The sequence below is a fragment of the Zingiber officinale genome, chromosome 4A (genome assembly GCF_018446385.1).
Source record: "Zingiber officinale cultivar Zhangliang chromosome 4A, Zo_v1.1, whole genome shotgun sequence".
NCBI classification, from domain to species: Eukaryota; Viridiplantae; Streptophyta; class Magnoliopsida; order Zingiberales; family Zingiberaceae; genus Zingiber; species Zingiber officinale.
The window spans coordinates 5,135,471-5,207,559 of record NC_055992.1 but is presented as its reverse complement, the minus strand read 5'-3'; the positions used below and the strand labels follow the sequence as shown (position 1 = coordinate 5,207,559).

The window sequence follows — 72,089 nt, the reverse complement described above, 5'->3', positions numbered from 1 at the left end:
ATACTTAGAAATTTTTACAATCAAGGGAAGTACAAGAGGCAACCTAAAAAACTAAAAAGAAGACTAGTCGAGGTAGTCAAGCACATCGTCCGACAGCGACTCGGTGAGCTTCTCCTTGTTTATAATCTTGTTGGTAAACACTGGAAAAAGACAGCCGTCGTCTTCCAATTGTTGAAGAGTCCCATCAATGCCACGGTTGAAGAGGCGAATAGCCCAATATGTGAGCTTGTCTTTGAAAGGATTATAATAGAGATAGTTGCGCTTGAAAACTTCAAACCGTCCGAGCTCTTCCTCTTAGTACGTCTTGAAGGTTGTTCGGGATGCCTCCAATTCAGTTTTCAACGAAGCCAGCTCGACATCTTTGACATCAAGCTAGAGCTTCATAGGCGCTTGATCTACAGATTGTCTATCTCGTTCGGTCGCAAGAGCAGGCTCCGCCTTCGCCTTCGCCTCCTTGAGGTTTTGGGTTAAAACCCGAGCCTCCTTATTTTTGATGTCTAAGTCTTGATGGCTCGGAGCTTCTTGCCATTGGTGGAGTTGATCTTAGACTCAAAACTATTGGCCTGCTTGTTGAGCTGCTCAATTTGTAAGGCGTGATCGTTATTCCTGCTCCTCTCTGCATTGAGCGCCCACTCAGAGCCCATTAGCTGCTCAGAGCTCCTTTCTAGGTTGGCCTTTAACTGAGCCACCTCCGCTGTCAACTGCTCAAGGTGAGCCCGGGAGGTTTTTGAGGGGCCACTCGATGCACACAACTGTTGCACATTATGCTCTAAGATAACCAACCTCTGGCACAAGACCAAACTTTCAACCCAAAATTGGAACAAAAATAGGTTACAAATTACCAGTTGGGAAATATGCAAACAAATATAACGATAATATTATACCCCATTGGACTTCTGAGTATATTCGTCTGTGAGCTCTCTAGGAGAAATGGTTGTCGCGTGGGCCCATGCATCAGCCCAGACTTGTGCTAGCGGTCTTAAATCCTAATTTGGTGTTCATGGGAGCGCGGCTTGGCATCATCCGGATGGCTCCACTCATCCGTTGGTAGATGAATGATGGTCATTATGTGTCTCCGGCCGCTTGGACCTAAGGGCTAGGAGGTGGCTTGTCCTGTGGACCTGGGCATGGGGAAGAGCAGATAGTGGATACCTAGGCGGCTCGCAAGAATGATTGAGGTGGAATGAACGTGATAGGCGGAGCGCATATGGTCCTCGGTGGTAGCGCGGACAGCTAGGGTGTTCGGTCGGATGAAAGAGGAGTGGTAATAGCGGCCACCTCTCGTTCATAAAAGGCGAGAGATGGAGTCTTACCTTGCTCGGAAGGCAAACATAAGGTAGTGGGAGCGGAGGTTTGTAGTGCAGAGGTAGCCGAATGGAACGAAGCTTCCCCCCTGTGCCTCTTGCGTCGTTGCATCAATGGCTCACCCGAGGTGGCCGACTCTGATGGTACTGAGATCGGCACCATTGATGGGCGTTCGGGGTGGAGTTCGGTTATGGCCACCGCGACATGGTTAGCTGCCATGTGGCTACCTCCTGCATCGCTAGCCATCGTGTGGCTTCCTCCTACTTCGCTGGCCACCGCGTGGGTTCCTCCTGCTTCACCGGTCGGATCATCAAATTGGTCGCCTGACAATAGGCCACGACTTTCCAGCTCGGCAACGCCTTGGGTGTTAATTGTTGCGTCGACGAGCCTACTTTTGCCGCTCAACAGTGCCCTCAACATGATTTGAGCTGCAAGAAAAGAGGAAAAATCAGTTAGATTCAGATGGGGAGAAGAAAGAGCATACCTAATGTAAGGGGTAGCCACGTTTAGAGCGAGCTTAATCCAAACACATATAAGGCACTCTCCAATAGCAGCCGATGTATATGGTACTTTTGGCCGGCTAGACTAGAGGCTGCTTGAAGATAGTTCGATCATCCTCGATATCTTCCAAATGATGGAGCCTTCATCACTTTCATTTGCCAGCCGATGGAAAAGTCGGGCCGAGCAGAAAAATGAACAAAAAATAATGTTCCTCCAGTGCTTATTGGAGGATGACATTTTATCAAAGAAGACTTAACTCACTCAGGCTTGTAAGAGAAAGGTCCCCGACTCAGACAACTTGGTATAATAAAAGTAATGGAACAACCGAGGTACTAAAGGGATACCGTACAGAAGGAATAACATGACCACCCCACACAATAACCTAAAAGAGTTGGGCACTAGTTGGTGCATAAAAATATCTACACACGTCGGAGAAGAAAGGGTGAATGGAAATGAAAATGAGGTCGGATGTAAGCTGAGGGGATGACAATTTAATAATCAGTGGGGAAATGATAGGTGAGTTTCATCTGATCGATTTCGTCGTCGTTGAACTTGGACCAGATAGAAGTGTACCAAAGCCCGGTGATGAACTCAGGAGGCTAAGGAGATGAGGCCATAGAAAACAGAGAAAGAAGAAGATCAAGGAAGCGACTAGAAAAGGAAAGAGGAAGATTACTAAGAAATATCGCCGATGATGACGAGGAAGAATGAAATCGGCAGAACGCGTGCGCAAAGGAAAGAGGCGATAAAGTAGGAAAATGACGACAAATAAGAGCTTATAAACCCAGTGGATGATCGCTATGAGCCATTCGATTGAGGGTTATAAAAAATGAAGGCAAAATTTAGTCATGGAATTCAAAACTGCGCTTGTCACATCAACCACAGATATCCTCCTGCCACCTCAAGTGTGCGGCGACAAGGATCGAGACATGTGGCGGCTAGCAACAGAGAAGCATTAATGAGATTTAATTAAAGGTATGGACGGCATGCTCGGCAATAATGACCAGAGATTTGCACAATCTTCCAGAAATTGGGAGGACGTTAGCAATCGTTAAAAGGCACTCGTCCGAGGAGCAACGAGAAGTGGAAAAATCACTAAGTGTCATCGCCAATCATCCCGACTAGCGAAACTCGGGTCAGTGGAGAATGGCCGAGCAGCAACTTTAAACCTGGGTCAGTAATTGATAACCGAGCGGCGGTTCTAAACTCAGGTCAGTAACTGATAGTCGAGCGACGACTCTAAACTCAGGTTAATTATTGATAGTTGAGCGACGACTCTAAACCCAGGTCAATAATTGATTGCCGAGCGACGACTCTAAACCCATGGGAGAAAACAGCTTCAACGTTTACCATAGCCGAGCGGCGACTCTAAACCCACGTCAATTATTGATAGGTGAGCGATGACTCTAAACTCAAGCCAGCAAGATAAAGTAGAACGACAACTATGATTATGATATGAGCAGATTGGCAGCTCTAGAACAGAGAATGTCCAATCAGGGGAAAGGTCATTGAAGACACTGCTCGTTCAGTCAGTCGGACTTACAGTCTCCCTTCGACTAGACTTGAGGGGAAGACTTGTAAAGCGATGGTAAAAGGTGCTTATCAAGTATAAGTCAAAGGTGGGACCAACAACCGACGTGGAGGTAAAAGTCAAGATGTTCAGCGCCAAAGAACCAACGAGCCTACCAAAATTGACCGAGCGGAAACCAACTCCAATTGTCGATCAGGTTAAAAGAGTCTGATCGGCCAGGTGGCTTATATGAGTGGACAGCTTGTCCAGCTAGGTTCACTACGGAAAGAACATCAGATGCTCACAATTGACCAAGTGAACGCTATGCCGACCGGAGCGCATATCCGGTCGGGCAAGAAACAATCTGTCAAACTAAGATACTACGGAGAAGAGTAGCTGAGATCGATCAGGTGGAAAACCCCAGCCGAGCGGCTACCCCCACTCGGCCAAGCAGTGGGACCCCTCTCATATCTCATGATATCCCTCTGGGAGATAATGTCGCTGACAACAAGGTATGGTTAACAAACAAATCGTTCAATGGAAACTTCTATTGTTATATCCGAGATTTGCATGTCCTGTTAAGGTATGATGTTAAAGACACTTTCCTGATACGTCTTTTCATAGAATAGTTGAGAAAATGTATCCGCATCTTGAGAAGCGTATATGTCACATACTGTAGCATTATATAAAAGGGGTCCATACATCGACGAAGATATGTGATATCTGTTATTTGTACTTGTGCAGTACTCATTGCTACTAGATTGCTCCATCGTCTTTCCACTGTTCCGGTAACTGAATTGAATGTCGGAGGGTCAACACCAGGGATCCTTTCCCTGATCCAACACTAACATTTTTTCTATTATAAATCGGAATGAAATTTTCATACAATCAACGAGGAGCCACATCCTCAATTAATCATCTTCACTATTTTCGGACCCGATCACTTTGCTTCTTTGAAATTCTAAAGATCTCTGTATCACTAAATGACTAGCTTTCGTGCTCCCTGCGCAATCCAATTTATTACGTTAAGTCAACACAATTTATCACTATTTCCATTTCCTTCTCTAGCTCCACCATTCTTCTCAATCTCTATGAGCCCATTTTGTTCCAAAATTGCAGAAGATGTCTTTCTTCCTCCACTCTCCAACCTTTACTGCATGAGACCCATTAAACCAAGTACAATTAATACAAACAAGATGACACATGCCTCTCATGGCTGTAGGTCAGATTAGTTGAATCCTCTTGCAAACCGCATCTATAAAGAAATTTATCATAAATGACTAGCTCTAACTAACTAATTGCTATTCTTTTCACAGAACACTTCATAAGAAACCTTTCGGCGACTCCAGATGAAGAAACCGATGAATTTTGAGAAAAAGGCACTAATTAATGCCAATTCTCGAATACAATGCAAACTAAGGTTCCATGCTTTGACTGGTAGATCAAGAAGAGATGGATCGATTTCACCTGTCCACGAGTGATCGATTATATAGTCATCTCCAGACCTCTTACAATTAACATCGCACCAGCCGAGTGATTATGGAGATGGGCCTCAAGAATCACCGGAGCTCATCGGTCTTCTATCCGGCGGTGGTGCTGCTGTGGCTCCGCTGCGCCACTGCAGAAATCCACTTCCATGAGTTCGTCGTATATACGCCAAGGCCAATGCTCATTTTACCGCTGCTGATGATTTCTTTCTTTGCAGTTTAAACTTGCTAGCGTGAACAGGTGCAAGCGACGGCGGCGAAGAGGCTGTGCGAGACCCGCAGCATCATCACCGTGAACGGCCAGTACCCCGGTCCGACCATCGAGGCCCGGAACGGCGACGCCCTCGTCGTCGACGTCGTCAACCGGGCAAAATACAACGTCACCATCCACTGGTGGCGCTAGCTAGCTCTTCAGTTTTACATATTCGAATTAATTCAGATCCTCTATCTCCATTTTTCTCTGTCCTACAATTCATTACTGATCGGATGGATCAAATTATATTTTAATACATTATGGCATCTTTAAGATGTGTACAGTATCTTTGTGATGTGCAAGATATCTATGAGATATAATCTGACCTGTCCGATCGACAGTGGAACATGGAGACAGAGAAAAATGGGGACAGAGGCTCAAATTGTGCGGCCTCGCTTAGCTTTGACATGGAACGCACTGTTTGTACTCAGGCACGGGATTCGCCAGTTGAGGACGGCGTGGGCGGACGGGCCGGAGTTCGTGACGCAGTGCCCGATCCGGCCCGGCGGAAGCTACACGTACCGGTTCAGGATCGAGGAGCAGGAGGGCACGCTGTGGTGGCACGCGCACAGCTCGTGGCTCAGGGCGACTGTGCACGGAGCCATCGTCGTCTACCCCAAGCTTGGCTCTTCCTATCCCTTCCTTAATCCCGACAGGGAGCACAGAGTCATCCTCGGTAACTCTGTTAATGGATTCGCAATTAACTTCCAAATTGTGTCTTGGCTTAAATTGACGTGGGGCTCGACAGGGGAATGGTGGAACGAGGATCCGGTTCGTGTGATCGAGCGGGCTTTGAGAACCGGGGCCGACCCCAATGTCTCCGACGCCTTGACGATCAACGGCCAGCCCGGCGATCTTTATAAATGCTCCAGAAAAGGTTAACAGATTGATTCTGAGTGTTTATTATATCTTTTATGAATGGATTTTTATTTTTATTGGGGTTGTGAAATGAATAGAAACGACGGTGTTTCCGGTGAGGTCCGGCGAGACCAACCTGTTTCGGTTCGTCAACGCCGCCCTCAATTCCGAGCTTTTCGTCGGCGTTGCTGGGCACTCGATGACGGTGGTGGCGGCTGACGGGGTTTACGTGAAACACTTCAATGCTACCGTCCTCATGCTCGCCCCCGGCCAGACCACCGACGTCCTCCTCACCGCCGATAGTCCCGCCGGATGCTACTACATGGCAGCACACGCCTATGAAAGCGCGCGGGACACCACTTTTGACAACACCACCACCACCGCCATTCTTAACTACCTAGATCCGAATGGATACCCCTACGCGCCGCCGGCCAAGGTCGTCGCCAACCGTACCCGGATGCCGGCCTTCCCTGTGCTACCGGACTTCAACGACACCTGCGCGGCCTACGCCTTCGCCTCCAGGTTCCGCAGCGCGGTCCCCGTGACGCTCCCCGGCCCCGTCGACCACCACCTCTTCTTCACCGTCGGCCTCGGGCTCTTCGACTGCCCGGTTGGGCAGGTCTGCAGGGGCCCCAACGGCACGATCCTCACTGCCAGCATGAACAACGTCTCCTTCCAGACCCCGACCTGCGCGTCCATCCTGGAGGCCTACCTCGGCGGCGTGCCGGCGGTCTTCACCGCCGACTTCCCGGCGGTGCCTCCGGTGAGGTTCAACTACACGGCGGAGAGTGTGAGTCAGGATCTGTGGCAGCCGACGGCGGCCACGAAGGTGTACCAGGTGAAGTACGGCTCTGTCCTGGAGGTGGTGATGCAGGGGACCAGCATCCTCACCAGCGAGGACCACCCGATGCACATCCACGGCTACCATTTCTATGTGCTTGCGACGGGGTTCGGAAACTTCGACCGGCGGCGAGACGCAGCGCGGTTCAACCTGGTGGATCCGCCGCTGAGGAACACGGTGGGGGTTCCGGTGAACGGATGGGCGGTGGTCCGATTCGTAGCGGACAACCCCGGCGCTTGGCTAGTGCATTGTCACCTGGAGGATCACATGTCGTGGGGGCTGGCCATGGTCTTCCTCGTCGAGAACGGCGTCGGCGAGTCGCAGTCGCTGGAGCCGCCGCCAGCTGATCTCCCGCTATGCGTGTAGTAGATTAATTAATTAATTAATTAATTAATTAAATTGCATGTCTTCAATTAATTAATTATATATATATGTGTGTGTGTGTGAAGTGAAGATATAGCCCTGGTGCTAATTTCGGTGAAGTGTCGGCATTGTTATGTAATACAGAGAGTGTTTGTATTGGATAACATTGGTCTTTCAATATTTAAGTTAATAATTGATTTAAGAGAAGAAAGTAGTAGTCATGAATTGTAACAAATAGCGTTAGTAAATAAAAAGTACCGTATATCTTTGTTGGTAGATAGAAAATTTTTTAGTGTCACTGTTATGTTATATACATATCTTAAATCATTAATATGTTTTCGAAAGCTTTTTAAGAAATGATAGGTCATAAAATATTCTGACACCTTTCTTTAAACGAGCTTGCATATCTCTATAACTTGCGAGGCCATAAAATTTATCTCGTTGAGGGTGTCTGGAGATGGTCCAGGCACCCAGAGTTACCATATTAGTAAACAGCTAGTTTCCACAAGTGGACTATAAATAGAGATCTGGTCTTTTTCATTTAAAACAACACTTACTGCAAATCAAATTTTTATTCTGTTATTCAAGTTCTGCGCTTTCAACATCTTGTATGAAGCTTCTCCGCCACTAACTTATGTCAAAGAATGAGTCTGCTAGTTGAGATTCACTTACCTTAGATTAGCAACTTTTCCGGTTGCAAACCAAGTAAACACTTTTATCTCGTACTTATTTTTATGTATTTTAGTTTCGTTTATTAAAAGTGTTTATATTAACTTTAGTCGAAAGTTCTAAGAAGGGTGTTTTTATAATTTCAAGCAATTCATCTCCCTCTCTTGTCGACCGCACCGGGACCAACAAGTGGTATCAGAGTGAGAATACTTCAGAAAGACTAACCGCCGACCAAACTAAAAAAAAATCAATGGTCGGACCAAGCCTCAACTAGCCAAAATTTAAGGACTTCACACACTGGAAACGTCAAATAGAGATATTCCTAAAAACTTATTTTAAAATACTTTTAATAATTAAGTATGATTTTGTAGTTTCCAAGGATCAACAAGGAGAAGATAAAGAAGAAAACCTTTGGATGAAGAAGGAACAAAGTAACTTTGTAGTCAACAGTAGAGCGAAATAGCGGAATATCACTTGTTAAGTGTACCGTCTCAGGAAGTCAACCGTATCGGAAGCTACACCTCGACCAAAGAACTCTGAGAAAAATTCCTAAAGCTCCATGAAGGCACATTCGAAGTGAAGCTTGCAAGACGGGATATTCTTCGCAGTAAGCTAACAAACCTCCGCTTTAAAAAAGGTGAGGTGGTGGCTCAACTACACACGAAGATCAAGGAGTTAATCACTGGACTAATCAATCTCGACGAAATGATAACCAACAAGGACTCAGTTCAGTACGCGCTCAACGTCTTTCCCAGAATTCCAGAGTGGACCTCAATAATAAACGCCTAATATATATCTAAGGATTTGAAGATAAGTACCTTAGAAGAACTTTTTTCGACTTTAGAATTACATGAATCTAGATGTGCAGTACAAGAAAAGAGTCAATTAAAAGAACGAGTCTGAGTCGAACTCAGATCTTGATGTAGACCAAGAAGGGTATATGGTAAGAATTTTTTTAAAATAAAATTAAATCTAACAAGTTTAAAGAAATGCATATCAAGAAAAATCCATGGAGCAAAAGAAAGATTTGATGCTATAATTATTAGAAAGGACACATGAAGAATGATTGTCTCGAGCTCAAGAAGGAGAAAGACAAAGAGCCAAGGCGAAACAAGCACAACAATCTCAAGGCCACTTGGGATGAAAGTTCGTCGTCCAAATTTGAGATAGAAGCCTATACTAAATAACACTGATGGCTAGTCATGAAGAACCAAGCAACTCGAAAGCTAGCATCGATGAAGAGGGAGTCACATTTGATGAATGCAGCGATACAAGGAGAAAATCAAGTTTCATATTCGACATGGTAAGTGAGGTATATCTCTTACCTCCTAATAAATTATATTTTGGAATAAAATCCATGTTTAAATCAATGTGTAAATTGAAAACAACAAATGAAAATTTTATAAAAAGGAAATTTATATAAAAAAATAATCTTAGTAAAATCATGTTTATTAGAAGATTTTGACCAATTGAAAATTAAAAATGCTAAATTAAAAAAATTAAAACAATTGGAAAAGGATAATGTAAGTTCACACAAACTTAGAACTTTTTAGGGACTAAATTGGTATTATAAATTTTATAAGAGTCAAATAAAAAAATTAATCAAAAAATATATACTAAAAAAATTTCTAATTAATACAATAAGTAGGAATAGATTTTAAAATCATGTTTAGGTTGAATTTTCATGCCTGTATTAATTTTAATTTGGCTTAATATTTTATTTGCATATATAAAATTGTTTAACTTTTACAAATAAATTGCATGTATAAATCTTATTTTTTGTGTGAATTTTTTTTTTATTATTTATCAGAATTTTTTTAAAAAAAAATTATCATTAATAAATTTTCTACTAATGTTTTTACCAAAATATCAATTTTTAATATTAAAAATCCTCAAAAAGACTTTCTTCTAAATTTAATTTTTCTATAGACATACTTTCTATTTTATATACTTAGAAAAAGTTATAAGCTTTTATCAAAATCTTTTTTAAAACATTTTTTTTAAAAAATTATATCTTTCTAAATAAAATAAATTATTACTGTTTATATTAATTTTATTTATTCATGAAAATTTTATCGATATTCTTGAAAAGTATGCTTAATTATGACAAAAAATTTTAGAATTTTTCAACCATTAAAAAATAATTTATGTTTCTTCTAAAGCTGGTTTTAAAATCGTAAAAATTTAAATTTAAAAAAATATTTTCCAAAAATTTTCTAAGTGTTAGTAATTGTATCTGCAATTCTTAGAATTTATCTCAAAATTTATTTTTTGATATTTTTTATCCCTATGTTTAATGTGATTAAAGGGAGAGAAATAATAGATCAAGTCTAAGGGAAGATTTATTTGCATTGCATTTACAATTTTTTTGCATTTAATTTTTGCATATTTATTAACTTTACTGTTTTGATTTAACCCTAACTTAATTTAGGTTGATGCCCGTCAAAAAAGAGATTGTAATTATCCTTAGTTGGTCAACCAGGTTAAGTTAGGTCATGTTCTGTTTAATCCTTGCGCCCAAGTGTGTAAAAACTTAGAAACACAAGAAGTTGAGCGATAAACATAGCTAGCGAGAATGATGGCATAAGAAGGGAGTCGATCGGCTCGATGTGTTCGAGGGACGAGTTGAAGGTGTGAGTTGGGGATGTGGCTTTGCTGCTGACTTGATGAAGACTCCACGCTGCCCTGCAACATAGGAATCGTTAGTGCTAGGCCAGGGAAGGGGTCTCTGGCGTTTGCCTCCGACGCTCAAGTCAATGATTGATTTAGGAGAAGAAAGTAGTAGTCGTGAACTATAGCAATAGCGTGTGCAAATAAGAAGCATCGCATACCTCCACTTGTAGATGGAGACCCCTTTTATGGTGGCATTATTGTGTTGTGCACGCATCTCAAAGTATTAACACGTTTCCCAAAACTTTCCTAAGAAAGGATAGGCCATAAAGTATCTCTGAGACCTTTCCTTAAACGAGCCACAAATATTTATGATTTGACAGGCTGAAAGCTTCTAAAAGACTATTTACCAACGGGATATTCTCTGTCATTTCCAACATAAACTTTCAAAAGAGTACCGACAGCTAGGTTCTGCTATAGGCTGACCGATTGCCACTCGAACGGGGGCTTGCCAACTCAGTATTCCAGAATGCAGCTACCGACTTGTTCTTCGCTCGGCCCTTCATGTTGTCAATGAGACGCACTGTATCATATCAACCCTTAGGTCCGATCAGCTAGGACGGAGGGTCGGGTACATTAGTACTTAGCTCCAAATTCCATCTGCAAGTTGTGAAGGATAGTCGTTCAAATGGTCCGATCGGCGCTTCGCATCCGATTGACGTTGTGAGGCCCGCTCAGCCAACCTTGCCTAGTCAGCAATTCCTGGTACACCTGACCTTACGACTTTGACCCACTTGTTAGAGGTCATCTTTATCACCGTCTATATATATATATATATATATATATATTTGATCCTGTCGGGAAGCTGAGAAGACGAACCTGCCGGTGTGACGTGTCTGGAAGGTTGACCGCATCCCCATGACTCGGTTGATGATCTGTCCTCTACGTTGACCCAATCGTCCGATGTCTTCTGGTCAACAACACCTGCAACCAGTAATCGGGTTACCCCGATCCCTGGTACCTCGGTGCTCGAGGTAGGTCCCGCGAACATATAAGCATCCACATAATAATAGGACAACAAAATAAGTACAAAATGAATACGAAGACGTACCCTGGCCCCGGGGGGGCACCCTCGGATAGGTGGATGAGCTGATCGGGATACTGACCGAGTCACCGCGGCTCTGAATAGTAGATAAATGTCAGTTCGGTGAGTAGCTGGCTCCAATGGCTCGGAGCCGGACGTGATATGGATCCGTAGGACGACGCACTGTCCGACTACAACCTCGGCTTGCAGGCCGAAATACAACAGCGACATGAAGGCCGAACACTCCATCAGCTCGTAGACCGGGATACAATAATGGCTCGAAAGCCGGACACCATATCGGCTCGCAGGCCGGAATAGACAAATAGTACGATACCTGAGCACTCGAACGGCGGCTGCCTGGAGGGCGGCGGAGGAGGCTATCCGGAGGCGTCGACAGCGGCACTAGCAGCCACTACAGGCTGCGGTGGGTGCCGAAAGGAGTGGTGGCACCCGTAGCCGCTGGAGGCAGCAGGGGTGGTGGGAGACGCCACCAACCGCTAGGGGAGGCGGCTCCGGCCTCCGGAAGCGGATGCGGCTGCGACAGTGGTAGTGGCCGCCGGAGGCCGGAGACAATGGTGCTGGACGTCAGAGACAGTGGCGATGGTGACAACCGCCGGGGGCAGTAGCGCTGGACGCCGAAGGCAGTGGCGCTAGACGCCGGAGGCGGTGGCGCTGGACGCCGGACGCCGGAGGGCGTGGCGCGGTGACAACCGCCGAGGGCAGTGGCGCTGGACGCCGAAGGCAGCGGCGTCGGACGCTGAAGGCAGTGGCGATGGTGACAACCGCCGGGGGCGACAGCGGTGATGGGAAGCGTCGGTGGCTGCTGGGTGAGATGCTGACGGCCGCTGGAAGCAGAGCACCAAGGTCCAGTGACCTGTGGAAGCCCCCTTTCTCCCCATGCTTGGCGGCGGCGGAAAACCAAAAGCCTCCCCTCCTTCCTCTCTACGGCGGCGGCGAAACCCCAACCTCCTCCCTGTACTGGGTTGCGGCGGAGACAAACACGAACCCGGTCCTCTCCTTTGCAAAGTGAACAGTGCTCTCCTTTTAAATCAAAACCTAATTTGATCCCAAATGTCCAGAATGCCCTCCTCTTTCCTCCAAATCTCTCCTCTGCCCCTTAATCACATCCGCATCATAAGCCTCCCCTTCAAGTCTAGTCGAAGGAGGTGCAAGTCCGACTGACTAGACCAAGCTCAAAACAGAATCGCTACCGAACGCGAAATCACTGGACTCGTCTTATCATGTTGAATGAGTAGCTGTGGCGATGTCAAAAAGTGACATCGAGCTAGCGACAAGAAATAATGCGGTCTAGGCAACGAAAATAATGTTGATCGAGTATAAAGATAGGCGATCAAGCCGAGCATGCGATCAAAAAGATGTCGATCAGGTGATCAAAAAAATGTGAACCGAATAATCGAGAGAGCGTCGTGCGAGAGATGGTAGCGACGCCGGGCGAACTACGAGAAATAATGCCAAGTCGACAACCGGAACGATGCCGAGAGAGTGGTAGAACGTGATGCCGAGTGGGCGGTAGAACGCTATAGTCGACCGAGCACCACATGGGATACCGAGCAGGCCGAGTGACCGAGCAAATGATCGAGAAAATGTCGTCCAGTCGACCGTAAGATGCTGACCGAGCAATCGGAAGGATGTCTGGGTAGACGCCGGGCGGCTGATGTCGAGCGCACAAACGCAAAGATAATGACCATCGTGTGGATAGAAGCCGAGCAAACGATGCCAGGCACGCAACCGCGAAGATGCCGACCTAACGACCGAACGGGTGATGCCGAACGGGTGACCGAGAAAGTGTCGGCTAGTCGACCATAAGGTGCTAGCCAGACCATCGAGAGAATATCGAGCGTTCGAGTAGTCTGTGTATAGTCGAACTGATGGCTTAGTAATTCCGGTCAGATGACTACAGGGGCGCTAAACGAGCGGCCCAGAGGTTGTTGCCCGGGCGATCATAAAATGTTGATCCGTCCATCGAATAATACCGAGCGAGATGATGATGCCCAGGAGACGATCACAGGAGAACGAAAAGTACGGAGTTGGCGTCCCGAGTAGGTGTGAGGCTCATGCAACAAAAAGGCCTGGAGCCCGAGAGATGTCCCGATCAGCGAACAATGGAGATACCCTAGTCCGAGACCATTGACGATAGCTTGATAAACTGGTTCATGAGTAGCGGAGACTGCTCGACCCCAAATGGGGGAGATAGAAGATCCGATAGGCTGATCCGAGACCAGTGAAGACGCTCAACCCCGAACGAGGGAGATAAGATGCTCTTATAATCTGGTCTGTGACCAATGAGAAGCGCTCGACCCCGAACGGGGGAGATAAGAAATAAGATGAGTTGCTAAGCTGGCTCAAGGCCCGTGATAATCGCTCGACCCCGAACGGGGGAGATGAAATAATTGAAGCTGGTCCAAGACCAGTGGCGACCGCTTGACCCCGAACGGGGAAATAAGAAATATGATGCGCTGATAAGCTGGTCCGCGACCAGTGAAGACCACTCGACCCCGAACGGGAGAGATGAAATAACTGATGGAGTTGGTCCAAGACCAGTGGCGACCGCTCGACCCCGAACGAGGGAGCTAATAAATATGATGCGCTGATAAGCTGGTCCGCGACCAGTGAAGACCAATCGACCTCGAACGGGGGAGATGAAATAACTGATGGAGTTGGTCCAAGACCAGTGGCGACCGCTCGACCCCGAACGAGGGAGCTAATAAATATGATGCATTGATAAGCTGGTCCGCGACCAGTGAAGACCACTCGACCCCTAACGGAGGAGATGAAATAACTGATGGAGATGGTCCAAGACTAGTGGCGACCGCTCGACACCGAACGAGGGAGCTAATAAATATGATGCACTGATAAGCTGGTCCACGGCCAGTGAAGACCACTCAACCCCGAACGGGGGAGATGAAATAACTGATGGAGCTGGTCCAAGACCAGTGACGAGCGCTCGACTCCGAACGAGGGAGATAAGACATCTAATAAGCTCAAACCCGAACGGGGGAGATAGAATATCCGATAAGCTCGACCCCGAATGGGGGAGATAGATGCTCTGATAAGCTCAACCCTGAATGGGAGAGCAAGAATATCTGATAAGCTCGACCCCGAACGGGGGAGAAAGAATATCTGATACACTAGTCCGTGCAGCCGGGGTTTTATAGTCGTCGGTTCGACTCTGGGATTTAACGTCGCCGCTCGACGGTCTTCAAGCCGGGGTTTTTATAGTCGCCGGTTCGACTTTGGGATTTAACGTCGCCGCTCGACGGTCTTCAAGTCGGGGGATTTTATAGTCGCCGGTTCGACTATGGGATTTAATGTCGCCGCTCGACAGTCTTCAAGCCGGGGTTTTTATAGTCGCCGGTTCGACTTTGGGATTTAACGTCGCCGCTCGACGGTCTTCAAGCCGGGGTGTGAGATACGACAAAATAAAATAACCTATAATGATTACTGGGAATTTTTGGATATTTTTCTGGATTTATTTGGAGATCGTATGATAATGTTTAAGGGGATAAATGGTTAAGCTTAAGGTGGTAAAGTAAATCATCATTAACAGAGTGTTAGTTAAGGAGTTGTGAGAACTTAACCTAACCCAAACCCTTCCCTTATAAGCTACAGTCCTAAGCCCTAAATCGCCGCCTACCCTTATTTCTTCGTGCCTACTGCCTCCGCTGATCTCTCCCCACTTTTCCTCTATTCTCACCGACGGGCTCAGCACCGACGTACGCTCATAACCGATTGTCGGTGCCTGGGTGCGAGACGAGTCGCCGGTCCTCCCCACGCCTGGTCGGAGGTTTCGTTTGTGACGTCCTCCTTTGAAATACCTCTGTCGGGTGAGTTGATCTGACCTTGGTGAACGCCGGAGCTTGAATCGCCGTACCAGAGCTTGAAGTGGGATGCGGATCTGCATCGCAAGAAACTATGTCGTCTTTCCGGGGCTAGAGCCGAGTGGATCTGATCGGGTTCCCTCCGTCGATCGTGGAGGTATTCGGCAGCAAGGTAGGTGGAGGTATAGGTTATCTTGATTTGGGTTCTTTAGTTAAGGAAATTCGTGGTTTGGTGCTAGAATGCGAGATTTTATTGATTGAGTTTCGTTTCTAGCAGTGGCATATCGTGAGGTGTTCTGCCACAATCTCCCACTACTGTTCTTCATCCGGGATTCCTTGGGTAAGATCCCTGCCATTACAGATGTTAGGTTATAGACCTTAATGTTGGTTTTAGATTGAATTCGATACTGATTATGCATCAATTTGGTTGCCGATGCACTCAGCCGGGGAAAGCTAATGTGGTTGCCGATGCACTCAGCCGGAAGTCTAGTGGGACTTTAGCTTGCCACCGAGTTGTGGTCACAGATTTGATTTAGGACTTCTCTGAGTTAGTCCTTGAGGAGAAGGGACAGACAGAGCAGGGTACTCTGGTTATCATGGTTGCTCAGTCGTTGATCAGGACGAGGATACGAGAGCCCTAGGTTGCTGATCAGTATTTGCAGTTTATTTGCAGCCAGATAGCTTCCAGCAGCAGACCGAGTTCACCCGAGACAAGGAGGGTATTATATACTCCCGAGGCAGATTATGCGTACCTCAGTCTCATCCGGTCTTACAGGAGCTACTTCAGGAGGCTCATCACTCTCGATTTGTGGTCCACCCAGGCGGGACCGCATGTATCGAGAATTGAGGCGTTCCTATAGGTGGAACGGTATGAAGAAAGACATCGCGTAATTTATAGCGAGAGGTCTTGTCTGTCAGTAGGTGAAGGCAGAGCACTAGATACCTGCCGGATTATTTCAGCAGATTCCTATTCCTGAGTGGGAATGGAACATATTACTATGGATTTTGTGGTAAGTTTGCCGAGGAGACGATGAGGCTATGACACGATTTGGGGTAATCGTTGATTGATTAACCGAATCAGCACACTTCTTGGCGATCCGGAAGTCTGATTCCCTGAATTGATTGGCAGATCTGTATTGCCGAGAGATCATCAGATCACGTGATGTTCCATTGACTATTATTTCGGATAGAGGCCCCGGTTCACGTCTCGTTTGTGACAGAGTCTGTAGCAGGCCTTGGGCACGCAGCTCTGTTTCAGTACAGCTTTCCATCCGCAGACAGATGGACAGTCAGAGCGGACCATACAGACTCTAGAGGATTTGCTGAGGTCACGTGTATTGGATTTTTGAGGCAGTTGGGTGGACCATTTGTCATTGGTAGAATTCGCCTACAACAATGATTTGCGTTCGGCTATCCGGATACGATCGTTTGAAGCGTTGTATGGTAGACCTTGTCGGACACCCACCCTCTGGATGAGGTTGGGGAGGCCCAGTTGTTGGGACCTCATAGAGCTCAGCATGACGCAGAGTTGATCCGTACTATCAGACGGAGAATGTTAGAGGCGCAGGACCGTCAAAAGAGTTATGATGATCGGAGACACAGACCCCTAGCGTTCTCTATTGGCGATTATGTATTTCTGCGAGTTTCACCCACGAAAGGGGTGAAGAGATTTGATCTCAGATGCAAGTTAGCTCTGCGATATGTTGGACCTTTCCAGATCTTGGAGAGGATTGGAGCGGTAGCTTACTATCTGGCACTACGACCGTCCCTGTCAAGCGTGCATGACATATTCCACGTATCTATGCTGAGGAGATACGTACCTGACCTGACACATATGCTGACAGATAACTCAGTTCCCGTTCAGCCTGACGTCACTTATGAGGAGATTCCGGTATGGATTTTGGATCGGAAGGAGCGTCAGTTGCGGAACAAGACTATCCGGCTGGTTAAAGTTGGATGGCAGCATCATTCAGACGAGGAGGCAACTTGGGAGCTCGAGGATACGATCCGAGCTCAATATCCCCATATTTTCACTTGAGGTATGTGAGGTTATGGTTCCGTTCAGCATTTATACTGTTTAGCATTTGCTAGTACTTGTTGATAGTAGATAACGAAATTTGGGGATCAAATTTTTATTAGTGGGGGAGAATGTAAAATACCGGAAAAATGTCGGATAATGATAAGGGAATTTTCTGGAATTTTTGAAAAATTTTCGGGAATTTTTCGGAGCTCGTACGGACAAGTTAACGGGGATCAAGATGGGGCCCGGAAAAGCCTATTTAGGCTACCCCATTTAAGCGAGGAAAAGTTGGATTTACTTATTTATTTTCTTTTTCTTTTCTTTTTTTCCTTGTTTTCGCCGAACGCTTCTATTTCTTCCCTGCCGCGACCGTGCCCTAACCACCTCGCGCCGACGCCTCCTCCTCCTTCTTCTTCCCCAGCCGATTTCCTCTTCCTCTCTTACTTCCGACGCCGAGCAACGCCGAGCCTAACCTCTCTGCAGTCCCCAGCGCCGACCACCGCAGTGTCGCCGGCCTCTCCTCTGTGCCCTAGCATCTCCGCCGACGCCACAAGGGAGTTGATCGCCCGACGCTGTCCAACAACGCCAGCGTTGATTGGGTTGTGCCCTAGCGCCGCTGCCTCCCTTGCCCTATTGCGTTTTCCGGTCGCCACAGCCGATGCCGACAGACCAGAGCAACACTGTGCCCTAGATTTGCAGCGCCGCCGACCCACTCTGCCCTAGTTATCTCCGACACTGCCCTCTTGCAGTGTGCTTCGCTCGCCACCGCCCTTATGATCTAGTGCTGGTCGGCTAGCCGTCGAGTGCCAGTAGCCACCTTGTTATCGGCTTGAGTGTCTGGCACTAGGGTTTCCAGCAGCAGCCTTGTCCGGTCCTTGGTCGTTGCAGGTAGTAAAGGAAGAGGTAAAGTGCTCAGGTTATGTTGGAAATTAGGGTTGTGGTTTGATTCCTGTGGTTGATCTCAGTTCTTGATTCTTGCTTGGACAGTTGGTGGAGTTTCCTGCTTGAGCAGCAACCTCTGTCTCCAGCAAAATCTTTGGTCCAGCAACCCTAAGGTAAGGGTTTGGAGTGTGGTTGATTTGGCACGTTCTTGATACATGTTGTTTTAGGTATGATTATTTTGGTTGTAGGTGAATTATACTGGATGGTTAGGTTGATTAGGGTTTACCCTAATTTAGCCTTAAGGATTTTAATTAGCCATTTATTTGGATTGTAGCTAAATAAAAGAAATAATATACACATTGATACCACAGGACTTTGACGCGAGACGAGCATCTTGACGGCGAATTGGGACCGATTTGGATCTTGTTATTTTGAGGCGGGTATCTCTTGACTTATCTTTTATGATATCGTCATTTGGATATGCATAGTATTTTATAACTACAAGCAATGAACATGTTTACCTTTGGTATGTCACTATTTGATATCCATAACATGTTAGATTTGTCGCCTATGATGTATCCGTGCTTATATCTCATGATTTGTTGCCATGAGTATCTTATTGCCATGAGTATCTTAGTTTCTAGAGTGACATACCATGTTTTACTGAGGTTAGGATTAGGCTCTCGATATTTTTGTTTCTGGCATGTGTATCCAAATTATTTGATACTTAGGTTTTTACGCCATGCCTGGATTGTGTATTTCTATTGGTATATCATATATGATTCGTGTACCTAGATCTTGTGGCTTTGATCTGTGCATATTGTTGGTACATATGCTATGGAAGGGGGATATGTTTAGGATCTAGGTTATTATACCATAGAGGACCTGTATACCCTAGATCCGTGGATTTGACCTATTGATACTGTGGTACTCATATTTTGTATATATGGATTTTTCTATGCTGATCAGGATATTCCTTACTTATTATGTTCAGGACATAGGTTTTTGATATTCTATCTGACCTGTGTACTCTAGATCTTGGTATGTGACCATCGATTTTACAGTACTCATTTTATATATATGGATATGGTTATGTTGATCAGTTTTTCTATGCTTAGTGACATACATCATGATTGCATGCTGTGCGATTGTCGGCTCCACTATTGTTGAGCTCATCGCCAGTTTCATGTACTGCACACACCCCCACTTATGGTTTAGTGGTATATCATGCAGGTGTGTGGCGGTTCTGCTGTTTGGTTCCGTTGGTCATATGACCTAGCGTGTCAGTTCCGCTCTGTTTGGCTCAGTTGGCATTTAGTGTAGCAGCGGTAGCCGGGAGATGGTGGACTCTGTTTGGCTCCGTTGGTCGGTGACTCAGCGTGCCGGCAGAGATGTCCTCCCGTCATCGTGTACCGGAGATGAGAGCATTGAGCTCCCCATTTATGATTTGGGGTCACAGGGAGTACTCCGACAAGATTCCGTCCACTCGACCATTGTCAGGCGGTGATGTTAGAGTGCACGGTCATCACATGCATTGATTGCCTTTATTTGATTGTGTTTGCTGCACTTATATGCTGCATTTTGGTGGATGCATTTGTTTGACATGCATACAGGAGACATACTGCGTATCAGTTTGATGACCCTTTAGATCAGGATAGGAGTTCCTGGTGAGTACAGCTTCCTTGATTACTTATCAGTTTTGTATATTTCCTATATATTATTCGGAAGTTGTATTCCATGTTTATTGCTGTTAGATATATCTTACTAGGCATGTCTATTGGTATTCGCTGAGTTGTTGAACTCACCCCCGTGGACACTATCTTTTCAGGTACCAGGTTATTTATGGTGTCGCTTGGAGCATCCTGTCTGCTGGTCCCCGCGTCACATCAGAGACATATCGCTGCCTTTCTGTTGTTTAGCTTGGTATATGAAATTTCTGTATTTCGAATTGTGTTCTGGTTTTTGTTTCCGAGTGTTATGTTGTTGGTTGTGTGAGCCTAGCCGGCTAGCAGTTTTGTGTTTGGTTGTATTTGGTTTCTGTCAGTTTTTTGTTGTGTTTTGGTTTTGGTACAGCTGAGTGGGCTGCTTTACTTTTAACTGCGTGGTTGTATCAGCCAAAGGCTGAATTTGATATTAACTGCGTGGTGTTTATTTTCTTTTATTGTTATGATTCCAGCCGCATGTGGCTGAGGTATATTATGCCTATAGAAGTGCTTCAGATTGTCACCCGTACAGGGGAGGTGCTGCCGAAATTTCTTCGGACAGAGACTCCCTCGGGGCGTGACAGGATTCATGTAGCATACCTGATTTTTTTTGTATATATGATGACTGTTGCATTATTCGCATCATGTCATGCATGCATCGCCGATGACCTTGGCTCCCTTGTGGTTGAGACGGTCATTAGCCAAAGCCGCACGCTCGGCCACTCATGGGTAGTGGCGGCTGGAGCGTGCTGCGTGTCCTGTCGCGCTGCACTCGGTCACTTATGGGTAGTGGCGGCTGGAGTTGTGAGCCGCAGGGACCCTATTGCTATGTAGCTATTTAACTACTATGCAAACTGTCCGCTCGGTCACTCGAGAGTAGTGGTGGCTGGAGTGTTGTACAGTTGTCATCGATCCGGCCTTTCGACCATACAGGAGTCGTGGTGCAGAGAGGTGGGCGGGGTGACCATCCGTGCATACGTCGTTTCTATTATACCTGCTTCTGTTGTTATATGTCTACTTATGCTGTTCTGATACCACATATATTTGTTATGTATGCTTGGACACTATTTTCTTTTACAGTATACCTTACATGTGATCTGGGGGATTGTGGGTAGTACTCTAGCAATTTATGTTTCCTCAGACCTTATACTAGCTTAGGATGTGGTATCAGGTATGGATATATGTATATATACTTTGTTTTACACAGTAGTATCTGCCATTTATCTTTCCGAGACTGTATCCTTGTGTATTCCTGTTCTTTATGATACTCATGCACTGTCTATTCTATTACCCGCTGAGTCTTTATACTCACCACCCACATTGGTAATTTCACCAGGTAGCTGATAGCGATACTAGTACACTTGGAGGAGGATCCCGACTGCCGGTCCCACGTCGCTTCCGAGGACGGTTTTATGGTTTTGGTTTTCCTTTATTGTGAGTTAAACCTTTGAATTTAGCATTGTAATAATTGGGTTGTGGACTTGTTATTTTGTATTTGGTTGTTTTGTCAAGGAGTCAAGCCGGGCCGGCCCGCGGTGAGTTTTCGTTACTTTATATTTGTTATTCTTGCTTTCCGCTGTGTTTGATTTTACAGCCGTGTAGGCTGCATATTATCTGCGTGGTAGTGATTTTATTTGCATATGTATTATCTGTTGGTGATGTATACCAGTTCCATTTGTCACTGCTACAGGGGAGGTGCTGTCCGATTTTCATCGGACAACCTTACTCTCGGGGCGTGACAATTTATTGGTATCAGAGCTACAGGTTTACAATGCTAGATTCGTACGTTTTGGATTTTTCGTGATTTTATTCCTCGAAGTGACTTTTTGGGATTTGGGACCAGGCGGCGGCGGAACACCTCCAAGATATAGGCTGTAAGTTTTATAAGTACAAATTTATATTGTTTGTAGTACTTATTAGGGGTTTACACCAGGTATGAGACGTGGTCGAGTGGTAGGCGGTTCTCGTCGTGGTCCGGGACGACCACGGAAACAACCCATTGAGGCTGAGGAACCAGAACAGTGACTCAGGAGGCGGATTCTTCTAGGGATCCAACTGATGTTGAGACGGTTAGTCGGGGACAGACCCATCAGACTCCTAGAGATCAGGGACGTCAGCCTCAGGAGATCCCTTCAGTCATGCCTTCTGGTAGAAATCAGGAATTTCAGCCTCAAGGGATTCCCTCTGGGATACCATCAGCATTTCCTACTCCTGCTACTACTGACTGGATGAGGGATAGAGCGCGTATACCACTGTTGGCAAAGTCCGTCAAGGACAGGGTTACTTTATACCAGGGCGGAGCAGATCCCTGGGCTGCTCGTAGCTGGTTGAAGAATTTGGAAAGCACTTTCGGATACATGAGTTGTTCAGATGAAGAGAAAGTGGAATTGGCTGCGTACTATCTCCGGGATCAGGCAGTCACATGGTGGGAGATGCAGAAGACAATCTTTGGGGAACAGCGCATCACATGGGCGATGTTCCGGGATGCTTTTGAGCGGCAGTATTTTCCAGCCACATTCTGTTTAGCTCGATGCCAGGAATTCCTGAACCTCAAGCAGGGTGATCGGTCGGTGATGGAGTACAACGCTGAATTCTGTAGATTGGCTGAGTTTTTCCCTCATTTGGTGGCACAGGATTATGACCGGATGCAGCAGTTCACCCAGGGTTTAGCAGCATATATTCGTCTCAGGATGTCAGGATTTCCAGGTAGCTCCTACCGAGAAGTTTTGGATCGTCCACTGTTTATCGAGATGACCCAGCAGCAGGTAAATCAGGAGAAAGGCCATGATAAACAGTCGTCACAGAAGAGAAGGAGTAAAGGTCAGAGTTCACAGGCTACCACGGGAGGATCTTCTCGGCCGCAGAAGTCAGGACGGACATCTAATGGAACATCTCGTCCTCCTCAACATGGTTGGAAGAAAGATAGAACGGGATCCAGATGTTACCAGTGTGGCTCTAAGAGCCATACCAAATTTCATTGCCCCTTGGATCATCCCATTTGTTATTATTGCAAACAACCAGGGCATGAGAGTCGGGATTGTACGTTGAAGGCACAATTGGAGGCTACTAAGGGTACATCACAGGGGGGACATCCCTCACAGACGCGACCATAGAAAGGATCACAGGAGAGTCAGGGTGCTCCACGTCAACAGCGACCACCGTCTTCTCAAGGACAGATATATCATATTCAGGGGCAGGAACCAGCGACTACACAGTATTCTGCTGCGACGTCTTCTCATCAGGCCCTTCCAGTACAGCCAGATTTTCATCCACCTCAGCTTTATCCAGCATATCAGCCTCAGACTCAGTATCAGCAGCCGGTTCTCGCACCTACGATGCCAGCGCAGCCCACTTCAGGGATACCACAGCCGAGCTCAGAGGTGGGTCGTGTTTATGCTGTTACACGGGAGGAGGCACAGCGAGCTGAGGGATCGGTTTTCCGAGGTACTATTTCAGTTTATACACTTACTACAGATTTGTTGATAGATACTGGTAGTTCCCATTCATTCATATCTCGGGTATTTCTGGGTAAAATCGGGAGATTGCCTAGTCGTCGGACACACGGGCTGACAGTATCTCTACCATCTGGTGAGGTACTAAGTATTAGTCTGGAAGTCAAAGGATGTCCTTTAGACTTCAAGGGTCAGACTATTATGGTGGATCTGCAGGTATTAGAGATGGTGGAATTTGACATTATATTGGGCATGGATTGGCTGGCCATGAACCATGCCACAGTTGACTGCAGAGTGAGAGTAGTCACATTTCGACCTCCCGGTCTACCGTCGTGGACATTCATCGGAACCGAGGGTGATGGGATATCAGTTATATCAGCAATGCAAGCGAGGAGATTACTGTCGCAGGGTTGTCAGGGATATTTGTTGTCCATGGTTAAAGCTGATACGGATGCATTACCATGACTCTCGGACGTTCCTATTGTTCGAGAATTTTCAGATGTATTCCCTGACGAACTCCCCGGGTTGCCTCCTAAAAGGCAAGTCGAGTTTACGATTGAGTTGGTTCCGGGAACCGCACCGGTATCCAAGACCCCCTATCGCATGGCACCAAAGGAGTTAGAGGAGCTGAAGACTCAGTTGCAGGAGCTGTTGGACAGAGGATTTATCCGTCCCAGTGTTTCTCCGTGGGGAGCACCAGTACTCTTCGTTAAGAAGAAAGACGGATCACTGAGATTATGTATTGATTACCGACAGATAATGCGGTCACTGTCAAGAACAAATATCCATTGCCACGTATAGAGGATCTATTTGACCAGCTGAAGGATACCTGTGTATATTCAAAAATTGATTTGCGCTCAGGCTATCATCAGCTCAGGGTTGGGGATACAGATATTCCGAAGACAACATTTTGCACTCGTTATGGTCATTACGAGTTCTTGGTAATGCCATTTGGGCTTACCAATGCCCCAGCAGTGTTCATGGATCTGATGAACAGAGTATTCCTCGAGTACTTGGATCAGTTCGTTATTGTGTTCATCGACGATATTCTGATATATTCCCGATCTGAGGAGGAACACAGGCGACATCTTCGCATAGTTTTGGAGACGCTACGGCAAGAACACCTCTATGCGAAGTTTAGTAAATGCGCCTTTTGGCTACCTTCGGTGGGTTTTCTTGGACACGTTGTCTCCAGCAGAGGGATATCTGTAGATCCACAGAAGATTGAGGCTATCACTAGTTGGGAGCAGCCGAAGACTGTACAGGAGATTCGTAGCTTCTTGGGATTAGTTGGGTATTATCGGAGATTTGTTGAGGGCTTTTCCAGCATAGCCTTGCCATTGACACGTTTGACTCGGAAGGGAGAGAAGTTTAGCTGGACAGAATCTTGTGAGCAGAGCTTCCAGGAGCTCAAGCGGAGGCTTGTTATTGCACCAGTGTTAGTACTTCCCTCTGGCGTGGATGGATTTGTACTTTTCACGGATGCATCATATCAGGGATTGGGTGCCATACTTATGCAGCGCGATCGTGTGGTGTCATATGCCTCACGTCAGCTGAAGGATCATGAGAGGAACTATCCAGTCCATGATTTGGAGTTGGCAGCTATCATCTTCGCACTGAAGATTTGGCGACATCATTTATATGGGATCACCTTTGAGATTTATACAGATCATAAAAGTCTCAAATATCTATTTACCCAGAAGGAACTGAATTTGCGATAGAGAAGATGGATGGAATTCTTGAAAGACTATGATTGCATGATTAACTATCACCCGGGGAAAGCCAACGTGGTGGCCGATGCGTTGAGCAGGAAATCCCGTGGAGTTTTGGCTTGCCACCGAGTGATGGTTACAGAGTTGATACAGAGCTTCTCTGAGTTAGGGTTGATGGAGCAAGCACAGACAGAGCGAGGCTTGCTAGTCACCATGGTTGCTCAGTCATCTATAGTGGAGCGTATCAAAGAGGCTCAGGCTACAGATCAGCATCTGCAGTTTTTACATAGCAGAGTTACCTCAGGACAGCAGACAGAGTTTACCTGTGATGATAGTGGAATTCTGTATTTCCGCGGCAGATTATGTGTTCCTGAGTCACATCTTGTCCAGGAGGACTTACTACGGGAAGCACATCGATCTAGATTTGCGATTCATCCAGGAGGTACTCGCATGTACAGGGATCTGAAATGATCATATTGGTGGAATGGTATGAAAAAGGATATTGCGACATTTGTGGCGCAGTGTTTAGTTTGTCGGCAGATTAAGGCAGAGCATCAGAGTCCAACTGGGTTACTGCAGAAGATAGAAATACCGGAATGGAAATGGGAGCATATCACGATGGACTTTGTGGTAGGACTACCCCGGACCCGGAAGGGTCATGATGCGATTTGGGTAATCGTTGATCGGTTAACCAAATCTGCACACTTCTTACCGATCCGTTGGACGGATTCGTTGGATCGATTGGCAGAGTTATACTGCAGAGAGATCACTAGATTGCATGGTATACCTCTGAGTATTATATCAGATAGAGATCCACAATTTACCTCCCGATTTTGGCGGAGTCTCCAGCAGGCCATGGGTACAGAACTCTGTTTTAGTACTGCGTTTCACCCTCAGACGGATGGGTAGTCGGAGCGGACTATCCAGACATTGGAGGATCTATTGAGATCTTGTGTTATGGACTTCGGCGGTAGCTGGGAGGATCATTTGCACTTGGTGGAGTTTGCATATAATAACAGTTACCACTCAGCGATTCAGATGGCACCATTTGAGGCATTATATGGCAGAGCATGTAGATCTCCTACTTTATAGGACGAGGCTGGAGAATCGTTTGTCTTGGGCCCCCCAACGTATTCAGTGTGATGCAGAGTTAGTTGATACCATCAGACGCAGAATGTCAGAAGCCCAAGACCGACAGAAAAGCTATGCAGATCGGAGACGGAGACCTTTAGAGTTTTCTGTGGACGATCATGTGTTCTTGCGAGTGTCTCCTACCAAGGGAGTGAGGAGGTTTGGATTAAAAGGGAAGTTAGCTCCTCGTTACATTGGACCCTTACAGATACTTGAAAGGATCGGTGAGGTAGCATATCGACTGGCGCTGCCACCATCGCTTGCCGGGGTGCATGATGTATTTCACGTATCTATGTTGAGGAAATATGTACCACACCCTACGCATATTTTGACAGATGTCTCGATCACCCTTCAGCCAGATGTAACATATGAGGAGGTTCCAGTGCGGATAGTGGATCGCAAGGAACGCCAGTTGCGAAATAAGACAATCCGATTGGTCAAGGTTGGATGGGAGCATCATTCAGATGACGAGGCAACCTGGGAGCTGGAGGATGAGATCCGAGCGCGGTACCCACAGTTGTTTGATGAAGGTATGTAAGTTATTTCATTTAATGATTGACTTCGCATGTCGGTTGTTGTTTAATGCAATTATGTCGTAAATTTGGGGACCAAATTCTTATTAGAGGGGGAGAGTGTGAGATACGGCAAAATAAAATAACCTATAATGATTACTGGGAATTTTTGGACATTTTTCTGGATTTATTTGGAGGTCGTATGATAATGTTTAAGGAGATAAATGGTTAAGCTTAAGGTGGTAAAGTAAATCATCATTAACAGAGTGTTAGTTAAGGAGTTGTGAGAACTTAACCTAACTCAAACCCTTCCCTTATAAGCTACAGTCCTAAGCCCTAAATCGCCGCCTACCCTTATTTCTTCGTGCCTACTGCCTCCGCCGATCTCTCCCCACTTTTCCTCTATTCTCGCCGACGGGCTCAGCACCGACGTACGCTCATAACCGATTGCCGGTGCCTGGGTGCGAGACGAGTCGCCGGTCCTCCCCACGCCTGGTCAGAGGTTTCGTTTGTGACGTCCTCCTTTGAAATGCCTCGGTCGGGTGAGCTGATCTGACCTCGGAGAACGCCGGAGCTTGAATCGCCGTACCAGAGCTTGAAGTGGGACGCGGATCTGCATCGCAAGAAACTATCTCGTCTTTCCGGGGCTAGAGCCGAGTGGATCTGATCGGGTTCCCTCCGTCGATCGTGGAGGTATTCGGCAGCAAGGTAGGTGGAGGTATAGGTTATCTTGATTTGGGTTCTTTAGTTAAGGAAATTCGTGGTTTGGTGCTAGAATGCGAGATTTTATTGATTGAGTTTCGTTTCTAGCAGTGGCATATCGTGAGGTGTTCTGCCACAATCTCCCACTACTGTTCTTCATCCGGGATTCCTTGGGTAAGATCCCTGCCATTACAGATGTTAGGTTGTAGACCTTAATGTTGGTTTTAGATTGAATTCGATACTGATTATGCATCAATTTGGGATGTTTGTGATGCATATAGCTCTGTTAGAGTTCAGATCTGTGGATCTACAATGTGGGCAGCATCTGTGTACTAGTGCCGGCGATTTCATCTTCCGACAGCAAGTTATCAGTGAGGAGATTTTTGTAAGGTAAACTTTAGATTGTAGATACATGGTTTAATTTAAATACGTATTGGTGTATTGGTGTAGTAGGAACAAATGCATGATTTGGGGGAAATTCTAATTTTATGATCTGAAGGCATACGGTTAGGGTTTTGGATTGGATAGTAGTAGATTGGAATGGTTTCGTTGGGGTAATAAATGGAACTTGGATTAAAGTCGTTTGTTTTGTACAGTAATGTAGTTAATTAGTTCCATATGTATTCAATTAAAATTGATACGTTGACACAGGACTTTGATCGGGACGAGTGTCGTGACGAGGTTGACGTCGGATTCAGCCTACATTTAGAGGCGGGTACTTTTACTTGTTTCTTTAGTTATTGTTCTTGGTGCATGAGTAGCCCAGATAAAGTAGAGTTTATCTTGACTCCACTCATTTTATTTCTTGTGTTTGATACTTTATCCACTTAATCTTCGAGATGCTCACTTCCGTATCTATACAGTCTCCCGTTGTTATTCTTGATAACTAACAGATACTATATGTCATGTTTACCTGTTTGACTACTGTTTATTTATGCTTAGTATTGAGCATGCGGATTCATGTAGCATACCTGATTTTTTTGTATATATGATGACTGTTGCATTATTCGCATCATGTCATGCATGCATTGCCGATGACCTTGGCTCCCTTGTGGTTGAGACGGTCATTAGCCAAAGCCGCACGCTCGGCCACTCATGGGTTGTGGCGGCTGGAGCGTGCTGCGTGTCCTGTCGCGCTGCACTCGGTCACTTATGGGTAGTGGCGGCTGGAGTTGTGAGCCGCAGGGACCCTATTGCTATGTAGCTATTTAACTACTATGCAAACTGTCCGCTCGGTCACTCGAGAGTAGTGGCGGCTGGAGTGTTGTACAGTTGTCATCGATCCGGCCTTTCGATCATACAGGGGTCGTGGTGCAGAGAGGTGGGCGGGGTGACCATCCGTGCATACGTCGTTTCTATTATACCTGCTTTTGCTGTTATATGTCTACTTATGCTGTTCTGATACCACATATATTTGTTATGTATGCTTGGACACTATTTTCTTTTACAGTATACCTTACATGTGATCTGGGGGATTATGGGTAGTACTCTAGCATTTTATGTTTCCTCAGACCTTATACTGGCTTAGGATGTGGTATCAGGTATGGATATATGTATATATACTTTGTTTTACACAGTAGTATCTGCCATTTATCTTTCCGAGACTGTATCCTTGTGTATTCCTGTTCTTTATGATACTCATGCACTGTATATTCTATTATCCGCTGAGTCTTTATACTCACCACCCACATTGGTAATTTCACCAAGTAGCTGATAGCGATACTAGTACACTTGGAGGAGGATCCCGACTGCCGATCCCACGTCGCTTCCGAGGACGGTTTTATGGTTTTGGTTTTCCTTTATTGTGAGTTAAACCTTTGAATTTAGCATTGTAGTAATTGGGTTGTGGACTTGTTATTTTGTATTTGGTTGTTTTGTCAAGGAGTCAAGCCGGGCCGGCCCGCGGTGAGTTTTCGTTACTTTATATTTGTTATTCTTGCTTTCCGCTGTGTTTGATTTTACAGCCGTGTAGGCTGCATATTATCTGCGTGGTTGTGATTTTATTTGCATATGTATTATCTGTTGGTGATGTATACCGGTTCCATTTGTCACTGCTACAGGGGAGGTGCTGTCCGATTTTCATCGGACAACCTTACTCTCGGGGCGTGACACGGGGTTTTATAGTCGCCGGTTCGACTCTGGGATTTAACGTCGCCGCTCGATGGTCTTCAAGCCGGGGTTTTTATAGTCGCCGGTTCGACTCTAGGATCGACGATCTTCAACAATGAGCTCGCAGCTCAGATAATATACGTCCAGCCAATCGCACGGTGTTTTCGATATCGAGCCGGTGGCTCGGATAATATACGTCCGACCGATCGGCACGGGGTCTTCGACATCGAGCCGGTGGTTCGGATAATATATGCCCGGTCGATCGGCGCGGGGTCTTCGACATCGAGCCGGTGGCTCGGATAATATACGCCCGGCCGATTGGTGCGGGGTCTTCGACATCGAGCCGGTGGCTCGGATAATATAGGCCCGGCCAATTGGCGCGGGGTTTTCGACATCGAGCTGGTGACTCGGATAATATACGCCTGGCCGATCGGCACGGGGTCTTCGACATTGAGCCGGTGGCTCGAATAATATACGGCCGACCGATCGGCACAGGGTCTTCAACATCGAGCCGGTGGCTCGGATAATATACGTCCGGTCGATCGGCACGGGGTCTTCGACATCGAGCCAGTGGCTCGGATAATATACGCGCGGTCGATCGACACGGAGTCTTCGACATCGAGCCGGTGGCTCGGATAATATACGCCCGGCCGATCGGTGCGGGGTCTTCGATATCAAGCCAGTGGCTCGGATAATATAGGCCCGGCCGATCGGCACGGGGTCTTCGACATCGAGCTCGGAGCTCGGATAATATATGCCCGGCCGATCGACATGGGGTCTTCGACATCGAGCCGATGACTCGGATAATATACGCCCGGCCGATCGACACGGGGTCTTCGACATCGAGCCGGTGGTTCAGATAATATACGCCCGGCCAATCGGTGCGGGGTTTTCGACATCGAGCCGGTGGCTCGAATAATATACGCCTGGCCGATCAGCGCGGGGTTTTCGACATCGAGCCGGTGGCTCGGATAATATACGCTCAGTCGATCGGCGCGGGTTCTTCGACATCAAGCCGGTGGCTCGAATAATATACGCCCGACCGATCGACGCGGGGTCTTCAACATCGAGTCGGTGACTCGGATAATATACGCCTGGCCAATCGACACAGGGTTTTCGACATCGAGCCGGTGGCTCGGATAATATACGCCCGGTCGATCGGCACGGGGTCTTCGACATCGAGCCGGTGGCTCGGATAATATATGCTCGGTCGATCGACGCGGGGTCTTCGACATCGAGCCGGTGACTCGGATAATATACGCCCGGCCGATCGGGGTCCTCAATCGAGGAACTAGGGCAGATCATATAACTGAAAGAGAAAAGATAATGCAAAAACTGACCGAGGTCATGAGGATGGTAGACTTTTCCGGCGTCGTCCATCTTCACATTCCCGACCAGGTGCGTTCCCACAAACGGCGCCAATTTGATCCTGTCGAGAAGCTGAGAAGACGAACCTGCCAGTGTGACGTGTTTGGAAGGTTGACCGCATCCCCATGACTCAGTTGATGATCTGTCCTCTACGTTGACCCAGTCGTCCGATTTCTTCTGGTCAACAATACCTACAACCAGTGATCGGGTTACCCCGATCCCTGGTACCTCGGTACTCGAGGTAGGTCCCACGAACATATAAGCATCCACATAATAATAGGACAACAAAATAAGTACAAAATGAATACGAAGACGTACCCTGCCCCGGGGCGCCCTCGAATAGATGGATGAGCTGATCGGGATACTGACCGAGTCGCCGCAGCTCTGAATAGTAAATAAATGTCCGTCCGGTGAGTAGCTGACTCCAATGGCTCGGAGCCGAATGCGATATAGATATGTAGGACGACACACTGTCCGACTACAGCCTTGGCTTGCAAAATCTCTCCTCTTCCCCTTAATCACATCCACATCATTCATATATATATATATATATATATATATATATATATATATATATATATATATATATATATATATATATATATATAATAACAATGTTTGGAATCATAAGAGTATATCCATTAATTTCTCTATAATATTTTTAAAATTTAGAATAAATCATCTAACTTTATCAAATTTAGACAATCATTTTTCATTACACACTACATCATCTATTTTAAAATTTCTACTATATTTTTTATTATTTTTTTCTCTCATTCATTTTTTATTATTTTATATATCCCTACATAATATCTACTTTTCATTATCCAATCTATTATTTTTATTTTTTTCTTTCAAATTAAATAATATTTTAATATTTAAAAAATAAATTTTATTTTTTAAATTTTAAAAAAAAAGGTATTAAAAATAGATAGAGTAGCTAATGTAAAAAAAAAATAATTAAAATATAAAATATAAAATATAAAATAAATTCTATTGAAAGAGGGCATGGATGCTCTACATATATCCCATCAAACTAACCTTTTCCTGAATAAAGTAGCAGTCTGGAGGAAATAATATTAATAATCAACTCTCTCAGCAAGCTTTTGATCTCATCATATTACATTATCCAACAAGCGACCGAGAGAGAGATCCAAAGGGGTAAACAATTTGGCCACTGGTGACTCCGCGCTCTGATTTTCATTTTGCAGCACCCTGAACAAAAATGAGAAAAAAAAAAGGGGCTTAACTAGCAAGGCTCTCTACATATTTCTTGAGGTCAGTCAATTGCTTCCTGTGATGGTGGATCCCTGGTCTGAACTCTGAACTCGTCAACACACAAAATGGATGGCTGCAGTTTTATACGTTTCAGGTTTACTCGTGCACAAGGTATTCATGAAACATTTGCACATTCCACAAGGTAGAAAAACGACTGATCAGAAGGGGGACTGACACAATGGGCAAGTTGATTTATGAGAAGTTGAGAACCACTTGTAAAGGCAAGCAGAGTGAAACTTGTGCTTGCAAGTTTTGCAAGCGAGCCTAGGAAGACTGTGATTTGTTGTGTGGTTTATGCTGTAACAGATAGGGCATTCTTCAACACCAAGAAATTCTTTGTCAAAATTGCTTTTCCATATCCGAATTGCCTCAGCAATTGCACCATTCTGCTAAAAAAAACAAAAGTTCAACGTAATCCTGCCGATATGAAAAATTAATAGATGCAGAGATATAGAGTGAATTCAAACTACTATAAAAATATTTAATAAAGGCTTTAAATTGGAGAAATATATGCAACAGCTGTGCATGGTTTAAAAAGCATATGAACACTGCATGCGGCTGAAGCATAGCATAGTTGCACTGTATGTGTGAGCTTCTATTTGCACATTTTAGAATTAATAATGTCAATCAGCTATATTTGCTAATAATGAATAAATATGAGAAATCACAAGTGTGTTTACATCTACTATCAAACAAAATGCAAATGGGATCAAAATATCCTATTTTGACCAATAAGCAAAGTGAAAGGAACATATATATGCCAAGATATCATAATTGTCATACTCATTGTTGAACTTTTACCATAACCATTGAAATCCACCTCTGCCCTCTTAATTAATTCAAATTGTAGTGTATGTTATTTAAAGGTAGTAAGGTACAAGTGAATTTGGAGGATCAGGAGAGCTCTTTAGTTTCTGATGTTTCTACAATTAAATCTCAAACCAATTGTGATGCTAATGTGAATGTTTATGTTTATAATCTTCAACTAACCATTCAGATTGTTCATACTAGAATAGCTAGATTGAAATCAAACAACAATCATAACTAAAAAATTATACAGATGTAAAACACCAGATACAAATGCAGAACAGACTTAGACAAAATTGAACTAATTCGTGGTAGAAGAAATTATATTTTCATGTCCATAAGCAAACATTTTCTCACCAGACTTCCCATATGAAACTAAATATTGCAGGTTGCCTCTTCATAACTGATTTCCCTCCTATTTGTTAGAACCTCAAGTGGAGTTTTGATGTTTAATCAAATAAGTTTAAGTTAGGCCTCATTGTGTTTTAATGTGTGTCTAAGTGTACAAGGATTAAGAGAACACATACCCGATGGCTTAGGAGCATTGAAGATCGCAAAGCCTTAGCAGAAGACGCAAGCAAGCGAAAAAAATAGCACGGAAAAGGAGTAGAAGGGCTCGGTGTATCTGAGGTATGAGGAGCTACAGAAGAGCATTTTAGTGGAGCAAAAAGGACACATGGGGAATGAGCCGGAAGGGCTTGATGCATCCGAGGGAAAAGAAGCAGGAAGGAAGATTGCCCAGGGTGATAGGAATTGAGTCCGGGCGACCTAGTGTCCGAGAGACCAGAGAAGGTGAGATCAATAAATGGTAGTACGAAGGTTGGCCATAATCTAGGCGATCGGAAGTTGACTACTGAGTCATCCAGACCGTTGTCAAAATGGATCAACATGGCAACGTATCTTGGAGACTGAAGGGACTTCCAATCGACCGAAGACCACTGAGTCATCCACAGCCATTATTGAGCCATTGTCGAAACGAATAAAGCTTAAAGCGGCATCAACAAAGATCCAGTCGATCGGACGTCTTCCGAAAGACCGGAAGGTACCACGTCAGCAAAATGTTGAGATAGAGATGGAGTCTCTAAAGGGACTGAAGCTTGAAGAGGAAAGTAGCACACTCTCGAATTCATTCTGTTTTCAGTTTTTTTATTGTTCTTGTACTTAACTACTGTAAGAGATTTCTCATAGTTCTTGGACTAGCAACCCATGGATTGTAAACTAAGTATCGAGCCTCTTCTTTTTATGTTGTGTTTATTTTTGAATCGGGTTTTAACTTGCAAGTTTAGCTATTCACCCCTCCCCTCTAGCGATCCGAACCGCTTCTGCAGCACCAATACTACTCATGTCAGCCCACTAGATTATTGCATGAGTACTTGTTCTTAACTATGTAGCACGGACACCCCTCCAAAAAAATTTTTGGGTGTGTCGGACACGGACACGACACGCAAATACGTGTCGGACACGGCAAAAACCGTGTCGTTGACTTTTTCCAAGTTTGACCAGCCAGACACAGCTAGGACACGGACGAAACACGTTTTCGGACACGTTTGGGCATAATTGTAACAAAATTAAAAATTTCGAGGGTAAAAATGAAAAATAATAAAATTACGAGGACTACTTATTAAAATGACAAAAAAACCCTAAACTACTCTCCCCACGCCCCCGATTCCTTTTCTCCATCGCGACAACTTCTTCGTCGCGTCGCCTGTTGCTGCTCGAAGAATCCGCCACAGCTCCACTACTCGCAGAACCCAGCAGCAGTTCGTCGCTGCTCGCAGAAGCCCAGCGGCCAGCGTCGCCTCTCTGCTCAAGCCAGCGTCGCCTCTCTGCTCAAGCCACCGTCGCCTCTTTGCTCAAGCCAGCGTCGCCTCTCTGCTCAAGCCAGCGTCACCGCCGCTGCTTGCAAAAGCCAGGCGTCGCGTCGTCGCCTGCTCAACAGCAGCCCTCACAGAAGCCAGCAGCAACCCGGCGCTGCTCACCGTCTCCCGCCGCTGCTCGCAACAGCTCTCCCGTCGCTGCCCTCTTTCTGCCCAGTGCCTTCTTTCTGGTAAAGTGGTAAGTTTAGTTTTTTGTTTTTTCTTTTGAGTTCACAAATTTGTTTTTGCTTTTGGTACGATTTCTGGTAAGTTTAACAATAGGCTCCCCAGTCCCCTGCATTGCTTCTTATTTCTTAGTTCAGTTAGTTGTTATTTTCAGTTTACTTGCCATGGAAAGTTTTCAAAATGAGAGTGGCAGTGCACATGAGGATGTTGATGATTATTCTCCTTTATGGAAATTTGTAACCAAGGTGGAAAAGGCAGTTGGAGGAGGAAATGTTACTTGGTCATGCAATATATGTAATAAAGTGTGCAAAGGATCATATTCAAGGGTGAAAGCACACCTGTTAAAACAAAAAGGTGCTGGAATTGCAGGTTGTACGACTGTTACAATGGATCAAATGAAGCGTATGCAACAACTTATTGATGATGCAGAATTGAGAAAGAAGAATTCTAAACAAAAAGAAGTTCCGCTGCCTTCGTCATCTGCATCATCAAATATGGCTTCAAAATCCTCATTTTGTACTAGTGGTATTTTGCAAAATGATGATCCAACAAAGAAGAGGAAAGGACCACTTGGCCCGCTTGAAAAATCTTTTAACTTGAATGCCAGAGATGAGCTCCACTCTGAAATTGCAAGGTTGTTTTACACTGGGGGATTATCTTTCAATATTGCTAGGAATCCTCATTATGTTCGTGCTTTCAGTTTGGCTACTCAACGAACAATTCCAGGTTATCTTCCACCTGGATACAATTTATTGAGAACTTCACTTCTTCAAAAAGAAAAAGCTCATATTGGAAAGCTTTTAGAGCCAACAAAAGCTGCTTGGAAATAAAAGGGAGTTAGTATTTGTAGTGATGGGTGGTCGGATGTGCAAAGAAGACCGCTATTTAATATCATGGTTGTCTGCGAAAGTGGTCCTATGTTTTTGAAGGCGATAAATTGTGAAGGTGAGTACAAGGATAAAGCTTTCATCTCTAAGTTGCTCATTAATACCATAAATGAAGTGGGACATCAGAATGTTGTCCAAGTGGTCACCGATAATGCTCCTGTTTGCAAAGCTGCTGGGCTACTCGTTGAGGCAAAGTACCCACACATATTTTGGACTCCTTGCGTTGTGCACACATTGAATCTTGCTTTGAAGAATATTTGTGCACCAACTGACTCTCTACAAAACAAAGAAGCCTTTGATGAATGCAAGTGGATAGCAGAAGTAGCAAATGATGCTTCAATGATCAAGAATTTTATCATGAATCACAATATGAGATTATCCATGTTCAATGATAACTCAAACTTGAAGATGCTATCACTTGCGGATACTCGATTTGCTTCTACGATCATTATGCTTAAAAGGTTCAGACAAATCAAGAAATGTCTTGAAAACATGGTGATTAGTGAAAGATGGGATTTGTACAAGGAGGATGATGTAGTGAAGGCCAGAGTAGTGAAGTACAAGATATTGGATGATCAATTTTGGGAACAAATTGATTATATACTTGCTTTCACAAGTCCAATTTATGAGATGCTAAGGAAAGCAGACACTGATCAGCCTTGTCTTCATTTAGTTTATGAGTGGTGGGATGAAATGATAGAAAAAATGAGAGTTGCTATCTCAAAGGGGCCTCATAGTGGAGATTCAAAGTTTTATGATGTTGTTCATAATATTCTAGTGGAGCGATGGAATAAAAGCAATACACCTCTTCATTGTTTGGCGCATTCTTTGAATCCAAGGTAAATCTCTAAAAAATTTTAACTTTCTAAGCTTTAGCAAATTAGAAATATTAGTTTATGAATGATGTTAAACTATCAATCTTTTTATGTAGGTATTATAGCCATGAGTGGCTCCAAGAATCTCCCAATCGTCTTCCTCCTCATAGGGACATCGAAGTTTCAAGGGAAAGGAAAAGTGCATTGAAAGATACTACTCCAATTCATCCGAACGAAGAAGTGTTAATGAGGAGTTTGCCTCTTTTTCAGCTGCCATTGATGATTTTTCTGATAATGATTCAATGCGTGATCGAGGTTTGATGTCTCCAACTAAGTGGTGGGTTATCCATGGTGCTTCTACACCAACTCTTCAAAGTTTAGCTTTAAAGCTACTTGGGCACCCATCTTCTTCTTCTTGTTGTGAGAGAAATTGGAGCACCTACAATTTCATACACTCATTGAAGAGGAACAAGATAACACCACAAAGAGCGGAAGATTTGGTATATGTTCACTATAACCTTCGTCTTTTATCTAGGAGGAGTCCACATTATAATGAAGGAGAAAGTAAGATGTGGGATGTTGGAGCAGATGGGTTTGATTCCATGGACATGGAGGGTGCTGCTATCCTTGAAATTGCCAATTTGTCTCTTGATGAACCTAAATTGGAGTCGGTCTTATTTACTGACGAAGGCGGTGTTGGCGATGAGACCGATATGGATGTTTGATTTTTTTTACAGTTTTACTTGTTTATTTAAGATGTATTTGGTGTGTTGCATTTTGTTATGTTTACTTTTTGTTTGTAATGGATATTATGGTTGATCTAATATGAACATGGTTTTCTATTATAGGATTTTTAATTTTTAATATGATATATATATATATATATATATATATATATATATATATATATATATATATATATATAATATTTTTTATTTTTTAAAATCGCCGTATCCTAGCCGTATCGTGTCCTATATTTTTGAAATTTTTCGTATCCCCGTATCCGTGTCGTATCCAATACGATACCCGTATCCGTATCCGTGCAACACAGGTTCTTAATTGTTCCCGTAGTTTTCATAATTTTCTATGGCAACTGGTTTACTAACAATAAAAAGGATTTATTGTACGTAGTCTTACCCTGCTTTGTCAAAGGCTATTTTTGAGACTTAAACTCATGATCTCCAAGTCATACAGCAACAACTTTACCTTGTGCCAAGGCTCCCCTTCAACTAATTTACTAACAGTACAACTTTTAATTAGAGTTGATTGAATTATTTACATACTCATTAACACTTTAACCTAAACAAGTAAAATGCCTAATAATGAAATGCAATATGCAAAGTTCTCAAAATTTGACACATTTGAAGAAGCTAAAGCATCAAGTTTAATATTAGCACAAGACCTGATTGCGAACAAATGCTGTCAAAGACAGCAACCATTTGCGTTGTTTTACTTCACTAATTCCCAAACTTCTCGCGCATTCAACATCCACAGGGCGCAAGGGATAGGAACTTGGAAGGTGAATCACAAGATCCATCCCAGTCTCCTCCTTTTTATAAGTAGCAATTATCTCAGAAGCTGACCTATTAACACTCACTGAGAAGTTGTCATCAGCAAAGACAGTCTCTTTGACCTGTATAAAGAAAAAAACTTAAGGTGTTTCAGAGTGTAAGATATCACGATCAACATACAAATTATAAGTCTAAAGGTATAGCACACAAAAGGGTTCTCAAGTTGATAAGTTCATAAATGCATGCATACTCTGGTTCATAAATTGGTGAGGCAGGTAATTTTGTCCAAGAAACCATTTCTGACTTTGAACAAATAAAAATGTTTTCAATAGAAGCTTAAAATATAACTTCAACTTAGATAAAACAATTTTATAAATTGATAAAAAATACAAAAACATAATTGCTGAATGTAAAAAAATGTAAATTATAAAATTCATAATTGCAAATAAAAAATACAAAATGCATAGAATTTTATCAAATTCCACCCATCTAGAGTCAAGATACGCCCAAAACTGAAATAAAAAAATAGGAAAAATTAAAATGCTGAAAACATGAAATTCTAAAATACAACAATACTATATCATAATACACAATATAGCATTTGTATAAATTATCAAAATATATAAGAAATATAATAAAAAATAAATGTGTAAGAAGAAAATCGAATATGCATATATATATGTAATTTAATCAACTAATCTTAAGCCATGCTTTTGCCAAACTTAAGGAGCATGTATGTAAAATTACAAATAAATGAAACTCTGAAATGATACATTGAAAATAAAGCAATTCAATAACATTCTAAAGACATTACTCAAATTCTTTGGACACACACACCACACACACACACACACACACAAAGGAATAGGCTCATTAGCCTCATCGTTAGCTTAGACATCAGGTCATGATTTAATCCTTGGCCCATTGTTGTACTTTAATACCAACCACCAAATATCAGAACATAATTTAACTCATTTTGCATGCACAATTACAAAGAAAAGCAAGTTGCCTTCCTACAAAGTGCTTGCAATGAACCAGTACCTCCGCTGTAATAAAGCAAATCAACACATGAATCTTTATAACTTTCAACAAATATCTAAATGATCTTGGTACCAGTCAATGTGAAGTTAGAGCTAAATAATAGGATAAAATCCATATAGCAAACACCAAATAGTTGGAATATGTAATGTATAGGCGTTTTCATCAAATATGTACCACTCAGTTATCCTTCATCATCCTTACACTTTCATTATCCAAAAACAAATACTTAAGTTTATGTAGCTCTTTATTTATCAGTTCTGGCTGTAGAAGTAATTCTAACAGCATGGATTTTTCATACTGCATCCACAGAATCAGAAGATGATAATGCAAAACTGAGATCTCTTAATACATCTAGAGAACATAAATGATCAACTATCTAATCGAGAATTACATTCTCCACTCTCTATTCATCAAACTCCTGATAATTTACAAGAGTCATTTGAATTTTCGAAGTTACCACAGCTCTAAATAATCTGAGAAAATCACCACAACCTTCATATTCTATACAAAGAGCTTATACAATGCTTACACAACATGTTTACATAGAATCTGGGATGATGAAGTTAATAAGAAATTCCAGAACGTTAATATACTTTTTGTTAATGCAGTTACCTGGGAAAGTTCATCCAAAAGAAGAGGAGGACTGCACCAAGCTTTTGTAAAAGATTCAACAGCAGATGACAGAGAGCGATCGCGCAGACTAGAAAACCAATTACGAACATAAGAGGGAAGAAGATGAATCATCATTCCATATATTGAACCAGCCAGTGAGGCCATTGTATCAATCCTAACAGGCCAGAGTGATTGTACATATAATTCTAGAGAGCATGTAGTAATTGAATGTCTAGCAGCATTAGCAGCATTAGAAGCTTCGACTGCAAGTTCAATTTCCTTTTTCTTTACATTATTTGCTCCGCTCTTCAAAGGAATATGCTGGAAAATGCAATCTAATATCGTTGAACTAACTGAGTCCTGTATGTATTGAACCATTTTTTCCCTAGCCTTGGATGAAGGAGAAAATGAATTTAGACAAGAAAGCAAAAGTGCCCAGGCTATAAATACATTCACCTGCAAATTGGGGAAAAATTATAGTGCTATATCAGACCACATTGCCAGAATTCTGACAGATATACAAACAAGCAAAAATCAATTACCCTCTCTTGAGATATCAAGTCCATCTCTGGGAGGTCAGCACTTTGTCTCTGTATGAGAAAGGATATCTCATCTCTCAAACAAAAAGTTTCTTCGCTGGATGATTCCACATCCAATGAGAGTTCTGACTCCATAAATGAGCTACCTTCTCCCTCCAGACTACCTTCTGATGCAACTGACAAATGACATAGAGGCTCAGAAGAGAGTAGACAATAAGCTGCAAACTGTAACGATGAGATTGGTCTTGAGGAGAAAAGAATAGCATACAATGAACTTATGGAATCCTTGCTAAGACCCCAAAGTTTCATTGACTCCACTGCTGCACTTCTCACTAGCTTAGGAGAATTCCAAACAAATGATGCTATCATACCCCAAAAATGTGATTGCATCAGCCTACTTGAAGCAACAACATTCGATAAATTTCCATTACATGAGTTTGCAATAGCCTCACTAGCTCCAGTTGCAAAAAACAAGCGTAAGATACTTGCCATGGTTTGATCTTTCATTGCAGCCCACTTTCCAAGTTTTATGTGATGCAAAGCCTCTGTACTATCTGTTTTTTCATGTTCTTCCGGTTGTGAGAGAAGACATAATGTAACTAATGCGGCAGTTGATAAATGAAATATCCATGGATCATAATTCTGAAGAGAGATTTCGAGCTTCTTTTGAGTACATTCTAAGCCATTTATAATTGTGTGGTTAACTATTGCATCATCAATGCTATCAGTTATCTCTTCCAGCAACAAAACAGATGACTCCAACCACCTATGTGAATTATCTAACACAAAACTCCAGTCATCTTTATCAAATTTTTGCCAGCAATACCCAACGGAAACAGCTATTAGTTTCCCTAAAATAATCTGCTTCTGATTAGTGGCTGCAGAAGCATCATTAAAGCATACTTGCTTTCTGAATAAACTCAGAAGCAAAGTTGCCTCCTCATTGCTCACATTCCTCAATAAACTTACTTCAAATTTCCCAGTTTCCATTGTTGTCCTCAATGGATAACATGATATAACGGCCTGGATCCATTCTTCAACGTCTGTCACATGGAAAACATGATGTAAATATAGCACAATCATCTTATATATAAAGGTAAACTACTACAAGAAAATGCAATTACCTTGTTCTGTTTTGGCTGAGATTATTGAAGGAAAGGAAAGGGAGTTTTCAAGCCAACTCATGACATATTTCCTTGTTGGGTTTTCGTGTAGAGAATCTTTCAAAATTTCTTCAGTTGTGCCATCAGATTCTGAGTTTTCTAGTGCTGATGGTATAATAATACTTAAAATGAAAGGAAGAATTCTAAGGCAATACTGCACTACAGAAGTGCCAACATAAAGTTTATCCATAAGCTGTTTAAATAATTGAATGGCCTCACACTTTCCCCAGACTTTTTCCTTGACAAACAAAGTAGAGAGCAAGGAAACTAGGCCACGGAGAAATGGATCATTGATTTTATCAAATTCATCATGCAGAACCCTCCATGAATCAAAAGATGCCCAGTGATCATGAGTTTCATGTGTAATAGCTCCATCAATTAATGTGTTAATAATAGAGAACAAAATATTAGCTTCAAGAGTAGAGGTTTCAGTTCTTGCATATTTGCTAAGCAAAGGTAAGAAAGCCTCTGTTGCATTACTCACTTGCCACTCCCATGAAGAAATTATTTCAGCAGCAAGCCACTCACGTTTGTAAGGAGATGAAAATCCTGAAACAACCTCAATGCGTGATGAGCCAATAGAAATCTCTGTAAGACCTGCAATTACCACATCGACTCCAAGTCTTGAAACAAGCTTGTCAGCAAAAGCAACAAAACTGTGATTATGGTGTTCCTGCATTATTCCCATCGAGACATCATGCCAATGTCAACTACAGACACTATAACTAGTTTGTCAAGAGGATGCAGAAAATGAAATAGAAGCAAAAGGTTGAGCCTTAAAAAACACACTAGAGTATAACCCTACATAAGCATACGTAGAATGGCGGAGAAACATGATATAACTAGCAGTAAAATTCAGTATTGGTTAGTCAAGAGGAATACATTTAAGTACATCAATTATTGCATAATTTCAAACAATTGTTTATTACATAATTCAAAACAATTGTTTCAACAAAGTAAATTATGATAAAAGCATTTAGTAACACCAAAAAGTTGACATAAAAGCAAAGAGCTTCCCTATTAATCAGAAACCAAAAACACTGAAGTAATTACATCAACAAAACAGGATAACCTTACTCTATGATAATCAGTGTGCCCTATTTATTATAACAATTTACATGTGCAACCCATGGTACAATAAACGATTCAACAAAGAAAAAAAAATATTAAAACAAGATCTACACAACTATCTTTTATAATAGGACAAGAATTTACCATTACCATTATTTGGCATAGAAAGGCATTTTTCAGGTGAAAAACAATTGCCACATGGTTATACAAGAAAGAATTTTTTGAAAAAGTAGGTTCTTGTTTTATATTCTTTCCTTGTCCATCAAGATTCTCAACAGAGAAAATTCATCACTTTATTTATTTTACAAAATAAGTTAAGAAAGACATCTCTTAGAATTCCTCTCTTCTCTCAAGAATATTTTTTATTATACAAAGTAAAAAAATTAGGAAAGATAAATGAAATCTTTTAGTGCTTTTCATTATCTATCTTTGCATTAGTATCCCACCTTTCATATTTATACATCTGCAAATCCACATAAAAGCTTGTATTTATGGAAAATTTTATCCATCTTAAATGATTATTTCACCTTATCCATATCCACTTATCTCCTAAAAACAAAAAAGAAAGAATGTCATTATGTGCATTGTACCAAGCTTTCCTGGTCTTTCTCTATGATAGATAACTAAGAAAGAGAAGGGAAAGGATTCAAAAATCCTACTTAAAGGTATTAAAGTTAAAATAAAAATGAAAATGCATGACATTGGATAACCTGGTCAGAAGCATATCAGTCTGACCAGTTATCCAAATTGGTATGGGATAATACCCCACTGGATGACCTTGACAATGAATAACCTGATCAGGAGGAAATTCGCTCAACCTCTTGACACTGTATAACCTGATCAGAAGGTTATCAGTCAGACCAATTATTTAAATTGGTAACAGACAATAACTTTAATCTTTTCTGTGAGAAACTACTTCTTAGAGAGGTTCTAGTTCCCAAGGGAGCCAGGGAATTTGTCTTACATTTAGAACAGTATACTTTATAAGCCAAGGACCAACTAGTTTATAACTAAGGTATGCTAAATAGCAGAATGGTTAAACAATGTACAGCTCATCATAACCAAGTTTCTTGCTTACATCTTAACATTATGACAAACTTACCACATTTTTTGAATTCCTATCAAATTGTATGTTTCCAGACAAATGACTAGCCAGATTCAGTAGTCAATCATTTAGCATGTATTTTCTCTCAGAATAAAGCAAGTGCCATCAAATTTTGCAACATCTCTTTGCATCACCAACCATGAAAGCCCACTTAGAGTCATAATGCAAGGCAAGAATTATGGTTGCTTGCAAACAACTATGTCCATTAATAAAAGAAATACGTCCATTCAATAATGGCCACTTAGTGTCTTAATGCAAGAATTATTGTTGCTTGCAAACAATTATGCCTAACAATAAAAGAAATAAATGGCAAGCAAAGGGATCAACTCTTGTGAAAAAGTCAAATACAAGTTGAGAAAAACAAATAGAAGGGTAATGCTATCCTAAGTTCCACACAAGCTTATAAAAACACTGCAAAATTACATATTATGCATATCGAAAGCATGATCTTAGTGTACAACATTAACAGGCATATATTCAAACATCACAGCATCAAATTCTAGCAAAATTATTCCAAGCTATATTATACACTCCCCTAACAGTAAGAACTATAAAGAATTCTGCTTATTCAGTAGTATATATCATCGTCGTCAAATGTGTTTGTTCCAATATTCAAAGCTATGTATCACAAAGGAAGGTGTAGTTTTGCAGAGCAATGCAAATAATACAAAATAAGTGGCATACAGAATCCTTACATTAACACTCAATGAAGCTGTCTCACGCTGGAAAGTTGCAACTCTGTTCCCACTGTCAATGAGTGATTTAACCCAGAAAGGCCAAGATTTTCCCTCTTGGAATAATTGGTCCAACAAAATCTGCATCTCTTTTCTAGTGTCGCATATTATTTCTGCCATATCTAACACCCATTCACAGAATGAAATAGATTCTTTTGGAGAAACTAAATCATCTGAGTCTAGTAATGCAAACCTTACTATTTTCACTAAAATGTTTTGAAATCTTGATTGTGTCTCGCGACTTGTGTTTTTCAAGAAATTAGGAGTTATCTTACGGCGATAGGCACAAAATTTTCTTCCCAAAGCCAACTTGGCATCAACCTGCTCCTCATTGCCAAGAACTTCAGTTTCCAACAGAGAATTATCAATATCACCAGCATATTTTGAACAATCAAATTTATCATTAGTACAAGTCAGAGCCATCATGCAATTTTCCCAATCAAGAACAAATAGGGTTGCTAAGAGTGAAGAAACTAAGGTGCAACTATCATCAATTATCTTCAAGCAAAATATGCTACCCTTGAGAACTTCAAAAGAAAATTGAGCCATTGCAACCTTCATTGAGAAAGATGCTTCTTGCAGCTTAAGAAAATCATTGTGGTCAGAACCTAGAATCAAAGAGCATGCAAAATGAACCCAATGAAATGATGACGAAGTAAGAAGTGATGTCATTTTTCTCAAAATTCCCTCCCAGACAATAATTAAAGTTTCTTTAGACAAAAAGCAAAGCTGATCATCTTCGGCTGACCCTCCAAGTACGGCACTACATGAAAAATTATCCAAATGAAATGTAAAATAAATAAATTTTAAAAAAAACATAATTAAAAAAAAAACATTTTTGTTGGTTAACATTATATTATATTCAGTAATTTGGACCACCTATATGCCCACAGATTGTTACTTATTGATAACTTCTAAAAGCTGTTACTCTTGGATGTAGCCCTACTAGCTAAGGAACTGAGATTTTGCCTCTTATGTTTTTTAGAAGCTTGAAAGTACAGTTAAATGATAAACAAGGTTCAGTTTGCTTAGAGATGACTACTCAAATAAAGTGCATTTCTCTTGATTCCCATTAGCAATAAAAGTACCCAAATCAGGTTCAGATTCATTAAGCATTGAGCTGTCATCCAACTTAAAAAAATTTACTTCAAAGTAGCAAAAATTATACAGAAAAAATAAAAATAGGATCAGCATTAGCATGGTCATCATACACAAAGAAGAAGGAAAGACTTTAAAAAACATAGAGAATGTGTCTTAGAAATTACATGTCAACAAGATGCAGTTGTTACCGATGTAAAAAAAAGAGGATTCCAGCACATGATTAAAGGAAAATTTGGATGATCATATCAACAACTGTGCTTCATTTTGGGAAAAAAAATTATGATTAGATTTATGCTACTTGCAACACGAGTAGCAAAAAAATTATGATTAGATATAAGTAGAATGAAAGAATAAAAAGGAAAAGAAGTTTTAGAAATGTGTTATTAGTATGATTATGTCTGTCAAGCTATGGCATACTCTTGCCCACCCTTTACTCTCTCATTTAAAATAGATTAAATTTGTTTGTATTACTCTATTGGGCATCAAACAAACATTAACCTTAAATACAGCTTAGCCATTTGCTCACCCACATGGATGTATTGTAACACTACCATAATAATATAAACTTTTTTTGTGTTTTTTCCATTGATCTTTTTGAGGATATAAAAACGCAAAATTACCATAGAAATTGAGCATGACAGTTTATCATGGAAGTCTGGTGAGCAAAACTTATTGCAGATGAATTTAGCAAGTCGTGGTGCCAATGTTCTGGTGACAAGCCAAACTTTCGCAGCCTTCCCAGCTTCTTGCTCCTAATTCTTTCCCTGACCTTCCCAATGAGAATAGCAAGCACCTGAATATTACTAATGTTGTCTGAGGTTTCAGTGAATTTTGTATCATCTACACAATAGGTGATAACTGCACACCATTGCTGAAAAAAATAGTCATCTTGAAACAAATCGAGCAGAAAATCTAGTTTTAGATTTCCGAAACTACCAACTCCTTCTAAACACCATGGAATAAAGTCATTATTGAATGTATGAAAAAAATGCTTCGTCTTGGTTTCAATATCCATTGCATTTGGGCTATCAAACTCTGAGAATATTTGATCGGGTCCAAATATTTCAACCAAGATGGACAGAAGCTTGACTGCATCCAGAGAATCCTGCAAAACAACAGATGCCAATAAACATCATCAACGTATGCAAAAGGAAATACCTACGGAGGTTTTGCCAAAGACTTGATAGGCTGTGATCATTCAAAAATAAAAGAAAATATCATAAAATTTAAGTTATAACAACACAAGTGCAGAACTCAAAAGATGAAAACTTTCATCAAGCTTAGTTATCTTAATTCTTAAATACGTACAGATTCAAATAACCGTGGGCTAGTATTCACTGCACTTAATCTATGTTCCAGATTTGGTAGAAACTTCAGGGGACATTTTATCATGTAGCAAGCAGTAATTTTCCACTGATTCAAAATTCCAATCCTGAAGGCCAACAAAGCCCTTCTGGTAAAGTTAACTGTATCCTCTGCAGAGCTTCAACTTGATGAAATTTTTCATTGGAATGCACGTAACTTGTTTTAGTATCAATACCAGTGTATTGTCTTGACAATAGCCAGAAGAACAAGTTAAAAATAAAAGATCATCATGCAATGCAAACTAGAGCGTCATACAAACCTTACTGTTCTGGTACAACAGTTGTATATTGTCCTTAGAGAAAATACTATCCTGCTCTAGGTAATGGGACACAACAGTAAACAGGACTTCAAATAATATCTTCATAGAAAACGGAAAATACATTTCGATGAACAAAAAGTCAGCCAAGAAAAGGAAATAAAAAATAGATAGTATTTATATACTTTGTCCTGAACTCACCATAGACTTAATCACAGGGAAGGTGGTAAAAAATAGCGGTCGGCCTAAAAAGTGCAAAGGCCAATCATGACCTTTCAGCAAAATACACTTATCAATTGCTAGAAAAAATCTGACAATTCTTTCTATACACTCAGGAAAATTTTGCAAGGAATCCCCTTCTCGAATAATTTCAAGACAGTCCTTCTGAAAGGATGTACAGAAAACACATGTCAAATTTTGATCCTCTTGGGAGATCTCTAATAGAATTCCAATAATACACCTCAATAACTCTTCAGTAAAAAACGCTTGATGGCTACTATTAACTCTCTGTTGTGGCCTTTCATGAGACAGCGAACTGCCACCATCAGTTGAGATATCAGACCTTGCTTGTGAACTTTCATCTCGCTTTTTCACGCTAGCTGACAGCAGATAGTCATTCAATAATAGTTCTACAAAAATATCATTTATCAACTTGATAGGAAGTTCACTTTGGTCATCTGTTGTTTTACAATATCTGCAAAGAAAAAAAATAAAAAAAATATATCATGGATGAATATGTCAGTAGACAAAAGTGAAAGATCAAAGAGAAACAAGATTGTAGTAATTTGAGCGATCAGTTATGTAAAGCATATACCTTGATACATGATGTAACACCCAGAGAAAACATTCTTTAAATGCACCAAATAAAGCCTTGCTATCAGCAAGTGAGTGGCATGAAGAATATCTTCCAGCCCAAAGATTTTGGAAAAAATAATCAACAAATTGCTCGCCAAGGTTTACATCAGTCGGTATTGAATCCAAGAATAGCACAAGTACTGGATATGAAACTTGTTGTGATCCATGACATCCGTTTCTTAAGAAATGCCAAAATCTGTTGAGAACAACTTTCTGGGTGTTACAATATGACCAACCATTTGGGATTTTTTTTGAAAAGAGCAATAACATATCCCACATGGACGAATGGCAAGATGCATCCTTCTCTTGTAAAACACCAAGTATGGCAGTTGAAAGCACCTTCACATTTTCTTCATTCAAGACATGTGGGATATTTTTTATAATGCTAGCTATGATAGAATATGTAGCTGTACGAACACTGGGATGCTTGGATTTCATATGTTGAAGAAAACACTTATGCATAGCAAGCAGATTTTCAACAGAAGATACTGCAGCAGTCCTTGCTCTGGATACAAGCTTTTGTTCAGGCGAACAATTTCCATTATCAGAGTTTGGCATTTTTACAACCAGTAAAATGTCAATAAGGGTTGCTATTGCCAATAATGAAGATGAAATTGCCTGCAGAAAAGGAAAGTACCCTGAAATGTAGTCAAAGATCATGGAAATAGAACCCAACGAGCAAAAGCTAAACAATAACATTATGTTCTAGAGGAAAGATTAATAACAAGAATTGAAACTGTAGGCAGTAGATAGAAGCCTTGTAAACTATGATAATATCTAAGATTCCTTTTTCGTGAATTACCTTCTTCATATTTGTGCTAAATATCTATAGCACTGGATAATAGTAATTGATGGCTACATACTTCATAAGTAGCAGAGCACAACTCAGTAACAGGGATTGTAACACGAACATATTAACATTGGAGTAAATGAACACTTGTTAACGAAATAAAATACATCCTCTCTCCAACTAAAGAAGTGGCAAAATATAATAATGCTCAAATCAAATTCCAGAGATCCAGAACTTCCAAAATAAATGCTAAAATCAAATTCCAGAGATCCAGAACTTCCAAAAAAAATGTTACTTGAAGTGTCCTGAGGAGAACATGTAGCCTAGTTGAATCGAATAGTTTATTCACAAATGCACTTCTAACATGAATAGCTGACCTTAGTGAAACAAAGAGGTGTAAGACCATATCAGAATAGCTTGCATCAAGTGCAAGCAAAATTCTACAAATGTCATGTGTGATATTTGCAAATGATAAAAGCAAAAAACACAGTGTTATATGATATATCCAAGAACTAAAAATTCTTTGTCAATTATTCTGTTCCAACAAAAAGAAACCATACTAGAGAATAAAGCTAATCTAAAAGTCAAATATCAATTAATTAGTTGAACACCTGTCATATGCTAAAACAATGTAGAACAAGTTCAATGGAAGTTTAATATTAAAATAAAAGGGAGGTCCAAACACATACTCTTTGGTGCATATCTTCCAACTCATCAGCAGGTATGGCTTTATCAAACATCGTTTGTGGTGTTAATTTCAAATTTTCATCTAAATAGAGAAAAATCTCATTTACACAAAACATCAAAGCATCCAGCCTTCGTTCTTGCATTGGAAAGGCTGCCTGCAATAACATTAGCAAAGTTATTACAGAATGAGGGAAATTTAACTAGAGCACAGCTAAAAATCTGTGGAAAATTTAAATATCACTAATGATAGCTTTGAATACAAGGGAGGAAAAAAACTCATAGTCAATCGAAAAATAGCTAAAAAAATAAAGTGAGCCTCTGTAAGCCTGATTTTTCTTTTATCATTGTTAGACATGTTTAGAGCAATCAGTATAAGGTAACTTGCTTGATTGAGGTTTAGTTGGGGCATATTTGCAATTAATTGGACTTAGTTTCAGTTTAACTGGTGGCTTGCTGTATTTTTAGAGAGTGGATTAGGTTTAGTTTGCCTAGGATTCATGTTGAGCTCAAGTTAAACAGAAACCAGTATGGACGTTTAAAGGATGAACCAGAACTGAACCAACTCAAATCAAACCTACATCAATCAATGAGTCAAAGACAAAATGTTAATTGGATAGGGAAAGTTCATCCACACTCCCAAATCTTAAGGCTCTTTTTACTCTAGAAGAAAGAAGGGGAGGGAGAATATAAAATGATGAAGTTATCCTTGTCTCCTTCTTGCTCCCACCGAATTGTTCAACCGTACCCCACACTATCTTTCTGCAATCATTGCCATTCAGATGTTCAACAACTTGGGTGATGAAGTCGGATGGGAAGCGGTGGTACGCTTGAAGGGCATATTGGGATCGATGACCCATGGCAGTTGAGATTGGAAGAAGAGGGTTTGTGAAGCGGTTCTAGGAATCAGAGGTGTCAGCAGTTAAGGCTCAATGGTATGCGGTTGTGAGATAGACAACATTGCCATCAACGTGTGGGGAGTCAGTTGTGCAGCATCTATATTCCTGCTGTCTTCTTTTACCCTTTTTTTTTATTGCTCCCTTCACTTCTGCCCAGTTTTGGGCAAAAACATTTCAGGGAAAAAGTTCTTTTAAGGACACTACAAGCCACCCCTCCCTGACATTCTGACAAGTTCCTCCAAAGCAATCAAAAGGAAGATACAGGATTGTGTCTCAGAAGCTGTTCCTTTTCATAGATATTATTTTTGTCATCCCAAATAACATAGCCTAATGCCTCCCTCCTTCAAAATCACCAATAATGCTCATCCAACCCCACTAACAAAGCAACTCCTCTAAGTATACTCAGCAATTCCCACTTTAATTGCTTGCAAGCCTCACAGCACATAGCTCTCTATCCCTTGCCTGAGCATTATAATTTCTCCTTTCCTTTGTTCCCACGGCCAGCAACAGCACCACAAACAACCCCACAAACACAGCTAAATGCAACACAGGTTCCTCCTCTTGCTCACCAGCAATGTTCTAAATGGCGACCGAGGTGGCCGCCTAGGCACCGCCTAGGCGGGAGGTGGGCATCAACCGCACTACCTCAAGCAAAGGCAGTGCTTTAGGCTATAACTCACCTCCTCCTACCATTGCCACACCTCGAACTGCCGCTGTCAGCGTTTCACCACCGCGATGGGTCCGGACGCGTCACTTGGGCCGACGACAAGTCCGGATGCGTTGCGCAAGCCCGGATGCGTCGTCTGAGCCTGGCAATAGGCCTGGACCCGTCGCCCGAGCCCGGTGATGTGTCCGAGTGCGTTGTGAGGTCCTGGCAACGCATCAGACTCATCGCCTGATAAAAATAGGGTACACGGTTTAATTAAATTTTAGGTTAATAATTCTAATCAACTCCTGCTATGATTGAGTTAATTTAAATAGACTTAATTAAAACCTAATAAAATTATCTCATTATATATATATATATATATTACTTGTTTTGATTTTTTAAATTAATATATATTATTAAAAGTAAATATAGAATAAAGACTATTTATAATATTATATATAAAAAATAGTAAAACAAAATTCAATCGCCTAGGCCAGGCGATTGGCGGTCACTGATCCAACAGCTCACCGGTTGTCATGTAGCACGATCTCATAATTCCTTCCCCACTCCAAGGTGACAATTTGTATCTCTCTCTTCTCTTGCAAGAGTTAATGCACAATAGTCATCTTTGTCACATCCCAACAACCACTTCAACCCCACAAAAACGTCTCCTTACATGTACACCATTAGTGGCTTCGCCAGCAACCTCGTCCCATGTCCGCAGTCAATGGTGGCACATGCAGAACATTCTTTCCCATAGCATATGTAATGATTATATGCATGTCAGCATAGAATTATAAAGCAAAAGCCCCAAAAAAATCCGAACAACCTAAAATACCCACATAACACTCTGTTTAGTAAAAACTCCCAATTAAAGCCCCATGAAAAGATAATTTTGAATTACTCTCGAAACCATATTTCGGTCCAAAATTGTTCAGATCAATGCATGAACAATGTTTTCACAAAAACATTTGTATACATGACTTGTTCTGAGGGTAAGATTGGAATTACCTTTTGTATGGAGTCCCAATAAGAAATTTGAAGAAAAGGAGTTCGTGTGGATGTTTCTAAGCGTTAGTGACCCTTTTCAAGGTTCTTCTCTAATTAAAAAGAATGATGGGTATGAGGCATGAATTTCAAACCTCTAAAGACAGCCTAGCAGCCAGAGAAACTTCTGGAACTGGATCAAATTGAGAAAACCACCAAGGACCCATCAAAGATTTCAAATGTGGAGCCAATCCTTTCCTGGATGAATAGTTCAATATCAACAATACTTCAGTACACACCAGAATCTTTTGCAACATGAACAATATACCTAAATACAAATAATTCAAAAACGGGAGATTAAGCATACATTGTTAAGGTACATAAAAAAGAAAAAAAATCTCAAACTTTCCAAAAATAGGAATAATTTGCATAGTAGTAAGATGAACAATGTGGACTAATGTGCCAAGATCCTGTATTAACCAAGAGATTAGGCACAAACCTAATGTTGTGTTTACTTGAAACAGAAACAAAAAAAGAAAAAGGAAACAAACTGAAAGAATCAATCTCTTATTTGAATGAAGGAAAAAATAGAGAATATGTTTGCATCCAATTCCTCCTTTTATTTTTGCATGAACCGGGCAGACATCAAATGTGAAATTTAAGTATCCAATAGAAACAAATAGGGATAATTCGATACAAATTCACAAAAAAAAAAACAATCCAATACACGAAGCTCCCGCCAATACGGGATCCTGAGGAAGGGTCTATTGTACGCAATCTTATCCTGCTTTGTAAGAGGCTATTTCTGAGGCTCAAACCCATGATTTTTAGGTCACACGGCAACAACTTTTGTTGGTGCGGAAAGCACCAGACGATCGAACTTGTGTTTTGATTATGTCAAAGGGTCCAAAGTTAAGTTGTCTTGTGAGTTAACAAGGTTGATTGAGCTTGTAGGAAAAGTCCTAAGTGTTCTTAGGCAAAAGTCCTAGTAGATTCTAGGCAGGTGGAAAACCCTAGGAGGTGGTAACCCTAGGAGGCGGTAACCCTAGGTCCTAGGGGGTGGTAACCCTAGGTGGAAAGTCTTGGCAGGTCGAGCGCTTCGGACAAAATCCTAGAGTCGGGGATTTTAGGTTGAAATCCTGGTGGTCGCAGACCGGGTGGAAATCTGGACGGATCGTGGAGCGGGCGTCCAATATGAAGACCGGAAGCCTCGAGCGCTAAGCAAAAGTCCAGTCGGTCTGGAGGATCGGTCTGGCAACAGGTAACTTCTCCTGAGATGAGTAGGTGAGGACACGTTCTCCGAAGAGGAAACAGTAGGCATCGGCTCGACCTAGAGCTTCAACGAAACTCAAAATCAGAACCGGGCAGTCAGAGGCTGTCAAATTTCAGTTTAGATATATTATTTTTGCCTGAACTAACTTTATTTTGCAGAAAATAAGGGGCTGAAAAAGTTGGTCCGAGCGCCTGGAAGGGGTCTGGGCACCCGGAGCTGGTCCAGGCACCAGGAGTCGATTCGGGCACCCGGAACTCAAAAATTATTGCCAAGCTGATGTGGAGCTCGCAGAGTGGCCGAGCCCTGAACGGCCTATAAAAGCAGATTCAACCAAGAGCTTGAGAACAACACAACGAACGACTTCCGCTTCTTCGAGCGGCTCAGAAAACGCTTCTACAACGCCCGAAAGCTCCGACGACGGTTCTACTGAAGATTTTCTTATACAGAGTTGTCAGTATTCTTTAAATTTCTAATTACTTATAAAACTCTATTTGTAATCTTTCCGATTGATTAGTGATTGTCCATCGAAAGCACTCTCACATGCAGGCCTTAAAGTAGGAGTCGCGACAGGCTCCGAACCAAGTAAATTCTTGTTATTTGCGTTGTCTATCTTTGTTTTCCACTGCGTATTTACTCAAAACGAACGAATTAGCCACGAACGCTATTCACCCCACACCCCCCCCACCCCCTCTAGCGCTTTTCGATCCTACAACTTTACCATTGTGTCAAGACTCCCTTTCAATTCGATATAAATTCACAATTTAAATTTTTAGTAGTCAGTTTCATCAGATCAGATTTTATATTTGTCTCAACACTATTTTCTAGAAACTAAGAATAGATTCTGAAAAAGATGAAAGTTCTAGTGAACTAAGCACAGCCTTGGCAATTCACAAGCTAAATAGGACACTATAAAAGGGAAAAGAAAAAAAAGATTTCTGTTGTATTATTAATTAATCTTCTTTTATGGTCCGTTTACTTGAAAGAACGGATTCAAAAACTAACATGGAAAACTTTCCACTTTTTATTTTGTAAGGAATGATGGAGTATTTATCCTTTTCCTTATTTACTTATAACAAAATAATAGATGATTAAATTTCTGAATCCATTTATGGATTGATTTGTTAACAAATTTTCATCAACCCAAAATTGGGCGGAACGCCTTTCTTCCCTTCCCATGGAGTCTCTCACATCCCTGACCTCAACCTCGGGAGCTGCCGACGGCTTTGCTCAACCGGCCCAGCAAGGTCACTCACATTCATCGAGAGCAGTGGGCGTCCCCGCACGGCATCTCGCGAGCATGAGCGGCGGCGGCCCCTCACGGCATCTCGCAAGCACGAGAGGTGGCGTCCCCTCATGGCACTTGCGAGCAACGACATCCCCTCACGGTCGATCACTAGCATGAGCTGCAACGTCCCCGCACGACACACCCAATTGAGACGGCTTGTTTGCTTCGTCCTCACCGACAAGACTTCCTTGTCTGCTTCCTCCTCATCGGCACATCCCGTGGCACATCTGACTGCAATGACTTCGACGTCCGTTATTAACACCTTGAACGGCTCGCACCACTTCACTTAACGGGAAGAGCACGGAGGATGTTGTGGCAAGGGCAGCAGACGGTGTAGAGGGAGGCTCCTCAGAAGAGACAACGGGACGATAGTGGTGGCAGAGAGAATTATTGAGGTGAATCTTGGCGAAGCAAGAAAAGGAGGAATTGTGGATGTCGACGCTTGTAGGGTGAGTGGCAACAGGGATCTTGAGCGCCTCCCTCTACCCTTCTTTCCCGAGGGATTAATTTCTCTGTTGGTGCAGCTGGGCCGGCAAGAGGGGAGGGGTGAATTGCCTGTAAAATAAGAATACCCTTCTCGAAACTTTCAACTCAAGAATAATAGCAATAATAATAATAAGAAAATAAAATAAAGAAAAGCAGGAAGACTCAGCGAGTTGACTTGGTTACGACCAAGAAGATTGTTAATCCAAGGCGAATGAAAAAACGCACTATGAATCTCCTTCACTGTAGGCGGAGAAGCCTTTTTACATACTAAGAAATCAACTAGAAATTGAGAAATTGAAAAGGAATGAGAATCCTCGTTTTTCTGCCCGGATGTGCTCAAATAGAGAGTCCGGGCCGGCCGGGGTTGGGGGGGGCTCCGGGGTTTGGTGTCCAACGAGGTTGAGGGCGCCTCCAGCAAAGGTATGGATAAAACTTTATCCAATCTGCGAAACAGTCATGTAGACTGGGTCAGGGCGCCTTCAATGGCCTTAAGGGCGCCCTGGACAAGGTTGAGGGCGCCCTCAAGACAATGAGGGTGCCCTCAAGACTGCAGGCAGCGCAGGCACCTTCAACACTTCGTTGAAGGCGCCTCCAGCTAGCTTTTCCAGCTCCTTTTGACTCCTTTTCTTCTTCCGAGGCTCCGATTGTTTGGGTGATTGCGGCCAACCGAAATAGGGCTCACCCGAATCCAATTTCCTACCTTCTCCTCGAGCAGGCTTCCGTCCTGGCTTTTCGTCCCTCGAACGTCGTGCACGTTCTTCTTGTCCACCGGTGTACTCTTCCGCAGCTCTCTCGTCCTTCGGACGCACCGAGCCCGTCGGCTCCCTTCCCGTGCCGTCCTTCTCGCTAGCTGCGTCTTCCGCTCGACTTCCTGCGCTCCTAAGCTCCTGGACACTTAGACACAGGGATCAAATAACAAAATAGAACCTAACCTAACTTGGTTAATCACATCAAAACAATCACGGGGTCCAACATTCTCTTCCCTTTCCTTCTTTTTCTTTTCCCTTCCTTTTCCGAAGGGATATTTTTCCATCGTTGATTCCTTGCCCTCACTCATCCGCCCATCCAAGTAAACCTAGCATTAGACAAAAACATTAAATTTACATTTATGGTATTAAAGACCCCTCTATTTCTCTCTTTGTTCCTACAATATAAATATCTGTGTATTCGTAATTTGTTTGACTTAGTTTCATAAGGATGACACTATTATAGAAAAATAGATAATTGAATTTATTTCACTAAGTTTGACTCTTTATTTATACAACCTATGTTACTGAAGCAAAATGAACTAAAGAAAGTTGCATAATGCCACTAAGAGGGCTACTACAAGGTCAAATGTACAGATGGTTGAAACTAATTAATAAATAGTAATATCAAAACTAATTAATAAATAATAATGCCAAAGTATCTCATGAAGAAAAATATGGGGACACGTAGAGAGAAGTGAATACCCTATGTGAGCATATCCAACACATGCCAATCTATACAATGTGCTGGCAAAGGTTAGCATTGATACAAAAATTTATATCATAAGACAAACCAGCATGGAAAACCAGATTGGCTACTGTAATGAGCCTAAAATCCATGTGACTCAACCCATGAAACAGGGAGACTTAAAGGTTTTTTCAGAAGGATGGTGGATTGCATAATCTAAAACATTAGTCTCACTTTTTGTGTTGGCCAATTGGACTGCCAGTTCCTAGCATTTCATCCCATGGATTTTAGTTAGTCACGATATGTGTAAAGGCTAACTATACCTTGGCCACTATTTGTGGTCTGGATGCAACCCATGTGTAAGAATTGAGAACCAAAAGAAATCTGAATAACTATACCTTGGCCAGGATTTATGGTCCTGATGCAACCCATGTGTAAGAGACCTAAAAAAACTAATCTGAACACCTAAGGTAGTTGCTGACCAACGTAATATCAACACTATTGGCCTGCAATTGATATCAATGTATCAAACAGAATCACAAACCCAACTCGTCTATTACTTTTAATACAAACGTACATATTAGAAAACAATTATGAATATATGGATTGGTACTTTGCTTTAGCTTTCACTCCATAAATTGATTCATAAATAATAAAATACAAGAATTGAAATTAATAAGCATTATGAGTTACTCATGAACCACCAAACCAGTGCAAACCTAATGGCCATAACAAGAGCAGTCATTGTGTCATGCGTAGCTCGGCGGGCCTCTCTATTAAAATCATGCAATAACTTCCTGTATTCAAATGCCTATAAAAGAATATCAGAAAAAGCATTTGCTGTCAAATAAGCCGGGTAGGAAAAAAAATACGAAAACATTTACTTTTACTGAGACAACAGTAAAGTTGTGCATATCATCCCTATGCAGTATATATTAAAATAGAATCAGAAGTGATTAAAAAGTGTACAAGCAGTTGGAAGTGAAAAAAAAATTGTTGCTATCTAGGTAATACAGTAGATAATATAGGAAGCAACATCCCAGGGGCAAAAAGATAATGACTCATTAAACAAAGTGCTTAAGAAAACATGAACTTGAATCATTATTAATGAATACAAAAGTAGTAACTAGACAACATAACATGGATCACATAGCAGCATACTCAAACAATTAGGCATGGTACACCATGTAATTATAAATCAATTTCTATAAACATTAAGTACATATAAATATCTAGTGTCATGGCATAATGATCTGTTTATTTGTGTATCACCAATTCCAAGAACAAAATTAAGTATCAGATAATGATTTGATATTGGTATGCTTCTATCACTTAATTTACAATGGCTAAAAATGATTGGGACCTACAATAAGTAATCACCAGAAGACGGTAATAATCTGCTAAGGATGAAACAGAACTATCACAATGTCTTGTTAAATTACTAGACAAAAAAGACCATCTCGCTGCTAGTGACCATCAGCCGATCAGGTCAACCACTGAAAGGCTTCACTAAAGATTAACAAATTATAGAACAGCGAAGTTGATATAACTGTGATGTGTTCATACCAATTAGGAAGAAATCCATTTTGAATATGTGTTAACTGGCACCACATAGAGAGAAAGCAAGAATGAAGAGAGGACCAAAGATATCCCTTTGATGCTAAAAGTCTAATTAAAACCAGAACAAATTGAATTTATGTCAAAACACTAAAGCATCCAAGAAAATGCTAAAAGTTACTAATGTTGCTCAAGAATGGAGGAAGAACTATACCCATTGTGGAATAATTTGCACTAATTCTTCAGTAGGTTTTTCCTTAAAAAGAACTGCCAATGTTGTCAGAGCTTTTAGCTGCACAAAGAAAATATGTCAATAAGTAGGCTATAAAGTTTTTATAAATATCAAAACATCACATAAGCAATGCAAACCAATGATTTATCAAATATCAGTTCAAGAGTTACATGGATGGTTGCCTAAAATGCGGAAGCTATCTCAGTCTTCTAATGTTTCCACTGTCCACACTTTGGCCTCCGCAAACCAAACTTCATTTCACCACCCTCATCCTTCAATCAACTCCTCCATAGACCCCTATTCTTTGCCCCTCAATTTTGTGACATAATAACAACTCACCCACACCAATCAGCATTAGCATAGTCAACTAGCACTTGCTTAATCATTTGAAAAATTGAGTGATTCTTTGGCTGGTTATATTGAGAAAGCTCTACGGATAGTATAGGCAATACATAATTTTGCAAGCATTTCAAAATAATAATGAATTGTCTTTTTGTTAACAGTTATGAATATTATTATTATATCGCATCTATCTTCTATAATTTACCATTACAATGTCATTTATTCGTGCCAAAGTTTTTTAATCTTTTAAAGATTGACCGGCTCACTTATTTATCTAACCATGTCACTAGTATTAGCACACTTCAGAGGCCACTCACTAGCTCTAAGATCAACTCAAATGCTTCAAAGGAGTTTTCCTCGCCAAAAATTATTTTTGTAAGAAAAGGCCTATCTATGGAATTGCAAGACAGAATTGTCCAATTTAAATAGACACTTGTTTGTGTAGTATAAGTCTAAATTTCCAATGGAATACCAACAATAAGAGTTTTCCAAATTTATAGTTAAGTCATCTTACACGTGAAAAAATGCAACATATAATAAATGAACATCCAACATGGGTTATGAACAAGGAGAAACAATGGAATTATACTCTAGGCAAAATTACATTAAAGAAAGTAAAAAAATAATTTAAAATAATAATAGTCAAACTTGATCAAAATTTTACACAGGTATGATAGAAATTTATATCAAAATGGCTGATAAATAAATTCTATGAGAACTTTGCGAATGAGGATAATGTATTCCATATAACACAGGACTATGACTTCCATTGCAATTGACAATAAAGACATCCATGAAAAAGATGGAGAAAAACTTAATCTAGATGTTCTTCAGGAACAAAGCCCCATTAAATTACCTTTGTTGTCGGATCTTTCCTTCCAAGCCGCTTCAAATGTTGTGTCATTTCACTGTCAACATCCTGCCATAACAATTTATGGCTCCAATAACCAAGCCTGGATCTTATAACTTCTAATGTGCATATGACTTAAGAAATTTGAAAGAGAAAGCAATGTATCAATGTGTCATATAAGCTGGTGAATTCAAACAGAAACAACTGGCCATCTAAATAAGATCATAGAATGACTCAAAAGGCTTCAAATTCCTCAATAGAAATCATCGTTCGTACATTTGTCTTCAGTTACAAAACCATGGTTATTTATTGAACATCAACAGCCCCCCAATAAGATGGATTTCAATCTGTATAAGATATCTCAAATGAAATCTATGCACAATTTGCTGATTGTGCCACTAAGAACATGTGATTGTAGAATTTTATGTTTAATTACTGATAAACAATATATATTTGTCACCTGGAGGCCATGGGTTTGAGTCACGGAAATAGCCTCTTACGATGTAAGGTAAGGCTGCATATAATAGACTTATCTGGGACCCGCATTGGCAGAAGCTTCGTGCACCGGACTATCCTTTAAACAATATATATTTGTTGGACTACCTTTGTGTTCTTTTAGGAATCAATTATTAGCATTGGAAACAGCACAACGTCATAAATGATCAACTGATCCATGACTGGCACACTATATTTCCATAAAAGCCATTGTCGCAGTAATGTAATTCCAATAGTACTGTAGGCTTTTTCACCTTTGGTCCAACCTTGGTTGTTGACATAAATGGGGGAGACACTGCTCATATGTATCACTTAGGAATATATGACTCGTCTATATGCATGCTAGTTCAATGGTTTAGAAGTTTTTAGCAATTCTACTTAAAGTAGATCATTCAAAACACATTTTAGAATATATAAGAGGACAGAATTCATAGAAAAAGGAAAGCAAAAGTAACACTAAAATAATTTTTCAGGTACAAGACTGGTTGAACAGGGACAGCAGACACATATTCACTCGATCCTTTGCGTACTTAAATAATTTATTTGTCCAATTAGTCAGTACACGGATATAAAATCATACCAAATATGCATACAACTAGATGGCTAATCATCTAAATGAGGTTAAAACTCTAGCAATGAATTAAGAAAAAAAAACACAGACAAGTTAACCAAGACTACCCAAAGCTGAGAACAACATACCAAAAAGGCCACAGAATCCTCAGCTAACGAAGAGGAATCAACTCGAGAACTCCCCAAGTAACCGCCGAATCCAACAGTCGAGACACCCGAGGGCAGCAAAGAAGCAGCCGAGCTAAACATGACCACAAGGAAGGAAAGAAAACAATAAGAACAATCAAATCCTCAAAAGACATTGGAATCCGACACAAAAATAAAAACAACAACTTGTAGGACGTAGGAAGGGTTAAACCTGCTGCTAGAAGGACGCGACTTGCTCCTCGCACCATCACCCTTCGGCTTCCCCATCCTCTACGGAGGTCACGCCCAGGCGGCGGAGCGAAGGCAAAAAAAACCCTAGAAGGAGCGCGGACCCAACGGCAGAAGATTTATTCTTCCCGTCGGAGAATTGAGGACGAAAGTCGGCTCTGGCCTTGGCACGACGAATCGGAGCCCGGAGCGTAAATGCACTGAGATCGGGCTACCCTCTATAGTGGACTGGGCCATCGTTATTTAAAAAATGGGCCTGAACAGATTCAGTCACGGGACAGGGGTAGCACGGCACGTTACAAACCAGCTTTAGTTCGTGCCCGCCCAGGATTGATTATAGTTTTTTGATTCATTTGGATATATTCTAAAGCAACTAGATAGGGTCTATCTAAATTAATCAACTAATCTATATTGTTCATTCTCTGATCTATAAAGTGCGGACAAGGATTCTGCCTGTGTTTAAAGAATCCAAAATCCCTGCACCAAATTTCCTTAACAAATTTCGTTCTTTTAGTCACATGATTTCTCAAATAAATAAATAAATAAATAAGACGGCTCTCGTATGTAAAATATGAGTAATGATAGGTAGAAAAAAAAAATCTCATGAGAGATATATAAATTCAAAATTTATCATTTTCACTTTTATATATTTCGTTATATTTAAAATATAACTATAGTGGGCTGGGCCATCATTATTTAAAAATTAGGCCTGAACATCTTGGGTCACGGAACGGGCTTACCATGACATGTGACAAGCTAACTTTAGTTTGTGCCCGTCCAGCCATCCTTAGAATCAGATCTCCTAGTCGACATTTTTATAGACCGGGGAATAAACCATATAGAATTATGGTCAAATCATGTCCATGATCTGCCCGTCACAATTAATTATGATTCCTCTTTAGATTCATTATTCCCTTCAAGTTATAGTTTAAGTCAAAATAGATTACTAAAAATTGCCCCCGCTTAGGATCTAATAACTTAGTCATTTATCCATCATCCTCCGACCTCAAATCATAATTTTATATGATCCATGTTCCAAAAAAACATATAGACCATGAGATCTGATCTCTAAAGTCGTTTAAAGAATCCCTACACTAGATTTTCTTAATCAATTCAGTTCTTGTACTCACATACTTTCTAAAAATAATATTATATATATATATATATATATATATATATATATATATATATATATATATATATATATATATATATATATATATATATATATAGATAATCAAATCAGTTCTTCTACTTATTCTAAAAATAATATTATATATATATATATATATATATATATATATATATATATATATATATATATATATATATATATATATATATATATATATATAATTTGAGTCTCATGGTTAGGGCATAGGTTATTTTTAAAGGTGATCATGAATCGAATTGATTCGATTATTAGGATAAAAAATTATCTGGCCCTACTAAATCAGATAATATAATATCAGGACCTACATCTGGTCCTATATCCGACGATTATTATGTATCAAATATTCGATGAATTATCAGTTATTTGGATATCCGACCCTATATCCAATGAAATATAAAATATAATTATAAAACACGAAAAAATATTTTAAAATGATAATAGACATTATTTATTACACGTTGTAACAGCTAATCACCAGTAGCTGCTACGACGTGTAACAGCTTATCGGCAGTAACTACTACAACGTGTAACAACTTATCGACAGTAGTTACTACAAGTAGGGGTGATCGAGGATCTGGTTGGTTCGATTATTGGGATAAAAAACTATCCGACTCTACTAGATAGGATAATACAATATCATGACCCTACATCCGGCCCTATATCTGACGAATTTTTTTCTATTCGATTCGGATCGGTATAAACAGATTGGTCGATTTGACGGATTGACTGCTCACCCCTAATTATTTCTTATGCATATGCAAGGCTCCTGCTACTTGATTCCATGATTTTTAATATTTTAATATTATTTATATTTAATTTTAAAAATCATTTTTAATTTTAGATTATTTTAATTTTATTTATGTGGATTTTTTAATTATATATTTTATTTTTAAAATTTAATCAACTTTTTCTTTTCTTATAATGGATTAAAAAAAAATGCACCTTAGAACATTCATATTAATTATTCAATTACTTACATATTTTCTAAATTTTATATTTATAAATAATATTTTCTTACATTTAGAAAAAAAATTTATTCCTTAAATATTATAGAAAAAATAGAAAAATTAATATATATATATATATATATATATATATATAATATACTGAAAAAGTAGGAGATCATATTTATTGGTCCATTTAAATGTACTTTACTTGTTAAATAGATAGAATTCATTCAAATAAATTAATCATCATTTATGATTTATCTTTTGGTCCGTAAACGGACAAGATGATCCCACATACAAAAATTAAATATCTAAATTAAAAAAATAATTTTTTATCTTAAATTATCAGTTAAGAAAACTAAAATAGTATCACATATTATATTATTTTTTTTGCTTTTACTGTTAATTTGTGTCAGAACATATCATTCTCTGAATCTCCATTTCTCACTTGTTTTTTTTTCCCCTCTGTCTTCCTCGTTTTTCTCTAGAAGTTCCTTATGTATTCAACGCATAGCAAAATAGTAGTCATTTTAAGCATCAAATCAATTCCTTTTTTGTTACAAAAACCAAAAAATGACCACTTTAATACTTTTTAATATAAAATTTAGATTTTGCATTTGAGATGTAATATTTTTTTTAATGCATGAAAAATTTATAGAATAATTTTAAAATTGAAATTCAATATCTTAAAAAATTAAATAAATTAGTAAGTTTATTAATTAAAAATATCATTATCAAAATTTGATATGAAAATTAATTCATAATTTTACATTAAAAAAATCAGGAAATTAAATTTTATATAAAAACTTATTTTTAAAAATTAATATATTTTTATTATTCGGTTCAGATGTCAATCTCAAATCCAATGTACTATGAAAGAAGTTTTTCTTTTTATCAAAAATCTCATTTTCTCGTTCCATCTCTCTCGACAAGAACATAATATAATATTAATCTTTTTTTAATATTAAATTAATTTTTATTATCTTACTATTTTATTAAAAATCTCCCTCCTTACTAACTAACTTTGGTGAAACCTAAAATGAATTTATGTTAATATCTTTTTTTCTATTCACACTAAAAATAATTCCAAGGTTTATTAGTAATTCCACAAGCGAAATAATCAGTTATCTAGAGTTCGAAACTCAACTGCGGTATATTATTATGAATTTTTCTCATCATTAATTTTCTCTGATTGTTTTATATAAAAAAATATAGTTCTCTTTAGTCCCACATCTTAGAATTGATAATACCATGATCAAAGAAGTTTCTATAAATATTTTAGACCGACAATATTAAAAATATACTTTTTTAGTTTTTTTTATTAAGACAAGTATAATATTAAATTAAATTAATTTTTTTCATAGGGAAGCCAGATTTTCAAAAGTTAGATATTTTACCCTAATGACTCTACTTTAGTATTTTACTTCTAAAATATTTTAATTAATATAATTTTATTATAAATGGTATTTTAATATATTATATTACACATGTGATCATCACTAATATTATCTTAATGCTTTTTAATCTAAAATTTAGATTTTGCATTAAATTCTTTCTTTGAATAATTTATAGAATACTATTAGCATAGTTTTAGCAGAAATATTTTAAAATTAAATTAATAAAGTCTTCAACGATATTTTTTAAAAAATAAAGAAATAATAATTTTATTAATTAAAAAAATATTACGCCTGATCGTACGAAAAACCTTTATTTATTTATTTATTAAAAAAATATTTCCAGGACGATTTAATTAATCCAATAAAAGAAACAGCGAACCGAGCCGGGCACTCGGCGAATCACGTGGCGGCGCTCCTGCAAAACTACAAAACGGCAAAGGCATTGTCCCTTTCCTTTGTTAATCAAGAATCGACGTTTGAGTTTACCCGTCCGAACCTCACCATGTCGACATTTGTGAGCCCCACCCACCCCGTCAACGCCTGTCTCCCCCATGCCACGGCGCTCCACCTCCAGCGATGAGCACATCATGTCCTCATCCACGGGCCCCGAATAAGTAACTCCAATTAATGAAATGATTAATCGCGTCGGCCGAATTCAGACGGCCGGTCGAGCTACGGTGGCTCTGTCATTGTCTCATATCAATCTATATATCTCCCAAAAGTAACGAGAAGAGCAAGGAGGAGGAGGAAGGATGGGGAACATATGGGAGGAGGTAATGTACGCAGTGATTGCGGTGGCGTTGAGGAAGAGCATCTGCAGGGTCCGCGAGATGACGGAAACGGCAGCGGACTTCCTCTTCATGCTTCACACGGCAGTCCGCATCTCCGGCGTGGTTCTACGCCGACGGCCGCTCCCGGCGAGGCACTAGCTCCTCCCCTTGGCGTCGTCCGTGGTGGCCAGCGTATATCGCCAAGCATCGCTTGCGCATGCAACAACATGTGTACGTCGTGTTCTGTAATTTTGAGGTCTTTAACTCCTAAGGATGTTGATTAATTATTGTTCTTTTTGACTGTGGTGTTTGTGATGCGATTCATTAACTCTATTCGAATGTATAACCATTTTTCATGAATTAGTATTTTGTGTAGAAATAGTACTTATCAATTTCTGACAACTTCAATTCCTTCGAACAAATTAAACCTCATCAATCATAATCACGCCAGTGATTCTATTAAGTTCAAGGAAAACAACTTAAACTTTTGTTTGTAACTTTGACTACTATTGAACTATGAGTCGTCGATGACACAAATCTCTCTTTCTTCTCTATCTTGTAGAGGGTGTGCTAATGCTAATACAATAGTTAATCGCTTGTTTGCTCCAGCTCAAATCGTCTTGCTCATCAGAAGTGATATCACAAGTAATGATCAATCTTATTTGTCACAATATGATACAATCAATTGGAGCATGATAACGCTCACATTTAGTCTCCTCAGGACGGTGCGATGGTTAAGACATAGGGAGTTGTTACATGAGGTTTTGGGGTCGAAACTCAGCGTGACCGAGCATAACCTCCCCCATGTCTTAGCCATTTGCACTAATGGCTAGTAGTCACCCGTGATTTACTTCCTCCGTGTTGGCTTAGGGACGGGTTGGCGGGGGCGCTGGGGGCGAGCGAATCGCCTTTTGCCACATGATAACGCTCACATTTGGTCCCCTCGGGGCGGTGCGATGGCTAAGATATGGGGTGTTGCCACATGAGATCTTGGGGTCGAAACTCGGCGTGATCGAGTATAATCTCCCTCATGTCTTGGTCATTTACACTAATGGCTAGTAGTCACCCGTAATTTACCTCCTCCGTGTTGACCTAGAGATGGATTGATAAAGGCGTTGGGGGCGAGTGAATCATGTTTTGCCACCTGATAACACTCACATTTTGGCAACTAACAAGATATTTTGCCACAATATGTTACAGTCAATGACCAATAAAGAGAATACATGCATTTAATTCATTTAGAAGGAATGATCTATTTAGTCGAGTGCGACTAACCTACTCTGTCTGCTTGGCATAATAGGGCGAGTTGGTCCATTGGTATGCCCTGGTTTAATTAACTTGTTCATCCAGTTTGAGAGGAAAGCTTTCTTCGACCTGTCGTCTAACTCGTACATTCGCCTAATTAGTCCATCAGCTTGAGTAAGATTATAAATTAATCAAGCGTTCATTGGTTTGGTAAGAACTTGTTTATGTTCCGTCAATATAAATAAAATTAATTAAAAAACAAGCTTGAATAATTCGTTAAACTAAACAAATAAGCTTGAACACATATGTATTCAGCTTGTTAATTTTCATGAATAATATTCACGAATCATATTTATTAATAAAATTCTTTTCAATATGCTAAATAAATAATAAAATTAAATAAAATAAACAGATAAATTTAAATTATCAAACTCAATAAGTAATCAAACAAATAAACTTGAATTGAAAGCTCGATAACATCTAAACGAAAAAAATTCGAACTAAGCTCAAGTCAAATTCGAATCAAGCTCAAGTCAGGTTTGAATTGAGAACTCGATAACATCTAAACGAACCAAGCTTAAGTCAAACTTCAAACAAGTTTAACCTCATAAAAAAAAATTAAGTCAAGTTTGAACAATCATTCTAAAAGTTTAATTCATTTTAAGCTCGACTCGACTCAACTCGATTATTTTATCAAACAAATTTGAACATCCTAAATCTCAACTCGGCTCGATAAATGAGCCTCGTTTACCGCCCTATGCTTGACCCAAACCTTCAATTTGTCTAATCTATTTTCTAATCCGTTTAAAGGCAACCTATGGGTCAGTTGTTTGATTTGACCAACTTGACTAATTTGATTGTCCAACTAGCTCATTCAACTTATTAACTTAATTATAGGTCATACTCATCCATCCCCACTGCCCATCCACCCACCAAATTTGTTCGGCTTGGTTGACCTACTAACTATTCTGATTTAATCATGCTGTTTCATATGCATGATACACAGCAATCTGCAGCAAATCTTGATCTTCTTGTTGGTCGTCAGAAGAGATATTACGAGATCAAACCACCTTCTTCCTTCACCAACCTAATCCTTGCTAATCCTTGAATTTATATATATATTAGAACATTTAATTTGTAATTAAGGAAAATTGATTCATGCGACACTAAACATACTGAGCAATTTGTTGGTTGCTACTCGGAAAACCTAGAGATTCCACTGTACAAAAATTTTGTACAAAGGTCTGAACCTTTTCCTAGCTACCATGTGTTCTTTTAAATTAAATTTTAGATCGTCTGCGGAACTTAACACGTTTGATCCAAAACTTAATCTATTTATTTCTTTTAGGTTTTGACTTGGATCTCCTGCGGAACTTAACACGTTCGACCCAAATCACCTTAAGTTATTAATTCCATTAAATATTAATTTCCATAATTGGTTCCCAGTACTGACATGGCGAGGCACATGCCCTTCTTGGATATGGGAGCAACCACCACCGACTAGACAAAACATTTTATGGAAAGCTAATATTTAATTTCCTAAAATAACTTTAAATTAACCGAAAAGAACAATCAAATCACAAAGAAAAATAAAACAAAAGAACACATCATCGAAAAACATATTCGAAATACTAGAATCGTAAGCCTCTTGTATTTGGTATTATTTCCAAAAATAACTAGTATGATGCAGAAAGAAAAATGACTAGTTATACCTTTTAGAAAGACCTCTTGATCTTCTACCGTATTCCTCTTCTAACCTCGGACGTTGTGTGGGCAACGATCTTCCGAGATGAGAACCACCAAACACCTTCTTCTTCCTTACAAGTTTCGGCCATCAAAACTTCTCCTAGGATGAAGAGGTTCGGCCACCACCACCATGCTCCAAGGGATGCTAGAAAAGAGGCTTACGGCCACCAAAGCTATCTCCACCATGAGAAGGTTTCGGCCACACAAAGGAGAGGAGAGGAAAGAAAGGGCCGGCCTCACCCAAGGAGAAAAGAGAGGAAAAATAGAATAGAGTCGTTAGCATTGAAGCCTCCTCTAGCCCCTCTTTTATAATCCTTGATCTTGGCAAATAAGGAAAATTTAATAAAAACTTCCTTAATTCTTTTGCCATTGAAAAGGAAAATTTATTTAATTAAAATAATTTTCTCTTTTCAAATTATAATGGCCGGCCACTCTTCTCCCCAAAACAAGGAGAGTTTTAATTAAAACAAAAATTAAAACTTCCTAATTTGTTTCTAGAAATTTATAAAAATTTCTCCAATAATTTTAATCCCTTCATGATTGGTTAAGAAATTTTATAAATTAAAATTTTTATTTTAAACATGTGGATAATTTCCAAAAAGGAAAGTTATCTCTAAAAATTAAAATCTCCTTTCAATCTACAAATAAGGAAAGATATTAAATCTTTTTTTAACCTTTTGTAGAAACTAATAAAAGAGAATTTTTAATTTTTAAACTTTATTTTAAATCATGAATATAATTAAAAGGAAAGTTTTTACCAAAATTAAAATCAACCTTTTAATCTACAAATAAGGAAAGAGATTTTAACTCTTCTCTTAATCTTTTGTAGAATCTTATAAAAGGAAGGATTTAAATTTTTAAACTCTCTTTTAAATTATATTATCCACATAAGAAAAATTTTAAAATTAAAATTCCTTTTTATTTTAATAGGGCCGGCCACATGAATTCACCCATGAACATACCCATGGCCGGCCCTAGCTTGGTCTCCAAGCTAGCTTGGCCGGCTCCTATAGGATGGGTAAGAAGGTGGGTATAGGTGGGTATAGTACTCTAAAATTAAGAGGCTACGATAGGGACCGAGAGGAGGAATTGGTTTTGGTCTCCCGATGAAATTAAGCATCCCGTGTTCGCCCCGAACACACAACTTAATTTCATCAATAATAATTCATTCCACTAAAGAACTATTATTGAACTACCACACCAATCCCAAATTACATTTTGGGCTCCTTCTTATTATGAGTGTGTTAGTCTCCCTGTGTTTAAGATAACAAATGCCCACTAATTAAGTAAGTTACTGACAACTCACTTAATTAATATCTAGCTCCAAGAGTAGTACCACTCAACTTCATCGTCGTGTCAGTCCACCTGCAGGTTTAACATGACAATCCTTATGAGCTCCTCTTGGGGACATTCTCAACCTAGATCACTAGGACACAGTTTCCTTCTATAATCAACAACACACACTATAAGTGATATCATTTCCCAACTTATCGGGCTTATTGATTCATCGAACTAAATCTCACCCATTGATAAATTAATTAAATAAATATCAAATATATGTGCTTGTTATTATATTAGGATTAAGAGCACACACTTCCATAATAACTGAGGTCTTTGTTCCTTCATAAAGTCAGTATAAAAGGAACGACCTCAAATGGTCCTACTCAATACACTCTAAGTGTACTAGTGTAATTATATAGTTAAGATAAACTAATACCTAATTACACTACGACCTTCCAATGGTTTGTTCCTTTCCATCTTGGTCGTGAGCTACTGTTTATAATTTATAAGGAACTGATAACATGATCTTCTGTGTGTGACACCATACACCATGTTATCTACAATATAAATTAATTGAACAACTACATTTATCATAAATGTAGACATTTGAGCAATGTGATTCTTATTTCTAGATAAATGTTTTTACCAAAAGCTAGGCTTTTAGTATACATCCTAACACAATTATACTAGGAAAGTTGTTACACCATATTTAACCGCTCTCCAAAATAAATTGTAGATATCAATATCTTACATTTACTCTAAATTTAATTATTTACATCAATACAAACATCTTTAATTCCTAAAAACTATTAGTCGAGAGTATGTTCACTATCTTCAATCAATATAATTATTCAAAATCATATTTATGTACTCAGTAAAAAAAATAATTAGTCGATCAGTAAAAAAATGTCAAAGAGTTAAATTTATTTTAATCTTCATTTTTAGTTAAAATACATTCATTTTAATCAGTCTATTTCTTAATCATGTTCCATAGGCTGAATCATCTATAGTCAATAAGATATATTCTAAAGTCACAGACTCTAATTAAAACTTCTAGTAGACAGCTAAATAGTCACTCAGTATAAAATCGAGATTATCTTATAATCTTAAGGGTCTCACATAGTAAAGAAGCAGAGATTCATTCTCTTACTACACTCATTGTCATTATATCACATGCGGTATGAATCACATACTACAATATTTTTCTCAATTTTAACATCATATAGATTTTGATTTAGACATTCTGTCTAATCTTGAATTCCACTCATGAATTCTAATTAGCCTCCATTAGGTTCAGTAAATAGTGGATACATATACTTTGATCATTATCGATTCACAAAATGATTTTATCTTGATACAACTATCACGACGACCTCAAACTTATAGGTATTTTTCTATTTACAGTTTCTTAAGTTGTCTCATAAGTAAAGATCTTATATCTATTTATTCTTAAATAAATAAATATAATTTTCCATGTGAGTAGACCAATTTCAATCAGCGAACATGCTCATTTAGACTTTATCTAAATGTAACAAAGATATATACTCATAATAGATCATGACTGATCCTGTCAGAACGCTGAGTCGACGGACGCTGGGGACGTGACGCTCTCCTCTATCTCCGACCATCTGCACAAATCTCCGGTGAACCTGCAAGGAAGTCGAGCCGGGAAGGGGTTCCCGACGACGACCCTCCGACGCTCAAGTCAGGCAAGAGGAAAACGATGAAGTGGCTCCAAAGATCAGAGATTGCATACCTCCGGTGAAGTCTGAGGGCTCTTTATATAGAGCTGTGGGGAGGCTTATGCACATCTACCGATGCGTACACGTGTCCTTTACCATACCTTAGTATGGGTTTACCAGAGGAGCATGTCTGACACCATACTGCTACAGTCCGAGCACCTCTCTGATGGGACAGCAGAACCTTTCGCTGTAGGATTCTGCGTATGGCTTGGTCGCCGAACATGCCTGTTGTCAGAAGATGTTCCCCAATGTCCCCTTGTCCTTGTCTTTTTTCCCCGAGCCGAGCGTCCATCCGCTCGGCAGGCATCGGTCCGACCGGGAGTAGGTATCAGTCCGACCGGGAAGATTTCACTCCATCGCGTGCTCGGCTGAGACTGTTCCTTCACAGCATTGATGCTTTACGCCTCGGCCGAGCGGGCTACCCGCTCGGCCCGGCGACCCTGTTCACCATGAGCGTCGGAAACCCGACTCCCCTTCGGGTTGTCTTTGATTCTGCTCGGACCCGTTTGGCCGGTCGACCTAACCCTTATCCGATCGGCCGGACCTCATGCTAACCTTTTTGCCTTTTGACCTACACGTGGCGTTGACTCCTCTCTAGAGGGGGTCCCCAGATCTTACTGTCGGATCACTTGCCTCCCCTTCAAGTCTAGTCGAAGGAGGCGATTAGTCCGACTGACTGGACCGCCAGTCACGCCGAGCGGCGTCTCTGTGAAACCAGCCTAGACCGGTGCCCTCCACACTATGAACCAGGAGAATCGGGCCTACGCTAGATTTCCCTGATTCACT

The 72,089-nt window shown here is 40.6% G+C and overlaps 3 protein-coding genes across 8 annotated transcripts; 2 read left to right on the top strand and 1 right to left on the bottom strand.

The window, feature by feature from the left end:
• The first annotated feature begins 4,861 nt into the window (after positions 1-4,861).
• Positions 4,862-7,121, top strand: LOC121969129 (laccase-3-like). Its single transcript, XM_042519050.1, has 5 exons — positions 4,862-4,963; positions 5,045-5,196; positions 5,488-5,732; positions 5,805-5,933; positions 6,013-7,121. Exons 1-5 carry the CDS (start codon positions 4,862-4,864, stop codon positions 7,119-7,121), a joined length of 1,737 nt encoding a protein of 578 aa, XP_042374984.1.
• Positions 7,122-22,063: 14,942 nt separating this feature from the next.
• On the top strand, positions 22,064-23,842 carry LOC121969128. The gene is made up of 4 exons (XM_042519049.1): positions 22,064-22,997; positions 23,117-23,305; positions 23,400-23,518; positions 23,594-23,842. Exons 1-4 carry the CDS (start codon positions 22,064-22,066, stop codon positions 23,840-23,842), a joined length of 1,491 nt encoding a protein of 496 aa, XP_042374983.1.
• An 8,093-nt stretch (positions 23,843-31,935) lies between these two features.
• Positions 31,936-61,205, bottom strand: LOC121969355 (E3 ubiquitin-protein ligase listerin-like). Of its 6 annotated transcripts, XR_006108552.1 has the most exons (17): positions 60,985-61,205; positions 60,756-60,867; positions 59,568-59,630; positions 58,352-58,429; positions 57,300-57,391; positions 52,258-52,360; positions 49,573-49,725; positions 48,053-48,711; positions 47,440-47,932; positions 46,238-46,722; positions 44,478-45,279; positions 41,568-42,279; positions 40,447-41,486; positions 39,905-40,360; positions 38,143-38,373; positions 36,030-36,201; positions 32,627-35,776 (listed from the first exon to the last, which is right to left on the bottom strand). XR_006108552.1 is itself a non-coding variant. In XM_042519404.1 (16 exons), the coding sequence occupies exons 1-16, from the start codon at positions 61,038-61,040 to the stop codon at positions 32,348-32,350; spliced, it is 5,763 nt and encodes a 1,920-aa protein (XP_042375338.1). In that variant the 5' UTR covers positions 61,041-61,205; the 3' UTR covers positions 31,936-32,347. The 6 variants fall into 6 exon arrangements, 5 of the variants coding, with proteins under 5 accessions (XP_042375338.1, XP_042375341.1, XP_042375342.1 ...); XM_042519404.1 differs by lacking the exons at positions 32,627-35,776; positions 36,030-36,201 and adding an exon at positions 31,936-32,575; XM_042519405.1 differs by lacking the exon at positions 32,627-35,776 and having other exon boundaries at positions 35,904-36,201.
• Positions 61,206-72,089: the final 10,884 nt, after the last annotated feature.

What these genes read in the sequence shown, in the direction of transcription:
- LOC121969355 (XM_042519404.1), bottom strand. Translation starts at nt 61,040, where the DNA reads ATGGGGAAGCCGAAGGGTGATGGTGCGAGGAGCAAGTCGCGTCCTTCT. An exon ending in GTGTTACATCATGTATCAAG is followed by an intron (nt 47,933 to 48,052) that starts GTATATGCTTTA and finishes TTTTCTTTGCAG; the next exon opens with ATATTGTAAAACAACAGATG. An exon ending in CAGCATTTGTTCGCAATCAG is followed by an intron (nt 32,576 to 38,142) that starts GTCTTGTGCTAA and finishes TTTTTTTAGCAG; the next exon opens with AATGGTGCAATTGCTGAGGC.
- LOC121969128 (XM_042519049.1), top strand. Translation starts at nt 22,064, where the DNA reads ATGCCTTCTGGTAGAAATCAGGAATTTCAGCCTCAAGGGATTCCCTCT. An exon ending in ACAATTGGAGGCTACTAAGG is followed by an intron (nt 22,998 to 23,116) that starts GTACATCACAGG and finishes TATCATATTCAG; the next exon opens with GGGCAGGAACCAGCGACTAC. An exon ending in TATCTCTACCATCTGGTGAG is followed by an intron (nt 23,519 to 23,593) that starts GTACTAAGTATT and finishes GTGGATCTGCAG; the next exon opens with GTATTAGAGATGGTGGAATT.
- LOC121969129 (XM_042519050.1), top strand. Translation starts at nt 4,862, where the DNA reads ATGGGCCTCAAGAATCACCGGAGCTCATCGGTCTTCTATCCGGCGGTG. An exon ending in TACAACGTCACCATCCACTG is followed by an intron (nt 5,197 to 5,487) that starts GTGGCGCTAGCT and finishes GTTTGTACTCAG; the next exon opens with GCACGGGATTCGCCAGTTGA. An exon ending in GGAGCACAGAGTCATCCTCG is followed by an intron (nt 5,733 to 5,804) that starts GTAACTCTGTTA and finishes GGGGCTCGACAG; the next exon opens with GGGAATGGTGGAACGAGGAT.